Genomic DNA, 71448 nt, shown 5'->3' with positions numbered 1-71448 from the left:
AAACCCCGTCTCTACTAAAAACACAAAAATATTAGATGTGTGTGGTAGCGCACGCCTGTAATCCCCGCTACTCTGGAGGCTGAGGCAGGAGAATCACTTGAACCCGTGGGCGGGGGTTGCAGTGAGTCAAAATAGCGCCACTGCACTTCACCTTGGGCTATAGAGGGAGACTCCGTCTCAAAGGAAAAAAAAAGGAAAATGTTCGTTTCGGGGCCACACCGAAACCTCCAGACAGTATCGAGATGGCGCTCAGAGAAATATATTTTAATGAGCACACCTCCCAGTGATTTTTTGTATACCTTAAAGCTTGAAAACCAGTTTTTGTTTGTTTTATAAGTGGAGTTTCGCTCTTTTTGCCCAGGCTGGAGTGCAGTGGCGCGATCTTGGCTCACTGCAACTTCTGCCTCCCGGGTTCAAGTGATTCTTCTGCCTCAGCCTCCGGTGTCGCTGGGATTACAGGGGCGTACTAGTACGCCCTGGCTAATTATGTTTTATTAGAGACGGGGTTTCACCAGGTTGGTCAGGCTGTTCTCGAACTCCAGACCTCAGGTGATCCGCCCACCTTGGCCTCCGAAAGTGCTGGGATTACAGGCATGAGCCACCGTGCTCGGCCGAAAACCACGGTTTTAAAGCGACACCCGGAGAAAATGCTCTGTGGTGTTGGCACGTGGAACTAGTATCTGTCAAAGATACTTGGAACCTTTTGGTGTTAAGTATTACTGTATCTCAGTTTAGATTCAGTCTCTCCTCATACTTTTTTTTTTTTTTTTTTTGATAGGATTTCGGCCAGGCCCAGTGGCTCACACCTTTAATCCCAGCACTTTCGGAGGCCAAGGGGGCAGGATTGCTTGAGTCTAGGAGTTCGAGACCAGCCTAGGCAACAAACAGCCCCTTCTCTGCAAAAAAAAAAAATCAAAAAATCAGTGGGGAGTCATAGAGGGAGCTTCTAGTCCCAGCTACCCGAGAGACTCAGGTGGGAGGATCTCTTGAGCCCAGGAGGTGAAAGCTGCACCAAGCGGGGATGGAGCCACTGCACTTTAGCTTAGGTGACAGCGTGAGAGCCTGTCTGAAAAAAAAAAGACATGAGGTCTCACTGTGTGATCAGGCTGGAGTGCAGTGGCTATTCACAGGTTTGATCATCGCACACTACAGCCTGAAACTCCTGGACTCTAGGGATCCTCCTGCCTCAGCCTTCCAGAATAGCTGGGACTACAGGCACTAGCCACCGGCCGCAGTTGGTTTTTTAAGGTTCTGTAACAATCTCCCCGCTTTAATCTTCCCTGCCTTCCCAGGTCCTGTAGAACTCCTACATTCTGGATTTGACTGATTAACTGCTTGCTCTCCATTTTGCCTAGTAACTTGCAGTTAGTAGGTAGATCTCAATTTGAATTATTTGTCTTTTGGTCGGGAATACTTAATAGGTGGTATGCTGGTTTCTTGTTGCTTCAAAATCAGGTAGTATATGGTATGTGAATGAACCTCTTTTTTTTTTTTTTTTTTTTTTTGAGACGGAGTCTTGCTCTGTCGCCCAGGCTGGAGTGCAGTGGCCGGATCTCAGCTCACCGCAACCTCCGCCTCCCGGGTTCACACCATTCTCCCGCCTCAGCCTCCTGAGTGGCTGGGACCACAGGCGCCCGCCACCTCGCCCGGCTAATTTTTTGTATTTTTAGTAGAGACGGGGTTTCGCCATGTTAGCCAGGATGGTCTCGATCTCCTGACCTCGTGATCCGCCCGTCTCGGCCTCCCAAAGTGCTGGGATTACAGGCTTGAGCCACCGCGCCCGGCCTATGACCCTCTTTTAGTGATAAGGTTGGGGATGGTGGAATGGTCAGCCTACTCCACATGTTTTCTTTCCACCCCAACTTTTCACTCAAATGGCTTTAGCATCCCCTGCCCCTGCCACTGGAGTGAAGTGGTATGATCTTGGCTCACTGCATCCTCCGTCTCCTGGGTTCAAGCGATTCTTCTGCCCCAGCCACGCAAGTAGCTGGATTACAGGTGTGTGCCACAACGCCCAGCTAATTTTTGTGTTTTCAGTAGAGAGGGGTTTTCACTATGTTGGCCAGGCTGGTCTTGAACTCCTGGCCTCAATCTGCCCGCCTTGGCCTCCTAAAGTGCTGGGATTACAGGTGTGAGCCACTGCTCTCGGCCTGGAATCTCTTGATGACTGTTGAAGAGGTGACATTTAACCTGAGACTTGAAGGTTTAAGATGAATCAGTTTTGTACAGAACTCAGTGCTCCAAATGAAGGAGCAATTCGTGCAAAGGCCGTTTGAGAAATTAAAAGATCAGTGTGGCTGAGGCTCAAACTATGACTAAACAGTGCGAGATAAGACTGGAAATGTGCTGAGGGGCTAGACCACGTGTTTATCTTTACAGCAGTAGCAAGCAGTTGAGCAGGACCTGACACTATAGTATTTTTTTTCTTTTTAAAATGCTTTTGGCAGGCTGGGCCAAGGTGAGCGGATCGCCTGAAGTCGGGAGCTTGAGACCAGCCTGACCAACATAGAGAAACCCCATCTCTACTAAAAATATAAAGTTAGCTGGGCGTGATGGCACATGCCTGTAATCCCAGCTACTCGGGAGACTGAGGCAGGAGAATCGTTTGAACCCAAGAGGTGGAGGTTGCGGTGGACCAGGATTGTGCGCCATTGCACTCCAACCTGGGCAACAAGAGCGAAACTCCGTCTCAAAAAAAAATATATGTGTGTGTGTGTGTGTATAAAAGAAAAATACGGTGGTTGAAATAAAGAACATTGGCCTGGCATGGTGGCTCATGCCTGTAATCCCAGCACTTTGGGAGGCTGAGAAGGATTGCTTTAGCTCAGAATTTGAGACTAGCTTGGGGAACATTAAAAAAAAAAAAACTAGTCGGGTTAGGTGGTACTTGACTGTAGTTCCAGCTAGTCCAGAGGCTAAAGTGGGAGACTTGCTTGAGCCGGGGAAGTTGAGGTTGCTGTAAGCCATGATCATGGCACTGCAGTCCAGCCTGGGCGACGGAGTGAGACCCTGTCTCAAAACATCTGTATCCATTCTGTTATTTATTCCATCTGTAATGTTATGGAATCACAGATGGAATAAATAACAGAGTGGATACAACTGAGGAATGAATTAGAATTCTAGAAGGAGAAAATCTCCTAGAACAAAGAAAGAGAAAATATAAACAAAAAACTAAGAGATAAGAAGAGTAGGTATAGAAGCACTGACATCTGAATAATATAAGTCTTTGAGAAATAAAAATACAGAGGAAGTGTTTTAAGAAATAATGGAGTGGCCGGGCGTGGTGGCTCAAGCCTGTAATCCCAGCACTTTGGGAGGCCGAGACGGGCGGATCACAAGGTCAGGAGATCGAGACCATCCTGGCTAACACGGTGAAACCCCGTCTCTACTAAAAAGTACAAAAAACTAGCCGGGCGAGGTGGCAGGCGCCTGTAGTCCCAGCTACTCGGGAGGCTGAGGCAGGAGAATGGGGTGAACCCGGGAGGCAGAGCTTGCAGTGAGCTGAGATCCAGCCACTACACTCCAGCTTGGGCGACAGAGCGAGACTCCGTCTCAAAAAAAAAAAAAAAAAAAAAAAGAAATAATGGAGTAACTCCTTTGTAATAAAAAAAATGATGAAATACCTCAGATTCAAAGATCTCTTACAGTGCTAAGGATGAGAGATAAGGAAACTCAGTCTTAGACACATTATAGTCAAATTAAAGAATATCAAAGCAAAATACAATTTGTAGGGGCCTCAGAAAAGACCATTTACAAAGGAGCAAAACTGAATTGACTTCAGGGTTTTCAACAACATCACTGAATGCAAGAAGACAAGTGTTTTCACAGTATTAAAGGGCAAACTAGAATTTTATAGTCAACCACGTAAGTTTAAATAGGAGGGAATGATAAAAATATTCTTAGGTATATGAGGTCTTGGAACTTTGTACACAAAAGACCTGCATTGAAAACGGTGCCAGATGAGGTAGTGAGATACTCAGACCTGAGAACTGTTACAATAAATATATGAAGTAAAGATTATCTGATTCCTTGGTCTTGTTTATTGTCTTAAAGTCTAAGGCAGAAAAAAAGGACAAAAAATACATCTACCTCAGAATTTAAAGTCTGTATTATATTATGCTAAAATTCTTTTTTTCTTTTGAGACGGAGTCTCGCTCTGTCGCCTAGGTTGGAGTGCAGTGATGTGATCTTGGCTCACTGCACCCTCCAGGTTCAAGCAATTCTCCTGCCTCAGTCTCCCAAGTGGCTGGGATTACAGGCGCACGCCATCATGACCAGCTAATTTTTTGTTTTTTTTTTTTTTTTTAGTAGAGACAGGGTTTCACCATGCTGACCAGGCTGGTCTTGAACTCCTGACCTTGTGATCCGCCCACCTTTGCCTCCCAAAGTGCTGGGAATACAGGCATGAGCCACCATGCCCAGCCTTTTCTTTCTTTCTTTTTTTTGACAGGGTCTTGTCTGTCACCTAGGCTGGAGTGCAGTGACGTGATTATGACTCACTGTGGCCTCAGCTCCCCAGGTTCAAGTGATCCTCCCATCTCAGCCTCCTGAGTAGCTGGGACCACAGGTGTGCTCCACCATGCGGGGGCTAATTTTTATATTTTTTGTAGAGGTGAAGTTTGGCTATGTTGCCCAAGCTGGTCTTGAACTCCTGGACTCAAGTGATCCGCCTGCCTCGGCTTCCCAAAGTGCTGGGATTACAAGCATGAGTCACCACACCCAGTCTACAATTCTTTTTTTTTTTTTTTTTTTTTTTTTTTTTTGAGACGGAGTCTCGCTCTGTCACCCAGGCTGGAGTGCAGTGGCCAATTCTCAGCTCACTGCAAGCTCCGCCTCCCGGGTTTACGCCATTCTCCTGCCTCAAGCCTCCCGAGTAGCTGGGACCACAGGCGCCCACCACCTCGCCCGGCTAGTTTTTTGTATTTTTTAGTAGAGACGGGGTTTCACTGTGTTAGCCAGGATGGTCTCGATCTCCTGACCTCGTGATCCGCCCGTCTCGGCCTCCCAAAGTGCTGGGATTACAGGCTTGAGCCACCACGCCTGGCCCCAGTCTACAATTCTTATTAGCAGGGAGACATACAGGTTTTTAAAAAGGTAGTGACATATCAAAAAGAAACATAGAATAAGACAAAATGTTAAATTGTAAGATGATGGAAACATCCGTATATATCAGTTACAGTAAGTGAACTAAAGTTACCAGTTAAAGGTAAAAATTGACAAATCAGATGAAAACCCCAAAGTCTAGCTACCTCTTACAGGCTGTACCTCTCAATACTGCCACAGTGGGAATATTCAAACCACAGAAGGGAGTAAAAGATTGCTTAAGCCATGTACAAGAACGTTAATATAAGACTGAGCATCCTAAATTTGAAAATCTGAAGTCCTCCAAAATCTGAAGCTTCGTTTGAACTCTGACATGATGTTCAAAGGAAATGCTCACTGGAGCATTTTGGATTTTGGGTTTTGGACTTTTGGATTAGAGATAGCCAGTAAGTATAATGCAAATACTTCAAAATCTGAAAAAATCCAGAACTGGAAACACTTCTGGTCCCAAGCATTTCCAATAGGGATACTCAGCCCGTAGCACTGTTCATAACAGTAAAAGCATAAAAACAAATGTATATCACATGCAAGGATATTGTACAAAAGTCAAAATAAATGAAAAATGAACGAAAGTGTGCTACAAGGATGAACCTTGAAAACATGCTAAGTGAAATAAGCCAGACATAAAAAGGACAAATATTGTATAGTTTTACCTATATGAGGTACCTAGAATAGGCAATTTCATAGAGACAAAGTAGAATGGTGGTTACCAGGTGCTAGAGAGGGAACTAATGGGGGAACTATTTAATGAGTACAGAGTTTCAGTTTGGGATATGAGGGAGTTCTGGAGATGGATAGTGGTGATGGTTGTGCAACATTAGGAATATACATAGTGTCACTGAATTGAACACTTATAAATGGATAGAATGAGTTGGGTACAGTGGCTCATGCCTGTATTCCCAGGGCTTTGGGAGGCCGAGGCGGGAGATTGTTTGAGGCCAGTGGTTTGAGGGCAGCCTGAGCGATATAGTGAGACCCTGTCTAGACACACAAAACAAAACAAAACAAAACAAAAGTAACTGAAGTGAGCTGGTGCCCACCTATAGTCCTAGCCACTTGGGAGGCTGAGGCAGGAGTTGAGGAGTTGAGGCTAGGAGTTCGAGGTTACAGTGAGCCTGGGCAACAGAGTGAGACCCTATCATTTAAAAAAAAAAAAAAAAGGTTAAAATGGTAAATTTTAGTATGTATAGTTTACCACGATAACAAAAATCTATAAAAAATGAATTTTGATATGACAGTAGGAATTAATCTATGTTAGTGGAACAAAATTTCCCAAATTACATGCAACATCCTTTTTTTTTTTTTTTAATAGAGTAAACTAAAAATACTTCTTAGGAATCCATTTTCATGCAGTAAAATGTATAAAAAGGAAAGCAAGGGAAATGAAAACAATAGGATTCACGATGATTATTGCAGGAAGGCAGAAAAATGGGATGGGGGATATTATGGTTAAATATAGGTTATCATCAGAGTCGTAGTTTGTGGATGATTATTGCGTTATTCAAAATAATCCAGGCCAGGGTTGGTGGCTCATGCCTGTAATCCCAACACTTTCGTTGAGAAAATCACTTGAGACTAGCCTGGGCAACACAGCAAAACTCTGTCTCTACAAAAAAATTTAAAAAAAATTAGCCAGGTATGGTGGCGCATGCCTGTAGTCCCAGATTATCAGGAGACTGAGGTGGGAGGATTGCTTGAGCCCAGGAGGTCGAGGTGGCAGTAAGCTATGTTTGTGCCACTGCACTCCAGCCTGGGTGACAGAACAATACCCTATCTCAAAAAAATTATGAAAATAAAAAGGTAAAAATAAGTAAAATGGGTCATATGTGGATGAATAATCAGAGTATGTCTTGAATAAAAGAATTATGATTAATTCTGTATACTTGAGATCTAATGCGGAAAAATGCTGCTAAATGGGGATGTTAGTGCTTGTCTGAGTTTGAAATCTTGACTCCAACAACTTACTCATTGGGTGATCTTGGACAAATAACTTCTGTTTCTCTTTCCTGATCTGTAAAATAAGGATAATATCTATGTAATAGGGCTATTTTGGTATTAAATGGGTTTTTGTGTGTGTCTGGTACATAGTAGGCTTGATGAGTCTTTACCATTTGTTTCAATTATCTAATGCTGTGGAATAAACCACCCCAAAACTTAGTGAGTCGAAACAGTCATTTTATTTATTTTTCATTCAGTGGGGTGATTGGCTGAGTTGGATAGTTCTGGTGGTCTTGTGGTTTGTCATGCAGCTGTAAGTCAGGTGACAGCTGAGGCTGGAACGTGTGTGGTGCTTTGTTGTGTTTTCTTTCTTTTTTTTTTTTAAGGACACCTCGAGACCGTTGAGTAAGTGCTTTGTTGTAGTCAGGTGGCAACTGGGGCTGGAAGATGTGTGTGGAGGTATGGCTAAAAGTCTGGGCTCAGCTGGGCAACTGCATCTCCCTCTCCTTTTAGCCTTTTTGTGTAGTCTCTAGTACAGTAGCCAGATTTCAAGCACCTCCGAAAGTACAAAGCATAAGCCTGCCAGGCCTGGAATTGTCACATTATCACCTACTGCATTCTGTTTATTAAGTCATAGGGCCAGTTAGGGAACGTGGTTCATTGGGAGCCATTTTTGGAAATTGTCTGCACATTATAATTAATGTTTATCTACCATGTTGCTCTACCATGTATGTAATTGTCAGATTTAGACACTGGGAATGTATGAATTAACAGTTACGAATTCCTGTCCACTTGTAGCTTATGTTTTACATAATAAATAATCAAAATATATGGTGTTTTGGTTGGTAAAAAGGTTGGTAGGGAAAAATAAAGCAGGGAAGGAGATAGGGAATACAAGCGGTTGGGAGTTGTAGTTTAAAAAATGGGTGTTCATATGAGGCCTTGTTGACAAACTGTCACTTGAGCAGAGACAAAAAGAGGGATAAGAACTAGAGGGCAGGCTGGGAGTGGTGGCCCATGCCTGTAATCCCAGGGTTTACAGCACTTTGGGAGGCTGAAGCAGGAGGATCACTTGAGCCCAGGAATTTGAGACCAGCCTGGGCAACATGGCAAGACCCCGTCTCTACAAAAAATAAATTAGCTGGGCATGGTGGCATGCACCTGTAGTCCCAACTACTTGGGAGGCTGAAGTGGGAGTATTGCTTGAGCCCAGGAGGTTGAAAGGCTGCAGTGAGCTGTGATTGTGCCACTGCATTCCTGCCTGGGTGACACAGTGAGACCCTATCTCACACACAAAAAAAGTGAATGAGGAAGTAGGTGATGAGATCAGCAGCCACCCATTAAAAACCAGCTTTTAATTTTTTTTTTTTTGAAACAGAATCTTGCTCTGTCACCAGGCTGGTAGTGCAGTGGCGCGATCTCGGCTTACTGCAACCTCTGCCTCCCAAGTTCAGGCGATTCTCCTGTCTCAACCTCCTGAGTAGCTGGGACTACAAGCATGTGCCACCACACCTGGCTAATTTTTGTATTTTTAGTAGAGATGGGGTTTCACCATTTTGGCCAGAATGGTCTTGATCTCTTGACCTCATGATCCGCCTGCCTCGGCTGGGGAGTACAATCCCAAAGTGCTCGGATTACAGGTGTGAGCCACCATGCCTGGCCCACTTCTAAATTTTAAATTGTGCTTGTTTCCTATTTGACTTCTTATTTTATAGCAGAGTAAGGTAATGGGAGAGGGAGGAATTTATACTTTGTTACAGCTATAAACCTTTTCAGAAGCATGAGGGATCTTGTTATCTTCAGCCAGTATATTTATTGATTGTCTGTTTTTTTTTTTTTTTTGAGATGGAGTTTCACTCTTGTCACCCAGGCTGAAGTGCAGTGGCGCGATCTCAGCTCATTGCAACCTCCACCTCACAGGTTCAAGCGATTATCCTGCCTCAACAACCTCCCGAGTAGCTGGGATTACAGGCATGTACCACCACGCCCAGCTAATTTTTGTAGCTTTAGTAGAGATGGGCTACATCTCCATGTTGGCCAGGCTGGTCTTGAACTCCTGACCTCAGGTGATCCATCTTCCTCAGCCTCCCAAAGTGCTGGGATTACAGCATGAGCCAGTGTGCCTGGCTGATAGTCTTAAAAAAATATTTTTGGCTGGGCGTGGCCAAAAATTTTTTTTTTTTTTTTTTTTTTTTTTTTCGAGATGTGGTCTCCCCCTGTCGCCCAGGCTGGAGTGCAGTGACGCAGTCTTGGCTCACTGCAACCTCCACCTTGCGGGTTCAAACGATTCTCATGTCTCAGCCTCCTTAGTAGTTGGGACTGCAGACAAGTGCCACGCCCAACTAGTTGTTGTATTTTTAGTAGAGACAGGGTTTCGCCCTGTTGCCCAGTCTGGCCTCTGTTATAAATTAATTTTCGATGCTGCAAATGAAATATCACTCAAACATAAATTTAATTTTCTCAGCAAGGCAATTTTACTTCTATAGAAGGGTGCATCTCACGGGTGAAGCAGTGGTGAGAGCACACCTGAACAAGGGAGGGGAAGGGGTTCTCATCCCTGACGCAGGTAGCCCCTACTGCTGTGTCATTCCCCTATTGGCTAGGGTTGGACCGCATACTCTAAGCTAATACTGATGGCCTATTTTAAAGAGAGCAGGGGTACGAGCTGGAGTGGCTGGGTCAGTAGTTTGGCGGGAAGGACGATTACAGAACAGATGACTCAGGTCAAGGGTGGTGACCAGGAGTGACTCAGGACAAGGGTGGTGACCAGGAGTGACTCAGGACAGAGCAGGTGATAGAAGCTGGGAGGGGGTTGTTTACTGAAACTAGGGGCAAGGAGACAAAGAGAACGAGGAAGTTAAACTTTTAAAGTTTTAAATGAAGAACAAAGAACAGGGGAGCTGAACATAGTGATACATTGGTTTTTTGGAGAGGATCTCAGAACTCATTGTACTTAACAATTTATAGACTAAAACCTTTGAAAAGGAATTTATTATATGCTACATCTCGAACTCCTGACCTCAGGTGATCTGCCCGTCTTAGCCTCCCAAAGTGTTAGGAAAACAGGCTGTGAGCCACTGCACCTGGCCTATTGATTGTCTTTCTAGGCTCCATTTACCCCTTGCCTGATGTGGCTTGTTAATCATCGATTTTAATAATTGTTGCCTTTTGTTAGAAAAAGGTGTAAATGAAGGTTAACTCAAACAAGTTTATTTAAAAATCTATTTTCTGGCTGGGCATGGTGGCTCACACGTGTTCCTAGCACTTTGGGAGGCCGAGGTGGGCGGATCACGAGGTCAGGAGTTCGAGACCAGCCTGACCAACAGGGTGAAACCCTGTCTCTACTAAAAATACAGTAATGAGGCCAGGCGCGGTGGCTCACGCATGTAATCCCAGCACTTTGGGAGGCCGAGGCAAGGCAGATCACAAGGTCAGGAGATCGAGACCATCCTGGCGAACACGGTGAAACCCCGTCTCCACTAAAAATACAAAAAAATTAGCCAGGCGTGGTAGTGGGCGCCTGTAGTCCCAGCTTCTTGGGAGGCTGAGGCAGGAGAATGGTGTGAACCCAGGAGGTGACAGAGCTTGCAGTGAGCGGAGATCGCGCCACTGCACTCCAGCCTGAGAGAGCGAGACTACGTCTCAAAAAAAAAAAAAAAAAAAAATACAGTAATGAGCTGGGCCTGGTGGCGTGTGCCTGTAATCCCAGCTACTCAGGAGGCTGAGGCAGGAGAATCCCTTGAACCCAGGAAGCGGAGGTTGCGGTGAGCCGAGATTGCACCATTACGCTTCAGCCTGGGGGACAGCGAGACTCTGTCTCTAAATAAATAAATAAAATAAAAAATCTATCTTCCTTCTCTGTAGCTTTTTTTTTTTAAGGATAAAATGTAGGTGAAAGATTTTCATTGAACTTTACTCTGTATTTCAGTTCATGCTACATCTTTTCTTTGATGATATATGTCCATCTTGGTTTAACCTGTTGTAGGTTTGTAATTGCTATGTTTTTTTCTGGGGTTGGTACTTTTAAAAGCTGTTTTAACTGCTACTTAAAGTGTTGACTCTTAGTTTTCTGTGATCCTTTGTCAAGACATGTTCCAACATGTTGTAGAGGTTTTCCTAGAAGTCCTGTTGGAATCTTAAAACCTGTGACTTACCTTGGTAAATCCCCAGTCCTGCATCTGGAGAGTGCTCTACCTGATAACCATTGGGGAGATAAATGATTTGACTTTCAAATAAAACAGTTTACTCATTAACATCAGTTGGAGGTTGGAGCATGCCTGTAACTGTTTCTGTTTCAGGCTTCACCTGAGAGAAGCTTGGACAATTCTTACTCTTAATTAAATCTGAACTAGAAAGTGGTCAGAAGATAGGCAGAACCTCAGCGAGGGTATACAGCATTTGTGTAGGGTGCTCCATTATATGTGTCGTATGTGTCTTACTTCTCCTGGTTGCCTTTGTGTGAATGCTAAATAGGGAGTTTTCTACGTTAGAATAGATTTTATAAATTTTTTTTTTCTATTTAGTTTTACCAACAGACTGCAGCTTCTTCCCTGCCAAAATGACATCATTTTCCACCTCTGCCCAGTGTTCAACATCTGACAGTGCTTGCAGGATCTCTCCTGGACAAATCAATCAGGTAAATCATTTTGGATATTCCTAGTTTTTTGTTTTTTGTTTTTTTTAAAGTTTAACTGTCTCATGACTGTAATCCCAGCACTTTGAGAAGTCGAGGCAGAAAGCTCACTTGAAGCCAGGTGTTTGAGACCAGCCTTGGCAACATAGTGAGACCTGTGTCTCTACAAAACATTTCTGAAAGAAAAAATTAGCTAGGTACAGTGGGTTCTAGCTACTTGGGAGGCTGAGGCCTTTAGTACTAGCTGCTTGGGAGGCTGAGGCGGGATGATCACTTGAGCCCAGGAGTTTGAAGCTGCAGTGAATTATGATCACAACCACTGCACCTAGGCTGGGCAAGAGAGTGAGACCTTGTCTCTTTTTTAAAAAAAGTAGGGGAGGTGGGGGTTGTGCTGGGTGAGGTGGCTCATGCCTATAATCCCAGCACTTTGGGAGGCGGAGGTAGGCAGGTCTCTTGAGCCCAGGGGTTTGAGACCAGCCAGGGAAACATGGTGAAACCACCTCTCTACAAAAAAAAACAAAAATTACCCAGGTATGGTGGCGTGCACCTGTAGTCCCAGCTACTCTGGAGGCTGAAGTGGGAGGATCAGTTGAGTCTGGGAGGTTGAGGCTGCAGTGACCTGTGATCCCACCACTGTACTCCAGCCAAGGCAACAGAGCAAGACCTTGCCTCAGAAAACAAAAGCGGGGGGAGCTGTTTAAAGAGGTTCTCTTGTTCCATAGTTTCAGAAACCTACTTGAAATGTAAATAGCACATTTATTTTGTGTTTACATCAGGTACGACCAAAACTGCCACTTTTGAAGATTTTGCATGCAGCAGGTGCGCAAGGTGAAATGTTCACTGTTAAAGAGGTAAGCCATCAAATAAAATTATCATTTTTTTTTTTTTTTTTTAAGATGGAGTCTCGCTCTGTTGCCCAGGCTGGAGTTCAGTGGTGCAATCTCGGCTCACTGCAAGCTCCGCCTCCCGGGTTCACGCCGTTCTCCTTCCTCAGCCTCCTGAGTACTGGGATTACAGGCACCTGCCACCACGCCCGGCTAATTTTTTGTATTTTTAGTCGAGACTGGGTTTCACCATGTTAGCCAGGATAGTCTTGATCTCCTGACCTCGTGATCTACCCGCCTCGGCCTCCCAAAGTGCTGGGATTACAAGCATGAGCCACCTCGACCAGCCAGATTCTCCATTTTAAGAACATTTGGGAAATAGAAGCCGGTGTAGTTTTGAAATCAGGCCTAAGAAAGGAAGTTCTTCTCCTGAGGTATCAGAGGGGCAACTTTTACTCTGTTTTAAAGACTGTTAAGTTGAACATCATATTTCCTTTCTTTTGAAGTGTGTTATAAGATAAACATAAGATGAACCATGAATTCATTGATCGTAGAATTAAAATGTAGAGCAAGTAAAGATTAAAAAGACACTGGGCCTGGCACCATGCCTTATGCCTGTAATCCCAGTATTTTGGGAGGCTGAGGTGGATGGATTGCATGAACCCAGGATTTTGAGACCAGCCTGGGCAACATGATGAAACCCCGTCTCAAAAAAAAAAAAATACAAAAATTGGGCGGGCGTGGTGGTCTGCTTGTTTAGTCCCAGCAGCCACTTGGGAGACTGAGATGGGAGGATCGCTTGAACCCGGAAGGTAAAGGTTGCAGTGAGGTTCCAGCTTGGTTGACAGAATGAGAGACCCTGTCTCAAAAAAAAAAAAGACACTGTCTGATTTACAGGCTATATTTCGAGGCAGGAATTAAATGAAGTAGTTTTCATTATAAATGTATCAGATATGGTGGCTCACGCCTGTAATCCCAGCACTTTGCAAGGCCGAGGTGGGCGGATCACCTGAGGTCAGGAGTTCGAGACCAGCTGACCAACATGGAGAAACCCCGTCTCTACTAAAAATACAAAACTAGCCGGGCATGGTTGTAATCCCAGCTACTCGGGAGGCTGAAGCAGGAGAATTGCTTGAACCTGGGAGGCGGAGGTTGTGGTGTGCCGAGATTGCGCCATTGAATTCCATCCTGGGCAACAGGAGCGAAACGCTGTCTCAAAAAAAAAAGTGTCAGACACTCTTCTGAGCACTGTGAGTTATTTTAAACATTTATGCATTTAGATAACTTATTTAGCTTCTGAAGTTTTTTAAAAAACAAATTGTATTCTTTAAGTGGAAAAGATTCAGTATTAAGATGTTAATCTATTGGAACTGCTTTCCTTTGGTGGGGGTAGATATCTAACCCTTCCTAAAGAGAAGAAACAAAATTATCAAGCTTTTTTTTTTTTTAAACTTAAAACCTTCACACCTATCAACACTGCCAGACTCCAGAACCATTACACCTCTCAAGGCGACAAATCTGGAGGCATATCTGATTTTTTAGAACACCTATATTACTTTTACGATTTTAAATTAAGCTTATCGTTTTGGAGTATATCTCTGAAAATTTTGACACATAAAACCTTTTTTCCCCAAACTTATTAAAGTCTGGATTTTTTTTTTTTTAGTTTTATGCTTTTATTGAAGCTTACAATTTCACTGAACCTTTTGCCCGAAATGAAAAAAATGCAAATTTAAAGTTTTGGCAGGGAGAGGTGACCACTGTCCCCTGGAGATCGAAGCCGAGCAGATCATGGCAGGCAAGTGAGGGTCCCAGCTGTGGAGGCAGCTGCCTGGCCAGAGAGGCCTAGGGAGCAGATTTGTCTGAGCAGGGCCAGCCCCAGGCAGCTAGAAGTTAACACCCAAGGATTTATGGGTGTGGTGGAATCCAAGCCACTAGTCCCATGGGCAGATCTCTCTCATGCTTGGTCAGATTCCACTTTGGAGAAAATGGGTTCATGTGACAGGATGGCCTGGTGAGGGAACACAGGTGCTAATGGTAACAGACCGATGAACACTCACCACTGGCATCAGGGTGGAGCTCAGCTGACTGGACACTAACTCCATTACAAGGACCAGAATCTCCTGCTCCTAGTGCCAGGCTGTGCCTCTCAACTGCTCATGGCCATCAGGACATTCAGCTTTCATCCTGTCCTCCATCAGGCCCCTACCTGTGTGGCCTCAGTCCTGGTTCTCACTCTTTGGTGGCTATGATAAAGGACTCTCATTCCTCTTTTGGTACAGTGTTGCATCGAGCAAGGGAGATGTTCTAAGAGGGACAGGGAAAGAAGAGAGAGAGGTCCATGTACTTCTCTCACTCTAGGAAGCCAGGAAAGGTCCCTGGTGTACTCCATTCTCCACAGATGGGTTGAGTCATAGCGTCCGACAAGCTGTCATGGTGACGATGTCCTTGAAGCTGAGCCAAATGTTGCCTTGTACAGCTGTGTCCTTCTCCCAGGAAGGCCTCTGTCAGCACCTGCAGCTGGGTGCACACCTGGATGAAGCGATAAAGCTACCTGACAGAATTGGCAGAGCGTGGGCAGTAGCCAGAGACCAGTAGCTGGGTAAACTGTGGGCTCAGGTTGTAGCACATTTGGGAGAGAGCTTGCTGCAGCTCTGTGTAGCTAATGGAGCCTGAGTGGTCCCTGTCATAACTACTGGAAGAGCTGCTTCCACTGCTGGATGAATTTCCATGGGGCTGAGAAGCCGTAGACATTGATGTGACCTGATTAGGTCTTGTCAAGCATGTTTATCATCATGAGGCAGGTCTCATCATTGAACAAGGATCAGTTGCGGTTGACCAGAACCTGCTTCACCTCCTTCATGGAGATAAAGCCACTGTGATCAGAGTCCACCAACTGGAACCAGGAGTAGGCCTCATCCATATTGGGAAGGGAGCCACCCTGTCCATAAGGCCTGGGCTGCTGGGCACTGTAGGAATTTGGAGGTGGCTGACCATAGGGGCCCCTGGAGCTGCACCGTCATATGGTCCTCCTGGAGTTCCAGAGGGGAACATCCCAAGATTGAAGTGTCCATAGGGCCCTCTACCAGCTGGTAGTCCTTAAGGCCCTCCAGGGGCAGGACCCCCATAACCACCACCAGGGGGTAGCGCGCTGCCATACTGCTGTCCACTATTGAGGGGTTCAGGGTAGTAGCTACCCGGAGGGGTTCCTGGCACTTGTCCTGCATCTCCAGGGCAGCCCTGCCCATACAGATAGCTGGCCATGGTGATTCTAACATTCACACGCAGGCAAGGGGTAAAGTCTGGATTTTTATATCATTATAGTGGTTATGATGAATTATGCCATCTCCTTCATTTAGCATGACAGAGTTTGCCTGAGTTTACACAATGAGCTTTGTGTTATGAACCTTGACTCTATCTGTTTCATAAAGGGAATTTCCTGATTTTTATTATTTATTTTTTTTGAGCCAGGGTCTTACTGTATCACCCAGGCTGGAGTGCAGTAGTGGTATCTCAGCTCACTGCAACCTCCGCTTCCCAGGTTCAAGTGATCCTACCGCCTCAGCCTTCCTAGTAGCTGGGACTACAGGTGTGCCTCACTACACCTGGCTAAGTTTTGTATTTTTGGTAGAGACAGGGTTTTGCCATGTTGCCCAGGCTGGTATCAAACTCCTGGGTTCAAGCAATTTGCCCGCCTTGGCCTCCCAAAGTGCTGGAATTACAGGTGTGAACCACTTCATCCAGCCAACTAAATTTTTATTTGATAAACACTTGGATTTTATGTTTTGTTCACTTACAGTGCTGATGACTCTTATTAAACATTGTACTTCATTTGCCAAAAAAATTATTACGTGAACACACATCAAAAGCCTAAAGTCGTTATTTATGTACCCTGGACTGGGAAAATATTTTTATAATCCAGGCAAATTACTTCTAGTAATAGACTTCTTTATTTGGACGTCTGAGAAAATTTTTAAGAGGATACTAGGTAAATTCACTGCTTTTTCTCATTGTCGGATCAGTTCATTTCTGTGCTTAAAAGTCTTGGTCTGTTAATTGTCAGAAAGACAGTGAGTAGGTGGACCTAGTAGTTGGGAGTGGCTTTCCTGTTGTAGGACCCCTTACACAAACATTGACAGTCTTGTAAATATGTTCTTTCTTTCTCTAGCAAACTAACTTACCTTACCTCCTCTAATGAATTTGTGTTTTTGGCAGCAGCTGGACAGATCACAACATGATATTTTATTCCACGCAGGTCATGCACTATTTAGGTCAGTACATAATGGTGAAGCAGCTTTATGATCAGCAGGAGCAGCATATGGTATATTGTGGTGGAGATCTTTTGGGAGAACTTCTGGGACGTCAGAGCTTCTCCGTGAAAGACCCAAGGTAAACAGAGTGAGGGTTTGCGTATCTTTTTGGGTGCTTTTACCTAGCCACTTAATTTCTATGGGTTATTAATATTTATTGCTTTATTCAACAAATATGTAAGGGCCTACATATGTTAGGTAGCCTATGAGGCACTGAGAATACGGTAATGAGCAACACACAGTCTGATTTCTCGGAGTATAGAGTAGAGTGAGTCAGTAGATGCTCTTGCCCATCTTAGTCAAATAATCACACTAATTCATAGTAAACCTACACTATGGTAAGTGCTACAGAAAAGAGATACATGAAGCAGGGAGTGGGTGGGATTTAGAGTGTTAGAGGTCAAGAAAATGTTCTTTTGAACAAGTGAAATTTGAGCCAAAAGCTGAACGATAATTAGGAAGTTGATCAGAGCGGGTTAGTTGAAAGAGAGTTTGAGGTTGATTGAACACCATGTGTAAAGGCCTGTGTAGGAGGAAGCTTGATGTTACTAGGTTAGAATTTTGTGAAATAATTGTTGGAGAGAGAGGAGGAGTGAGCAGATGAGAGAGATGTAGAATTGCTGGGCAGTTAGGGGTTGATGATGAGCCTAGTCAGAATCACAATAGGGCTAACCTGACCTGTTACTTTTCTCCAGCTGCATGGGGTGTAAGTTATTAGCTTATACAGTCAAAAGCTAATTAGTAATTTAGAAGCTCTCTTTCTCTGTATTTTTGATGACTGCTGCTTCTGAGCTCATTCTGTCTTACACTAAGACTTCCCTTAGCTGGATGCGGTGGCTCACACCTGTAATTCCAGCACTTTGGGAGGCCAAGGTGGGTGGATCGCCTGAGGTCAGGAGTTTGAGACCAGCCTGGCCAACATAGTGAAACCCCGTCTCTTACTAAAAATACAAAAAATTAGCTGGGCTTGGTGGTGGGCTCCTGTAATCCTAGCTAGTAGGGAGGCTGAGGCAGGAGAATCACTTGAATCTGGGAGGCAGAGATTGCAGTGAGCTGAGATCGTACCATTGCACTCCAGCCTGGGCAATAGGAGCAAAACTCCATCTCCAAAACAAACAAACAAACAAACAAACAAAACTCCCCTCCACCCCCACTTTGCAATTAAAATGTGAAACTTAATTCCTGGAAGGAAGGAATAGTTTCCAAAAGAGATTTCCCCACTTGGATTACTGTTAGCTAATGAAATAAAATGTAAATTAATCAGTTTTTTAATGGGGGCAGAGTAACACGGAGGCTTGGGCATTAACATCTTAATATTTAAGTAATTAAAAACTGTTCTGGGAAAAAGATTCTGCCTCTATCCCTTACAGAGAGAGTTGAGAGATAACATCAGAAATACGTTTAATATTTAACAGCAAACCACTGATATCTTCATAGTGACATTTAGGGTTGTTAATTTTTTATCTTCTCTCTTTAACAGCCCTCTCTATGATATGCTAAGAAAGAATCTTGTCACTTTAGCCACTGCTACTACAGGTATGTCACATCATATTTCTTCAGTCTGTATCACAGCTTTGATACAGGGGGCAAATGATGGGAAAGCAAAGAAGATGAAGGTGGAAATAGAATGCTATCTTTGGCATGACTGGGAGAAATACATACTACCTGTCACACAGAATGTTATGTTATTAACTTTTCATTGAAAAATCAAACAGTAGAAGGATTCCCACTTTCTAGACGTACTGTTAACATTTTGTCATATTGCTTCATCTAGACACACACTTTTAAAAATCTAGCAGATAAGGACTTTTTTTTCAAACATTGAATATCATTATTACACAAAACACATTTAACATGTAATTCCATAATCCTATTTCGTAGCTAGTTTATGTATCATTTCCCCCAGTTATCTCAAAATACCTTGTATTTTTGTCTTACTTGAATTAAGATCCAAAGTCCACACATTGCCTTTAGTTGATATGTCTCATAAGTGTCTTTAATCTATAAAACTTAACTTTCCTTTTGTTTTCATGTCATTTACTTGTTGAAGAAATGGGTCATTTGTTCTGTAGAATTTCCCACGTTCTAGAGTTGGCAGATTGTATCCTTGTGATTTTGTTTAATGTGTTTCTTTACCCCCCTCTATTTTTGGTAAACTGCTAATGCTTGAATAAATTCAAGTTTAAATTTTTTGCCAAGAAAGCTTTATAGGTGGTGCTTTCTACTTCTGTTTAATCACATCAGAGTTATGTAGTCTGCCTGTCTCTCTTTTAGTCAGTCATGTTAACAATCCGTGGGCTCAGGTGTTAATCAGTCTGATCCATCTGTTATATAGGTCACTCAAGAATCTTTCACCTAATGGCTTTAGCCATCTCTTATCTGAATGCCAATTTGTCTAACCCTTTGCTTGATTCTAGACCTTCTAAATACTGCTCTTTGAGTTTAATCTATTAGGTATGTATAGGAAACTGGTTGTACTGGAGTCTGGAGTCTCCAAAATGGTGGTCTGTAAGAGATAGGTAAATAAATTGGACAGACTGTAGCCATTTCCAAATAATGAAACTTTTTTCCTTTCCGCTACTACATAAAGCCCTTTTGTGAGCTTCATATTAGATTTTAGGTAACATTGTCCTTTGAAGAAAGCCCAAGTTAGTAATCTTTTTAGATTGACCATCTTTTTTTCTTCTGAAACTGGTCTGTGGTTGCCCAGGCTGGAGTGCAGTGGCACTATCTCAGCTCACTACAGCCTGGACCTCTCGGGCTCACGTGGTTCTCCCACCTCAGCCTCCCGAGTAGCTGGGATTATAGGCATGTGCCACCACGCCTGGCTAATTTTTTGTAGTTTTAGTAGAGACAGGGTTTTGCTGTGTTGCTCAGGCTGATCTCGAGCTCCTGGACTCAAGCAATCCACCCACTTTGGCCTCCCAGAATCCTGGGATTATAGGTGTGAACCACTGCACTTGTCCAAGATTGACTGTCTTTGGTAGTTTACTGAAATAAGTAGGTTGAGAAGAATCCATGCCTTTTTATCTTTTTCTTTCTTTCTTTTCTTTCTTCTTTTTTTTTTTTTTTTTTTTAAATGTAGAGAGACTTGCTGTGTCACTCAGGCTGGAATGCAGTGGTGCAATCATAGTTCACTGCAGCCTCTACCTCCTGGGCTTAAGTCATCTTCCTGTCTCAGCCTCCCAAATAGCTGGGACTATAGATGCATGGCACTGCACTGCACCTGGCTAATTTTTTTTTTTTGTAGAAATGGGGTCTTGCGGCCGGGCGCGGTGGCTCAAGCCTGTAATCCCAGCACTTTGGGAGGCCGAGACGGGTGGATCACGAGGTCAGGAGATCGAGACCATCCTGGCTAACACCGTGAAACCCCGTCTCTACTAAAAAATACTAAAAAAAAAAAAACTAGCTGGGCGAGGTGGCAGGCGCCTGTAGTCCCAGCTACTCTGGAGGCTGAGGCAGGAGAATGGCGTAAACCCGGGAGGCGGAGCTTGCAGTGAGCTGAGATCCGGCCACTGCACTCCAGCCTGGGCGACAGAGCGAGACTCTGTCTCAAAAAAAAAAAAAAAAAAAAAAAAAAGAAATGGAGTCTTGCTATGTTGCCCAGACTGATCTTGAACTCCTGGCCTCAAGTGATTCTTCCACTTCAGCCTCCCAAGGTGTTGGGATTACAGGCATGAGCCACCACGCCCAGACCTAAATCAATTCCTAATAAAGATTCATTCTTTAAAGGCAGAGAAAGAGACGTTGCTGTCATACTGAAACATGATTTTGAAGTTACTGAATTTTGAAGCCTGTTAAGTCTCATTGAGTCATTTGCCCACTTCATATAGCTGTAAATTTGAGAGTGAAGATCCTGCAAATGATATGGCAGCTTTATTGAAATTCAGTCACTTGTGAAATAGCATGACTTTCCTGGGATAGTCACTAAAGGTTTGAGATACATGGAGGATTTTATAATTGCTGATCTACTTTTTCAGTAAAATTTGTTTTCGGATTCATCTGTTTTCTGAATATAATTCTCCCTTTTTTCCTCTCATTTCCTTTCTTGTACTTTCTCTGTAGAGTTTAACATGCCATATAAAGAATATTTTGCTGTTGGTTTTGTTTTGTTTGAAACAGGATCTCTCTGTTGCTCAGGCTAGAGTGCAGTGGCAAGATCTCGGCTCACTGCAACCTCTGCCTCTGTGGCACAAGCAATCCTCCCACCTCAGCCTCCCCAGTAGCTGGGACTACAGGAGTATGCCACCACACATGGCTAGTTTTTTGTATATTTTTTGTAGGTACAGGTTTTCCCCTTGTTGCCTAGGCTGGTCTTGAACTCCAGGACTCAAGCGATCCCCCTTCTTCGGCCTCCCAAAGTGTTGGGATGATAGGCGTAAGCCATCATGTTTGGCCCATTTTTATTCTTTAACTTGTCGTTTTGAAAATATTTCAGACTTAATAAAGTTGCAAAAGTATTGCATAGAGTTTCCCTATACCCTTTATCCAGAGTCCCCAAATGGTAACATCTTACATCGTAATAGTATGATGATCAAAACCAGAAAATTGCCCTAAGTAATTCTGATTGGTTATCTGTTCTGACCTGCAATTGCTATGGTGCTTGTGGATGGCCATCTCTGTTGATTTTTATGATTTCGGTTGCTTGTGTTTTATTTGAAAGGACAAATGAGAGAAATGCTTTTCATGTAATCTATTTTATACCTTTGCAGATGGGGTAGACTTTTCTTTTCTTTTTTTGAGACGGAGTCTCGCTCTGTCGCCCAGGCTGGAGTGCAGTGGCTGGATCTCAGCTCACTGCAAGCTCCGCCTTCCGGGTTTACGCCATTCTCCTGCCTCAGCCTCCCGAGTAGCTGGGACTACAGGCGCCCGCCACCTCGCCCCGCTAGTTTTTTGTATTTTTTTTAGTAGAGACGGGGTTTCACCGTGTTAGCCAGGATGGTCTCGATCTCCTGACCTCGTGATCCGCCCGTCTCGGCCTCCCGAAGTGCTGGGACTACAGGCTTGAGCCACCGCGCCCGGCCTAGACTTTTCATTTTGATCAAGAAGATGACATTGTTTAAAATGGTAGTCCTTTTTTTTTTTTTTTGAGATGGAGTCTTGCTCTGTCACCCAGGCTGGAGTGCAGTGGCATGATCTCGGCTCACTGCAGCCTCTGCCTCCCAGGTTCACGCCGTTCACCTGCCTCAGCCTCCTGAGTAGCTGGCACTACAGGCATCTGCTACCAGGCCTGGCTAATTTTTTATATTTTTAGTAGAGACTGGGTTTCACCGTGTTAGCCAGGATGGTCTCGATCTCCTGACCTCGGACCTTGTGATTTGCTGGCCTCAGCCTCCCAAAGTACTGGAATTACAGGCATGAACCACTGCACCTAGCCTGAAATGGTAGTTCTTTCTAAATCATTTCTCCAAATTTTCCCATGTATACAAATGATATAAATATGATGAATTTTGTGTGTGTGTATTAATTTTTGAGACTGAGTCCTTGCTTTGTGGACCAGGCTGGAGTGCAGTGGTATGATCTCAGCTCACTGCAACCTCTGCTTCCTGGGTTCAAGTGATTCTCCTGCCTCAGCCTCCTGAGTAGCTGGGATTACAGGTGCACACCACCACGCCCGGCTAATTTTTGTGATTTTAGTAGAGATGAGGTTTCACCAGACTGGTGGGTTACCCAGAGTGGCCTCAAACTCCTGCACTCAAACGATCCACACACCTCGACCTCCCAAAGTTCTGGGATTACAGGTGTGAGCCACCACACCCGGCTGGTTTTAAAACTTCTTTTTTATATTGTGGTTTCCCCAGATAATTTATTTTTGCTTATAACTGTTTTAACCTAAGTAAGGTAGTAAGGCTTTATAAATATAAATGACAGTAATAGGATTGCTTTATTAAAGAATTGCTCCTGGCCGCATGTGGTGGCTCACGCCTGTAATGCCAGCACTTTGGGAGGCTGAGGTGGGTGGATCACAAAGTCAGGAGTTTGAGACCAGCCTGGCCAAGATGGTGAAACCGTGTCTCTACTAAAAATATAAAAATTAGCACCTATCATCGTAGCTACTTGGGAGGCACAGGCAGGAGAATCGCTTGAACCAGGGAGGTGGAGGTTGTAGTAAGCTGAGATTGTGCCACTGCTCTTCAGCCAGAGCAAGACTCTGTCTCAAACAAACAAAAAAATTGCTCCATCTGCATTATATGTTAATTGAACTTTGAAGATCACTGTGGTCAGAAAATGCCATCTCTCATTTTCATTGTCTCCATTTGTCTACAAAAATGTTTCTGGAAATAATGTTTTTATAATTAGAATTTTGAAAATGCTTTTTCAGTAGAACTGCATTGACAGATAAGTTGTAGGATCTGTATCCTTCCTCTAGAAGCCTTTATTGGATGGTGATGATATTTTCCATATTTTATCTCTGAATCTGGTAGTGGTTGGTGAACCTGACCCACAGTAGACTTATTTTGGGTGTATCTCATTTACATAGCCTCAAATAATGAATAGTCCAGATTATTAAATTGTTTGCAGCTTGATCTTTTCCTGTAGCCAAGTTTTTGTCTTTTGTTCTACTTGAAAAATTTCTTCGTAAGTCCTTGGAATACATCTCTTTTAGATTAATGTAATATCTAAGAATTTCTCTCTACTGGGTTGTTTTCCTTGCTTCTTTTTATTGGCCTTGAGAAAAACCTTATTTGCTGCTGCTTCTTAGGAAATGTTTATAGTAACTGGGAAAAATAAGATGATGAAAAAAATTAATTTATATACATGTGATGGTGATGGGAATTTCAACCATAAAATTATCCTTGACACTTAGAATGTCGCTTTAGATGAAGATGCTATTGTTTTACGAAGCAAATGGGGAAAAATCCAGATTTTAAGATCTCATAACCCTGTATGACTTAACACTTGAAAATCAAAATTAAATTTAAATAGCCACGCACTTTTTTGCTGTTGTTTGTGAGTTAGGCGAATTCGGTAATATAGGAAGAGATGACAAAAATAGTCTCCATTGTGTCCTGCTTGGAGCCAATTTTCATATAAAAATTTAAAAGCTTGATATGGAAGAACATTTTTACCTATTTTTCACTTTTTTTTCCCAATTATATTTTGGTAATATATTTTGGATATGGCCTGTCTTGGTCTTTGTCATTTTTATCAATTTTGATTTTTCCCTTGCAAATGAGAGCTTTGTCCAGCCAACATGGAGAAGTACATTTCTAGGGACTAAACCTGGCTCCCGGGTTGTTTGCTGAGGTCCTTTTTGTGTGGAAAGAATGGTTATTACCAGGGAAGGTTTTCCTTTTGTTTTACTTGCTATCCAGATGCTGCTCAGACTCTCGCTCTCGCACAGGATCACAGTATGGATATTCCAAGTCAAGACCAACTGAAGGTAAAATCACCACACGGTGACTTCTTTTGTTGTACAGAGTGGCCCCTTCTCTGTACCTATGGATCTTGGACTCCCAAGACCTTTCCCTGAATGTGGTAAGAATTTAATAAGAAAGGTTCTTGGGAGTTCACAGACCAGGGACAGAGTGAACCTTCTCTGTTCTGCCCATAACAGAGTTCCAGTCTCTGAACCTTTCTTTGGGATGTAGCACTTCTGATCTTCAGTTCTTCCAGTTGCATTTTTCTTTGGGTTTGTGTGTACCTGTGTGTGTGTGTTTGAGGAATTTGCTTTATTAGATTTTAATAGGCTTGTTGCAATTAAGTTCATGTCAGGCCATTTCCTAAAGCTTCCCCAAACCTGGGGAAACTTTATAGTCGTCTTGGTACATGTGAGAGTTTCATATGTTTTCTGAATTATGCCTAATTTTGTAGTAGACTTGAGGCTTTATACAGATAGCCTGTTTTTAACAGTAGATTTTGGCCTTTGTGTAGAGGTTTTTTTATCGCCCCAGGTTTGGGATTCTTCTAGCTTTGCTCACAGTGGGTTGAGGAGAGGTGTTGCCTTTATATGATGACTCTTGCGAACTTGAGTTCTCTTTCTTGTGTGTAACCCATTGTGTTGCACACTAACTGGTGAGCCAGAATGGAACTGCTACATCCCCTGGTCTCAGTTATTTCTACTGCACTGATGGACACTTTTCCCTTCTTTCAGCAAAGTGCAGAGGAAAGTTCCACTTCCAGAAAAAGAACGACAGAAGATGATATCCCCACACTGCCTACCTCAGAGCATAAATGCAGAAATTCTAGAGAAGGTATGTTTTGGATTAAGGCTATATGGACTTTTGTTCTCTTCCTCTTCACCCAACCTTTTTTTTTTAATCTCTCCATATGTGAAGTAGGAGAGGCATATGTCATCATTTCTCATCCTTTACTGAAAACCTTTTTATCAGCCTAGTTACTACCGTCGTTAGCTTTGAAGATGGTAGTGCTCTTTTAGCAACCCATGAGTACTAGGATGGTGCGAGACCCTTCCATGAGCTAGTGTGTTACTAGAAAATAGCTATACATTTATTGATTTGCCACCAAGTGAATTTTCTATATACATGAATTCAGCTGCCTTAGACTTTTCAATCTTAGTATTCTTGTATGTATATGATTTGGTTAGAATTTTTATTTTGATTTGTCTACTTGAGGCAAAGGCTCATTTTCATACTTTTTTTTGAGTCAGAGTCTCGCTGGATCGCACAGGTTGGAGTGCAGCAGTGCCATCTCAGCTTACTACAACCTCCACCTCCCTGGTTCAAGTGATTCTTGTGCCTCAGCCTCCTGAGTAGCTGAGATTACGGGTGTGTGCCACCACTCCTGGCTCTTTATTTATTTATTTATTTTGAGACAGAGTCTCGCTCTTGTTGCACAGGCTGAGTGCAATGGCGTGATTTCAGCTCACTGCAGCCTCCGCCCCCCAGGTTCAAGTGAATTCTCCTGCCTTAGCCTCTGGAGTAGCTGGGATTACAGGCGTGTGCCACCACACCTGACTAATTTTGTATTTTTAGTAGAGGTGGGGTTTCGCCATGTTGGTCAGGCTGGTCTCTAACTCCCAACCTCAGGTGATCTGCCTGCCTCGGCCTCCCAAAGTGCTGGGATTATAGGCGCACACCACCATGCCTGGCTAATTTTGGGGTTTTGTGATGTTGGCCAAGCTGGTCTCAAACTCCTGGCCTCAAATGATCTACCTGCCTCAGCCTCCTAAAGTGCTGGGATTAAAGGCGCGAGCCACTGCACCTGACCCAATTTTCACACATTTTGAAGTTTGCAAAGATGACATTATAAATATACTTAATCACAAAGCCAAGAATGAGATACAGGAAGCCTGGTATAAGTTGAGCATTCTAAATTTGAAATGTTGAGCATTCTCCATTTGAAAGATGGTAATGCTCTTTTAGCAACCCATGAGTACTAGGATGGTGCAAGACCCTTTCAAAGGATCTTAGAATAAGTTGAGCATCCAAAATCTGAAAACTTTTTTTTTTTTTTGAGACAGAGTCTTGCTCTTGTCACCAGGCTGGAGTGCAATGGTGCAATCTCAGTTCACTGCAGCCTCCACCTCCTGTGTTCAAGTGATTCTCCTGCCTCAGCCTCCTAAGTAGCTGGGATTACATGCGTGCACCACTATGCCCAGCAAATTTTTGTGTTCTTAGTAGAGACGGGGTTTTACCATGTTGGCCAGGGTGGGTTGATCTCATGACCTCGTGATCCACCCGCCTTGGCCTCCCAAAGTGCTGGGATTACAGGCATGAGCCACCACACCCAGCCTCTGAAAACTTTTTCACATGACACCACAAGTAGAAAATTTAACACCTGACCTCATGTGACAGGTTGCAGTGAAAACTTTGTTTCATGCACAGAATTATTTAAAATATTATATAAAACTACCTTCAGGCTATGTGTACAAGGTGTGCATGAAAACTTGGGTCCCATTGGCCGGGCGCAGTGGCTCACGCCTGTAATCCCAGCACTTTGGGAGGCCGAGGCGGGCAGATCATGAGGTCAGGAGATCGAGACCATCCTGGCTAACATGGTGAAACCCTGTCTCTACTAAAAAAATACAAAAAGTTAGCTGGACTTTGTGGCGGGCGCCTGTAGTCCCAGCTACTCAGGAGTCTGAGGCAGGAGAATGGTGTGAACCTGAGAGGCGGAGCTTGCAGTGAACCGAGATCGCGCCACTGCACTCCAGTCTGGGCGACAGAGTGAGACTCTCTCAAAAAAAAAAAAAAAAAAGAAAAGAAAAGAAAACTTGGGTGCCATCCCCAGGATATTTCATTACATATATGCAGATATTTCAAATCCAGAAAAATTGTTTTGCCCTTGGATGTTGGTCACCAGATCTTTGCCATTCCATTAGATATGCTGTGATCAGGCTAATGAGTTAATCCATATTTTCCCCAAAATTGTACTTTAAAAAACACTTTCTAGGCTGGGCGCAGTGGCTCATGCCTGTAATTCTAGCACTTTGGGAGGCTGAGGCGGGCAGATCACCTGAGGGCAGGAGTTCGAGACCAGCCTGGCCACCATGGTGAAACCCTGTTTCTATTAAAAATACAAAAATTAGCCAGACATGGTGGCAGGCGCCTGTAATCCCAGCGACTTGGGAGGCTGAGGCAGGAGAATTGCTTGAACTTGGGAGGCAGAGGTTGCAGAGCCGAGATCACGCCATTGCACTCCAGCCTGGGGGACAAGAGCAAGACATCGTCTCAAAAAACAAACAAACATTTTCTAAAATTAGTTTTTTGTTTTTGTTTCTCTTTTGGCGAAGATGTGTAAAATCATAAATTCCCCAGAGTCATTTTATGGCATGATGGCTTCTAGTCTAGGCATGTGGAACAATGGCAGGTTAAGCCTCTGGTTATGTCCGAGAATCTTTGGCTGCTGAAGTTATTTTAAAAGCTTAAATTAAATTTGAATAAGTTTATCATGCTGGATTGTTTTCTTTACATTTCATTTGAGCATAAACTGAATTTTGGTCTGCCTACTTTGTAACTATTCCAGTCTATATGATATTAAATGTGTAATTTTATTCCTTAATGCAAATCCTTGCTTATTTTATACTCAAAAGGCAATTTTAAGATGTATAAGAACATGGCTGGGCACTGTTAGAAAATCAAGGCTGGGCATGGTAGCTCGTGCCTGTAATCCCAGCACTTTGGGAGGCCGAGGCAGGAGGATTACTTGAGCTCAAGAGTTTGAGACCAGCTTGGGTAACATAACGAGACCTCGTCTCTACAAAAAATTAGCCCAGTGAAAAATTAGCTGGGCACGATGATGTGCACCAGTGGTCTCAGCCACTCAGGAGGCTGAGATGGAAGGATCACTTGAGCCCAAGACGTGGAGATTGCAGTGAACGGAGGTTGCAGTGAATCAATATCATGTCACAGCACTCCAGCCTGGGCAACAAAGTGGCACCCTGTCTCAAAAAAAAGTTGGGGGCAAGGGCAGGTATAAGAATAGCCAATTCAAGGGGGGATATGTAGTTTGTGATGAACATTTGAGAATAAATAATAGTATTTTCAGGAAGACCTATAGGTAGAAGGGACAGAATTTTTATTTGTGGAAAGAATGACCTATTTTCATTTCCTTCATAAGTTGTAGAGCTCGAGTAGGGAAGAATAACTTTAATATGGACCATTTCAAGAATTTGGTTTCTGATAATTTCAATAATGAATAAGTAGAAACATAATTGAAGTTTCCCTGGCCACAGATAAGCCTTTTAGTCAGCAATATTGACATAATTTATAAGTAAATAGGGTAACCTTATGTTCTGGCAAGGACTCATGTATTGCAGAAATTCTTTCACAATATGTACTTCAGCACACATTAATGCCCATGGTTGCTTTGGGCAGGCCTGATGTATTGGGAAGATGTAGAAGAGAATGAGAAAGTAAGAAAGGAGCAGCAGAGCACAACAAAAGACTGGAGTCTGGGAAAGAAAAGAATATCATGTGATAACAACAGACTTATGTTATTAGCAGCCCTCAGTGTCATTCAGATGTACAACGTGAGATCTTTTACTTGAAATAATGTGGGGTCTTAGTATTTGTGGTATGTCTAGATACTTAGCTCTAAGAGCCCATTGATCCAGCAAGGGCGTATGTACGTCTTTGGACAACCTAGAGTTTAGTATTTTATAGTGGTTGTTACCCACTAAAACATACGAATTACTGAGAAATGACCCAGAATATGTGGTATCAGTGAGATGGCCTGGACAACCTTGTGATCACCTATTATGGTTTGTATTGCCTTGCTTTGATCTTAAGGGTTAGACCACTATGTTACCATCATTTGCATTGCTATTAATCAAATTATTATCAGGTACTATGTACTAGAGCAAGTAATTCTATAGTTTATACATGGTAGGAGTGTTTAAAATGCCAGTAAATGACCATTTAGAAATTCTTTTAGAACAAGGTCATTGTTCAGATACTTTTAGAGTCTTTTTTTTTTTTTCCTGTCTTCTCGTAGAAGACAATGCTTTTAGAGTTTAGACTTGATAAACGATGATCTACTTGTAGTGTCATTACTTGGTGATGAAGCCTAAACAAGGGAGGAGATTTGAGCTCTGCCGCTAAAACAGATACTTGATTTCTGGTTCTTTCTTTCTTAGAACAAGAATTTCTTTTTACCTGTTTGGTAAAGAAGTTTTAAGTATTTTAAAGATAGTCTTGGTTATTACGTATTGTGCATAGTTATCATCCTTTTCATTTGACTTCTGTAGATGGAGACTTAATTGAAAATTTAACCCAAGATGAGACATCTAGGCTGGACCTTGGATTTGAGGAGTGGGATGTAGCTGGCCTGCCTTGGTGGTTTTTAGGAAACTTGAGAAGCAACTATACACCTAGAAGTAATGGCTCAACTGATTTACAAACAAATCAGGTAAATTTCACATTTGAAGGGGAGTGTGTTTTTTTTTTCTTTTGAAAGGGTAACATTCTTGGTTACTCTTGACCACACATTATATTCTCTAAGAATTCTTATTTACTCTTATGGCGTTAAATACCATCTGTATGCATGTGATACCCAAATCTGTATCTCTAGTCCTTACCTCTTCCCTAAATGCCCAACTTCAGTTTCCAGATGCCTGTTTAACTAACAACTCTACTTAGAGGATTTGACATTGAACAATTTCAAAATGGAGCTTTTGGCTGTGCGTAGTGGCTCATGCCTGTAATCTCTGGGAGTCTCAGCCTATAACACTGGGAGGCCGAGACAGGAGGATTGCTTGAGCCCAGAAGTTTGAGACCAGCCTGAGCAACATAGATGCCATCTTTACAAAACATAAAAAATTAGCCAGGCGTGGTGGCATGCGCCTGATTTACTATAGTAATAACTGATTCAGCCCCCTCCTTCCTCACTTCCTGTCATTCTTCTTGTTCACTACATGTGTTTTGGATATACCAGGCTCCTTTCTGACCCTGTAGCCCAAAATTCCTTCCTTCCTCAGGCACCTTAAGTTTATTCTTTACTCTTTCTGGAACTCTCTTCCCCCATATTATTTCTTTGCCTCAAATGTAATTTCTTCAAAGAGGTCATTCCTGGCCGCTAAGGCTATTACGTTACACAGTTCCAGTAGGTTCCATTCACTTTTTGTTTTGGAGCTGTGTAGTTATAGGTGGTGGCCCTGCAAAACCATCCCCTAGTTAAAATAGCCTCCTCTTTAGCCACTCTTCTCTTTTATCCTATTTTATTCTCCATAGCACTTCTCACTTTGTAAAAATATTGCTATATTTTATATTTGTGTTGTCTGTTTACCACTGAAATGTAAGGCCAGAGCTTTTGTATTGTTCACCACTTTTTCCATTACCTAGTACCTAGAACAGTATGTGGCACATAATAGGTATTCAGTGAGTATTTGTTTAATAAATGAATGAGTATATAAGAGTGGCAGAATAATAAATTGTCTCTCATGGATGTTGTAGAAAAGCATGTCATGAAATACTCATAGATGAATGCAGAAAGAAAGTTCTGTATGGAGTTCAGAAAGTGTCAGGACAAAAGGTTTGGGTGACCATCAGTATTTCTCATATTTCTTTAATAAGCATCCTTGACATTTTAAGGGAAAGAATATTTCAGAACTAATGGAATGTTTTCTAGCTTCTTAGAGTGTCACCTGTAGAAGGGAATTTAGGGAACAGATTCTATTTACTTGAGCAACTACAAGTCCTTACCTTTTAAACTCTTCAGTACTGTTTCTCAGGTGTTATACCTGATTGAGTGTTAAAAGAGGAAAGTCTATGCCTGGCACTATTATATCCATCCACTAGTTTACCCATAGTAGGTATCAAGTAGATATGTGTTGAATGAATACATGTCCACTGAATAAAGGCAAGATGTTCTTTGGCGATGTAGTGTGATGACATTGAGTTTTGGGTTTATTTGTGTTGTTTCAACGTCTGATAAACCTCTGAATACAGAAACTCATGTTTATTTTTTTCTATTAGGATGTGGGTACTGCCATTGTTTCAGATACTACAGATGACTTGTGGTTTTTGAATGAGTCAGTATCAGAGCAGTTAGGTGTTGGAATAAAAGTTGAAGCCGCTGATACTGAACAAACAAGTGAAGAAGTAGGGAAAGTAAATGACAAAAAGGTATGTTGTGGAAAAATTCCATGTTGATTCTGTTTGTGTGCTCATAGTATAATCTGTTCAGATCTCTTTGTATCTCTTTGTACAACAGATTGCTTACATAATCCCCTTTTTAACTTTAATGAATTTTTCAATGCAATTTTAAGATTCACATTAAGTGTTAAGTTAACCAGGGCTGCCTTAAAAGCCCCTACTTAGTCAAAAGCAGTAAGCTATTCTTTTTTTCCCCTGCTTATAGCAACTAGCTATCTTTTTTCTCCCTTTGCTAACAAGGTAAGGTGCTAATCAAGCTTGTCTAACCCACAGCCTGTGAACCACATGCGGCCCAGAACAGCTTTGAATCAACACAAATTCATAAATTTTTTAAAAACATTCTGAGTTTTCTTGTGATTTTTTTTCCCTTTTAGCCCATCAGTTATCATTAGTGTTAGTGTATTTTATGTGTGACCCAAGATAATTCTTCCAGTGTGACCCAGGGAAGCCAAAAGATTGGACACTCCTGTTCTAAATGAACAGCAGTCTGTAGGAGAAAACTTATTTCTTGGAAATCTTGATAGCTTCCATAGCCATTTTATACCTAAATGGAAAGATAAGATTATTTCTTTGTAGCTATTTTAGAGTTAAAATAGTAGAAAAGAGGGGAGATTGAACTCTGAGTACATATGGCATGTACTCATGAAGTACTCATACATATAGTGTGTACTTATGTACAGATGAAGAGTCATACAGGCAACTTGCTGAAGACTCAGAAGAAATTGGGGAGGAGATCCAGTGGCCAGGATGTAGAATAGTGTTGGTAAACATCCATTGAATAAATACAGCAAAAAAAACCAGACCTAAATTGGGTCATCTTTTTTATTTATTTAAGGGATTTTCATAGGAATTTTGAGTTCCTGAAGGATACCCTAGTATATTCGTTGTAGTCAAATGGTGCTTGGGTTCTCTTAGACTAGTTATATGGGTAGCACTAGAAGAAATGCAGGTGGCTTGAATTAAGACAAAAGTGACATTTGGAAACTTTTATTTATTTATTTTTGAGATGGGATCTCACTGTTTTGCCCAACCTGGTCTTAAACTTCTTAGCTCAAGTGGTTCTTCCACTTCAGCCTCCTAAGTAGTTGGGGTCACAGGCATGTGCAACCATACTTGGGCTAGGAAATTTTTATAGAGAGAGATGGGACTTAAAATACTTGACCGTTTTTGAGAAGGTTGCTGTATAGAGGTTCATAATGGTTTCCTAATTGGTTTTATTCCCTTTATTGGACCACAAAACTAGGGCTTTAAATTTTTAAATTCTAAATTTTAAAATTTAGAACACTCCTCACTTTTGAAATGGACATTTTTTGTTTGTTTCTGTTTATATGGGCATGTTTTTATAGGACAGCCAGAGTATCACATAACTGGTTTTACTTTTGAATGTGAAAAGTAAAATTTTAAAATATTTTGTTTCATTTTTCCTGTCTGCTTAGATAAAAATTTTCATGTTTAACAATTTGGAGCTTTTCTACTCTGAAATTATTTATTTATTTATTTATTTATTTATTTATTTTTAAATGGTTTTAGAGATAAGCTCTTACTCTGTCACCCAGCCTAGAGTGCAGTGGTGAGATCATAGCTTACTGCAAGCTGGAACTCTTGGGTTCAAGCAGTTCTCTTGTCTCAGCCCCCAAGTAGCTGGGACTACAGGTGTGCACCACCACACCTGGCTAATTTTTAAAATTTTTTGTAGAGACAGGGTCTTGCTTTCTTGCCTAGGCCAGTTTCAAACTCCTGGGCTCAAGCGATCCTCCTGCCTTGGCCTCCCAAAGTGCTGAAATTATAGGAACCTGGCTGTGAAATAGCTACCATGCCCAGCTATTTTCTCTAAAGTCATAAATATGGGCATCTTCTCTCTTCTGAATGCAAAATTTATTTGGTAACCCTTCTGGGTGCTTTTCTCTCGTTTGTGCTACTACTGAAATGCCAACTAGATGTACAGAATAATGTGTTTGGTCTTGCATTTAAGCTGTCTCCTTAAGTGCTAGAGATGGGAGCAGAATGTGAGTTTTAAATTGAAGCAGTTGTCTTTTTTGCTTTTAGGTAATTAGCCTCATCTGAAACAAGTGAACATTACTAATGAGATGTTTTGCCTTCACAGGTGATTGAAATGGGAAAAAATGATGACCTTGAGGACTCTAAGTCCTTAAGTGATGATACTGATGTAGAAGTTACCTCTGAGGTATGAATCTCTAGCTAAAGCTATTTTGCACCAGCCCCATCTTCAGATGATGTAATCCCAGCAGTTCATTTGTGTTGAAGAGTGCTGCTTTTCCCCCCATTTCTGTCTCCCTTGCATAGCTGCTAAGTGATGTTGATTTCTTTACGTCTTTTAAGAGGTTTTTATTAGAACTTAAGAAGGGAAAGGGATAATTTGATCTTAACCTCTCCCTACCTTGAAAAGGATGAGATAAATGCCTCTGTGTGCCTTTCTCCCTGCCATCAAATCTCTTTGGAGACACAAAGTTATTCAAAATAATCCTGCCCTGCTTTCCCTGACTCAACACCTCTCTGCAATCCAAAGACAGACCCATAGGCTATCTAAAATTATTTGTTGAGTATAAAAATAATATTGTCATTGTTTTCTTAAAAAGAAGCAAATGGAAAACAGCTTAATTTCCACACAGATTAGTATTAATGGAGGACTAGTAAAGAATATTTGATATTCCGCTCTTAGGTTAATAGGAATGGATTTGTCACTAGTTGACAACTGAAGTCTAGACCCAAATGTATACCTTGCTTTTTTCTTGCTATTTCCCCATGTTTCTTTTAGTCTTGCCACAGGTAACACACTGTGGGAAAAAGGTTGGTGGAGGAAGGATAAGAAGGGGATTTTACATTTTGCTGCTTGGAAAGAGAAACATTTTTAGATTGTTTCTGGTGTTGATCCTTCCCCTAATCCCACCACACCACTGTTGATCATTATGGTAGTTCATTGCCAATTATCTGTGTGTAGCTTAGTAATAAAGTGAAATATATTGGTCCAGTAAGTGTTCTTGACCATAATACAAATAACAGAGATAAATGTTTCCATCTGTTTTTTTTGAGATGGAGTTTCACTCTTGTTGCCAAGGTTGGAGTGCAATGGCACAATCTCGGCTCACTGCAACCTCCGCCTCCTGGGTGCAAGCGATTCTCCTGCCTCAGCCTCCCGAGTAGCTGAGATTACAGGCATGTGCTACCACGCCCGGCTAATTTTGTATTTTTAGTAGAGATGAGGATCTCCATGTTGGTCAGGCTGGTCTCAAACTTCTGACCTCAGGTGATCCGCCTGCCTTGGCCTCCCAAAGTGCTGGGGTTACAGGCATGAGCCACCACTCCTGGCCATGTTTCCATCTTAATCAGACTTGTGACTACTTGGGCGCAGAAAACCTATTAAGCAAATGGACTGTATTTCATCAAATCAAAGATGCCATTGAATTTAATAAGCCCTATTTTATATCCTACTAAGAAAAAGTGATGTAATTTAAACTATGGCACACCATCAGTCACGAATTCCAAATCTTTACAAAGTTCCTTGGATTATTTGTATAGCATTTTAGATGAGATTGGAAGATTTAGACTGGCAAGAGTGTTTTGAGGCCGTCTGGAGTCAGTTTAACACATGGTTGTGCCCTGGCCCCTCAGTCTGGACAATTTAGTTATGACTTCTAGACTTGAAGTGCTTGGCCTTTGACCTGAAAGTAATCAAGTTCAGCTTATGTGAAATCATTGTTCCTGTCAAAGCCAGGCAGTTAACCACATTAAATATTCTTACTTGTTCCCCGTAGCTATTTTTGAATTAAGCAAAGCATTTAAAATTGATTGAGATCTAGAATCTCCTAATTTGAATTTGGAAAAGTAGGGAAAAATTACTTGGCATTCAAGGAAAAGAACATTTATTTTTCAGAGGGCATGATTTAGGCATGCAATTATACCTATAATCCTGGGTACAATGAGAGTGCATGAGTAAATTTAGTAGTTTTCAAATCTCATCTGTTTTAGCTGTCTTTTTTGCCAAATTTCATAACATTTGCTATTAGTGTAGAAAACAATGACAGAGTCTTCGTTCTTCAGCCTCTTGCCTGATAAAGGAGTAAGTTGTGCAAAAGAAAGTAACTCCAAAGAAGCTCATAAGGTACCGCAGACAATGTAAATTTCACTGAGATGAGGTAGAAAGCCAGAATAATTTAACTTTCTTAAAGATAGCTATATCAGATTTTGGCTTGAATATAGCAGTTGTGGCACTATTGGTGTAAAACTTCCAAAGACTTTCCTTCATGTGGCTATGGAATTTGCTCAAATCCTAGGCTAGATCACTGGTGTGAAATAGCTTAGTGAGAGGATGTGAATGAATTTGGCCTCCTTTCCTTTTTCTCAGCATCATATTAACCCCCCGAGTATTAATTGGCTTCACTTGTCTTTGTAGGACGAGTGGCAGTGTACTGAATGCAAGAAATTTAACTCTCCAAGCAAGAGGTACTGTTTTCGTTGTTGGGCCTTGAGGAAGGATTGGTATTCAGATTGTTCAAAGTTAACCCATTCTCTCTCCACATCTGATATCACTGCCATACCTGAAAAGGAAAATGAAGGAAATGATGTCCCTGATTGTCGAAGAACCATTTCGGCTCCTGTCGTTAGGCCTAAAGATGTATATATAAAGAAAGAAAACTCCAAACTTTTTGATCCTTGCAACTCGGTGGAATTCTTGGATTTGGCTCACAGTTCTGAAAGCCAAGAGACCATCTCAAGCACGGGAGAACAGTTAGATAACCTTTCTGAACAGAGAACAGATACGGAAAACATGGAGGATTGCCAGAACCTCTTGAAGCCGTGTAGCTTATGTGAGAAAAGACCACGAGACGGGAACATTATTCATGGGAGGACGGGCCATCTTGTCACTTGTTTTCACTGTGCCAGAAGACTAAAGAAGGCTGGGGCTTCATGCCCTATTTGCAAGAAAGAGATTCAGCTGGTCATTAAGGTTTTTATAGCATAATGGTAGTAGAACATAAAAATACGTTTCTTCAATTCACTTACACATTGTTTAAAAATCAATCCTTTATTTAATTTTATTTCCTACCTGTCAGAATGTTCTTAGCCATCAAAATCCGAGGTAGCTGTAGGAAAAGTACTGGAGCTAACAATGAAGAACAGAAGTAATCTGATTAGTCAAATTATGAAGTGCCGTGGATTACTTTATGCAGCAGTCAGGTACATAGGTAGGTGAACCCAAAAGAAAAACTGAAAAATAAGAGATTTCTTCTATGCCCATTTACAGTGTTGAGGTATAATTAACATGATAAAGTGTTTCCTTGTAACGAGTTGTAGAAATCTGAGTAACCACCCAAAAAAGCAATAGAACATTTCTGTCACCCCAAAATACTGCGTTCTGCCACTTTTCAGACAGTCCTTCAGGTATTTCATGGCTCTCACCCTAGATTATTTTTTATTGCACTTTTTTTTTCGAGGGTATAGAGGAGGTGTGGGGTGGCAGGGTCTGTCTTGTTCTGTCTCCCAGGCTGAAGTGCAGTGCAGTGCATGGCTCACTGCAGCCTTGGTCTCCTGAGAATAAGTGAGAATAAGTGGTCTGTCTCCTGAGAATAAGTGGCCTCCTGAGAATAAGTGAGAATAAGTGTTCTGTCTCCTGAGAATAAGTGAGAATAAGTGTTCTGTCTCCTGAGAATAAGTGGTCTTCCCACTTCAGCCTCCTGAATAGCTGAGACTGTAGACTAGCATAACCACACTAGCTAATTTTTTGTGGAGATGAAGTCCCACTATGTTGCCCAGGCTGGTCTCGAACTCCTGGACTCAAACAGTCCTTCCACCTCAGCCTTCCAAAGTGCTGGGATTATAGTAATGAGCCACCTAGTCTGGCCCTTTTGCAAGACTTTAATCTGACATCTAAATTTTTGAAATTTAAGTACTTATAAAGGATATACTATCCAACATATATATGTGCTTTAAAGATTTTTTTTTTTTTTTTTTTTTTGAGAGACAGGGTCTCACTTTGTCATCCAAGCTGGAGTGCAGTGGTGCAAACATGGCTCACCTCCTGGGCGCAAGTGCTCCAGCTTCAGCTTCCCTCACAGGCATTTACTGTCTCACCCAGCTAATTAAAAATATTTGTAGACGGCGTCTCATTATGTTGCCCAGGCAGGTCTCGAACTCCTGGGTTTAAGTGATTCCCCTGCCTCAGCCTCCCAAAGTGTTGGGCTTATAGCCATAAGCCACTATGCTTGGCTTAAAGATATTTTTATGAAAGCCCTGGGGCTATAGATCTAGCTGATTAACTTTATAGAAAAAGTCCTGTCATATAAACTGGCAAAGCCTGTTCTCAGTTTAATTAGCCAAATCAGACTTAACTTCAGTCAGAACATGTCTTGGTTTTAATTCAGATAAATGCACAAACATACTTCTCTGGCACAGCCTTCAGAAGGATCAGTTCCTTTTTTTTTTTTTTCTTTCTAGACAGAGTCTTGCTCTGTCGCCTAGGCTGGAGTACACTGGCACAATCACAGTTCACTGCAGCCTCGACCTCCCAGATCCAAGCAGTCCTCACACCTAAGCCTCCCAAGTAGCTGGAACTATAGGCGCATGCCACCATGCCCAGCTGATTTTTGTATTTTTTGTACAGATAGCATTTTGCCATGTTGCCCAGGCTGGTCCCAAACTCCTAGCCTCAAGCAACCCTCCTGCCTCAGCCTCTCAAAGTGCTAGGATTATAGTCCTGAGCTACTGCCCCCTACCCTCTTTGCCTCTTAGGAGTCATTTAGATTTTTTTTTTTTTTTTGATCCTTTTGTTTAGTGCCTCTGGAGCTGCTTACACCATATTTAAGTTGGTTTCCATAGAGCTATGCATGTATCCTTACCCCATGGGAAAATGTTGGTGTATTCTCAAGGGTATGCATGTGTCATTTTGGAGACCAAGACCCTAGAACTGTCAAACTTAAGGATCACAAAAATCACAAGGGTTGCTTGTTAAAAATGCCCAAACCCCCAGAGACTGATCCCTGAGATCTGGACCAGGAATTTGCATTTGAACAAGTGTTTTTGGAATCTCTATGCAAGTTTTATACAGAACATGCTTTTGGAATCCTTGCCCTAGACAGGAGTGTCCAATCTTTTGGCTTCCCTGGTCCACATTGGAAGAAGAAGAATTGTCTTGGACCACACATAAAATACACTAACACTAGCAATAGCTGATGAGCTTAAAAAAAAAATTGTGGGCCGGGTGTAGTGGCTCATGTCTGTAATCCTAGCACTTTGGGAGGCTGAGGCGGGTGAATCACCTGAGGTCGGGAGTTCAAGACCAGCCTGACCAACACAGAGAAACTCCATCTCTACTAAAAATACAAAAAATTAGCCGGGCATGGTGGCACATGCCTGTAGTCCCAGCTACTCAGGAGGCTGAGGCAGAAGAATTGCTTGAACCTGGGAGGTGGAGGTTGCGGTGAGCTGAGATTGCGCCATTGCACCCCAGCCTGGGCAACAATAGCGAAACTCTGTCTCAGAAAAAAAAAAATCTCATAATGTTGTTGTTATTGTTTTTGTTTGTTTGTTTTAGAGACGGCGTCTCACTCTGTTGCCCAGGCTAGAGTGCAATGGCACGATCTGTGCTCACCGCAACCTCTGCCTCCTGGGTTCAAGTGATTCTCTTGCCTCAGCCTCCCAAGTAGCTGGGACTACAGGCACATACCACCATGCCCGGCTAATTTTTGTATTTTTAGTAGAGATGGGGTTTCACTATGTTGGCCAGGCTGGTCTCAAACTCCTGATCTCATGACCCACACCCCTCGGCCTCCCGAAGTGCTGGGATTATAGGCGTGAGCCACCGCACCCAGCCAAGTTATAATTTTTAATAAAACTTACGAAGAATTACTTATGTTTATAGATATTTCATCTTAATTTGGCATATCATTGCCCAGGAAAGAATCCTCTTATGCTACTCAGCTTTACTCCTGTTCCTGCTTGCTCATCAGGTTTTTCACTGCTTCTGTTAGCACTAAGTACTTAGGTGATCGTAAGCTATGTTCTTGAGCCGAATTTCATCTTCACTTATAGGAAACTTTATTTCTTTCCTTTTTTTTTTTTAATTTGAGATGGAGTTTTGCTCTTGTCGCCCAGGCTGGAGTGCAATGGAGTGCTTGGCTCACTGCAACCTCCACCTCCCAGTTTCAGATGATTCTTCTGCCTCAGCCTCCCAAGTAACTGGGATTACAGATGTGCACCACCATGTCTGGCTAATTTCGTATTTTTAGTAGAGATGGTTCCACCTTGTTGGTCAGGCTGGTCTCGAACTCCTGACCTCAGGTCATCCACCCACCTTGGCCTCGCAAAGTGCTGGGATTACAGGCGTGAGCCACAGTGCCCAGCTTAAACTATTTTCGTGATCTGTTTTTGATTTTGTTCTTTTTTCCTTGCCACTGCGGTACAGATTTTTTTTACTCACTGCCACTAAACTAAAGCAAGGCATAGTTTATATGTGAAGTGTTCAGAGTTTACTGCTATAAGGAAACTTCCAAATACTGACATTCACCTTTTAGCTGTAGTTATTGGGACCATGGGCTCTGGTTTTCTGGAGACTGCCAGTTTGCTCCCTTCTGCATCCCACCTGGTTTGTTTCTGTCTGTCCCCTTTCATTTTCAAATGTCTTCATTTGGATGATAAATTATATGGTTACCTAGTTATAGGTAAGCCATGTTCAAGTTGAAATCTTGATGGTGAGGAAAGATCTGTGTCATTGGAGCTCATTGTTTCTGCTGCAATGTGCCATAGACTATGAATAATGAAATCATAGCACATTACCATCAGAATTCTTGTTTTAGTTGTCATTTAAATTAATATTTATGATTGTTATCTTGGGCAAAAAGTTTGGAGAAGAGATGACAAATCATTAGAACAACGATGAATTTCAGTATTATGGCTAAAAAGTTCTGTCTCAATATTAACTCACTCTCCTTGCAGTGTACTTAACAGTAATTGGTATGTTTTTTTATTTAATGCTTAAATCAGACTTTATAAAAATCTTAAACCAGGCCTTTAATATGGTATGCCATTTCCACAGTCTACCAATGGAATAATATGGGCTTCTAATCTTAGGCTTCTACAATGGATTGAAGTTGAGCCATGCCAGCCTCTGCACTGCCACTAATTTGTATAATACAAGATTGAGTCACTGCCAAGCATTTGAAATATGCGGTTGTGTTTTAATTATAATTTATGTATAGTTAGATGTATGTAATGCATTGTGTGATGTTATTTGGTTTGTAAGAATTTATTTTTAAGGGTCACGGCCATTTGTAATATTTTTGTGTGTGTAAATTCAATGCAATGTTGGCTCCCTTGAAAAGTCACTGATATATTGGTGCATGTTCTTCTGTTCCATAATACAAAGCTATGTAATGTTACCTCTTGACTCACTTTTGAAAGGAAGACAATTGTTGATGAGATATTTGAATTTTTTCCCCTCAGAATTATGTGAATTTCTGATATATGGCTTTAGATACTGTGAATCTGTTTTCCATTTAGTCAGTTATCTGCTTAAATTGTTCAGAATTACATCCTAAGGAGCAGTTTGTTCTGATGGTTCTCCCACTCATGAGTGTGCATGTGTGCAAGCACGTTTTGATCCTCATGCTACCTTTGCTAAAAATGGCCGTAGATTAGGAACTAGCTATGTTTTTAGAATCTGCACTTCAAAGATAAAGGAACCAGTAAGCTCTCTCATGTACCGAACCTGAAATGGTATAGTGTTTACAAATGTCTGGAATTTTGCACTGCCATAGGGAATGTTAAGGTTACTTGGCTGGAATTTATCAGACTGTGAGTAAACAAGTTGAAGTTTAGCAGATGAGGGGGAATATTGAGGCCCCTAAGGCTAAACAAAATAATCAGTGTCTGAGATAGTGGCTGATGTGGCTCCCCAGGCCTAATTTGGGAACAGTTTTTCCTGATTGCTTTGAGAAGTACTTTGTGTTGACAGAAATTTTCATTTTGCTTGCCATTGCTATATTCTCCCTTTATAGGAGCCACCGGGCTTCTTTGCTTTTGTGGGAAATGTCCCATTAGCATTTCAGATCTTTTGATGTGCACTAATGCCATTATTGGTAATGCCGTTATTGGTGAATATAGCATAGTTAAACTGTTACAGTAAATCTACACTTGGATTTACTGCACCTCTACCAATAGCCTTTTGAATGACTGAAAGTGTTACAGAGAAAGAGGCATGTCTGCAGAAAGAGGTAGCTAATATTTTTTGGTATTTTATCTGAAATCCAACATGCTGCTTCCCTACAGGTTGTTTTCGTTCTTGTGATCCTCATTGAATCCCCTCTGGGAGCACAGGACAGTTAGTAGAACTCTCCATTTCTTTTCTTTCTTTCTTTTTTTTTTTAAAGACGGTGTCTCTCTCTGTCGCCCAGGCTGGAGTGCAGTGGCGCGATCTCGGCTCACTGCAACCTCTGCCTCCCGGGTTCATGCCATTCTCCTGCACTCAGCCTCCCTAGTAGCTGGGACTACAGGTGCCTGCTACCACGCCCAACTAAGTTTTGTATTTTTAGTGGAAACAGGGTTTCACCGGATTAGCCAGGATGGTCTTGATCTCCTGACCTTGTGATCCGTCTGCCTTAGCCTCCCAAAGTGCTGGGATTACAGGCGTGAGCCACCACACGCGGCCGGAGCTCTCCATTTCTTAAGGTGAAGAGGGTCAAGGATACCTAAAAAGGGTCAAATAATGCTAGAAGAGCAATTCCTCTTTCAGAGCAGTTGCTATAATTTGGCAAATGCTTTATTGAAGATTGATATTAGGTTAGGGGCGGTGACTCAATGCCTGTAATCCCAGCACTTTAGGAGGCCAAGGTGGGTGGATTGCCTGAGCTCAAGAGTTCGAGACCAGTCTGACCAGTATGGTGAAACCCTGTCTCTACTAAAAATACAAAAATTAGCCGGTTGTGGTGGTGTGTACATGTAGTCCCAGCTACTCAGGAGGTTGAGACAGGAGAAATCACTTGAATCTGAGAATCACTTGAATCACAATCTCTGGCTTGCAGTGAGCCAAGACTGCACCACTGCGCTCCTGCCTGGGCAACAGAGCGAGACTCAGTCTCAAAAAAAAGAAAAAAGAAAATTGACATTTATCATTATAACAGCTTATTACAGCCCCTAATTTCTTATCTGAAGGCATTTTTTTTTAACAGTTAAGTACTGATATCAACAGACAAATATTTCTGATCAGATAGTCCCTGTCAACAGAGTAGCAAATGTGGTTTCGTAAAGTGGGAAGAAAACAGCATGTTAAAATAACTTTTTGGGAGACTGATTTGAGTAATAATAAAACTCTGGTCTCCCTTAGAAAAAACCCTTTCTTCCACCTTTACTGTGTCATTTATATCCTCTTAGTTCAAAATTGTTATCTTATTTCTGGATATTGCTTTTATACCAAAGACCCTTATCAGTCCTTGTAACTACAGTATCTTTAGATAAGATTCCTCTTCCCAGGGAAAGAGGGAATGTTTCTGTTGCAGAGTTAGGCAGTAGATGGGAAGCTGTGATGGCAGAGCTACTATCTAATAAAGTGGCAACTCGTAGTTGAGGCTTCCTTTCTGTGTGTGATGGGGGGTGGGGGAGTTAGCTCCCCTGTTGTCTCAGCACTAAGAAATTGAGGTCAGGCCAGGCGCGGTGGCTCACTTCTGTTATCCCAGCACTTGGGTGGCCAAAGTGGGCAGATTGCTTGAGCTCAGGAGCTCGAGACCAGCCTGGACAATATGGTGAAATACAAAAATACAAAAATTGTTTCTACCAAAAATACAAAAAATAACTGGGCATGGTGGGTGCACGCTTGTTGTCCCAGCTACTCAGGAAGCTGAGGTGGGAGGATCGCTTGAGCCTCTGAGGTGGAGGTTGCAGTGAGCTGAGATGGCACCACTGCAATCCAAGGTGGGTGACAGAGACCTGTCTCAAAGAAAGTGAGGCCAGACTTCCTTCTAACATGATTATTTTTTTCTCTGTAGTTTGCCTCATTTTTTCACTTCATTTTCAATGAGAATCAAAGTGTTTCTTTTGGGGTTTTTTTCTTCCCCCTTTAAAAATCAACAGGAAATGTTTCAAAGGATGGATGAAATGCTTGACTTCTCAGCACTTGGCAAGGTAGACCTCATAGCAACCTCTGAATATGACTTTCTTTAGTCTCTAGCTGTGCACTATTAAGTGCCTCTTGGGTGGAGGTAGAGTAAGTATTGAGTGCCAGTCTTGACCTCCGTATGCCTCAGTTTTTCTTATCCGTAAAAAGCAGTACACGTACCTACCCTTCTACCTCATAGTTTGTTGCGGGGATTCAATATGGGAGAGCAACTTTGAAGCCTATTAATTTCCTTGAAGAGATCTAAGAACTATTATGCTCTTGGTTTACCAAGCTCTGGGTATATATTCAGAATACCTCATGTTCTGGAAGCTGAGCACAAGCTCTCCTTTATTGCCTGCCTGGCAGAGCCTGTTTGCTTACTGCAAGCCCTTTTACCCATGCTACTAGTTTAGGTATTCTTTCTTTGATATGAGACTCATGACTAGAAAAGAGTTCTTTCGCTAGGTGTTCTGAGAGAAGTTTGTAAATTTGGATAGTACATTCTATCCTGATAAAACCGCCTTGCTGTGGTCTTGGTGTACAAAAATTTTTTCTTTTCTTTTCTTTTTTTTTTTCTTTTTTTTTTTTTTTTTTTTGAGACAGTCTCACTCTGTCGCCCAGGCCGGAACGCAGTGGCGTGATCTTGGCTCACTGTAAGCCTCTTGGGTTCAAGCGATTCTCCTGCCTCAGCCTCTCAAGTAGCTGGGACTACAGGCGTGCACCATCACACCTGGCTAATTTTTATATATTTAGTAGAGAAAGGGTTTCACCATGTTGGCGAGGCTGGTCTCGAACTCCTGACCTCAGGCAATCTGCCTGTCTTGGCCTCCCAAAGTACTGGGATTACAGGCATGAGCCACCATGCCTGGCCCAAAATGTCTCTTTCTACATACACTTGAGTAGGTGGCATAAAATGCACTGCCCATATATAGAAAACATGCAGTTTTCCAAATGTTTCCTATCAGAGTCACAATCAAGAGCAGCAAATGTGGTTTCATAAAGTGGGAAGAAAGTGGCAATTTAAAATAACTTTTTGGGAGACTGAATTGAGTAATAATAAAACTTCAGTCTCTCACAAAAAAAAAAAAAAAAATAATAATAATAATAATAATAACCTTTCGAATGTGGCCAGCTCACTAAATGAGGAAAGAGGAAGGCATTTTCTGCATTCTTGCCTAGTTTTCTTTATAAGCACCATGAAATTAATAGCTGTCTTTTTGGTCTTTGCACTATGTAATGCTTTTAATACTTTTTAATTGTGCTTTTTTGTGTATTAAATGTTTTTCCTTTTGCCATTGTGTGTTGTCATTATTTGTGAAATAGGTAATTTTGTGTATATACAGTTAAATCTCATTGCTATTCTGTCTTTTGGTCTGATAGACCAAAGATATAACAGAAAATTACTTCTGTTACTTCTTTGGGGGAAGTTAATGGACTTAAAATCAGCAGCATTGGATATTTTCCCCCACTTACCTTTTAGAGCAGTTGCCATATTTATTTTCAGGGTCCCAATCCTGAAGAAATCCATCAAATTTTACAGAGTATTTTCTAACATTGAGCTTGTTGTGGTTTTAAATTGTGGCTAGTATGAGAGGTACTGAGGGTTTGTCATACCATATGCATTAATCATTTGGTCCGCCTAGCATCTGCTAGGGTCTCTACTGGTGGTTCTTAAAGTTTTGGGGATTATAGTCCTCCTTGAAAAGCTAATGAATCTCATGAAACCTCTTCTTATAAGTAGCACAATATTAAACATCAAATTTCAGGGCTTCATTGAAGCCACTGATCCATGACCCTCAGGTTCTGTTCTTTGGAGGGATACCAAAGAAGAGTGAATGGGCTACAAAGCTTGGTAGCACACAGGCTTTTGAAAAGGTCATTCACTTGCAGCTAAAGCCATTAAGGTGAGTGAAACATCTGGCTAGTTGTCCTGAGCTTCGGTGGGGGCAGGATTACCATATCGTTGGTGCAGATTGGTGTGAACTGTATAATTCTTGGGGCACTCTTCTTAGGCTGCCATATAAATGATATCCTTTGGAGATATGTAATACATATCTGAGGAGGCCTGGGGGATGGGGTGGGGTGATACTGGACATATCATGGTAACTTTTTTTTTGAGACAGGGTCTTGTTTTGTCACCCAGGCTGAAGTGCAGTGGCGAGTGGCCTTGATCTGGCTGAAGCGATCCAGCCATCTCAGCCCCCCGAGTAGCTGAGACCACAGGCATGCACCACCATGTCTGGCTGAATTTTTTGTGTTTGAAGAGATGGGGTTTTGCCATGTTGCCCAGGCTGGTCTCGCACTCCTGGGCCCAAGTAATCACCCACCTCAACCTCCCAAAGTGCTGAGTTTACAGGCGCGAGCCACCATACCGGGCCCCCAGGGTAACATTTTTAAAATGAAAACAAGGAGCATTAGAAACAATAATGAGGCCAGCTTCTTTGTCTACTTAAGCCTTTTCACATTTTGTACATGACCTCTATAAGGTACTCTAATGCAATTTCAACTGCATAACATGTTTCCTGGGGTTTTCCATCCTCCTCACCTTGAGTTCCTGGTGCTGTAGATGTATCATCTTTGTTGAATGTATTCTTGATACTAGAGGAAGAAGGCAAGCTGAAACTGGTAACTGAGCTTACAGAGTATTGCAGTTTTTTTGGAAGACCAGGTCTCGCTTTGTACCCCAGGCTGGAGTGCAGTGATGCAATCACAACTCATCACAGCCTCAGCCTTTTAGGCTTAAGTGATAAAGTCCTCCTCAGCCTCCTGAGTAGTTGGGACCACAAGCTTATGCCACTTCACCTGGCTAATTTAAAATATTTGTGTGTGTGTGTGTGTGTGTGTGTGTGTGGAGGTGTGGTCTTACTATGTTGCTCATGTTTGTCTAGAACTCCTGAGCTCAAGCAATCCTCCCACCTCAGCCTCCCAAAATGTTGTTTTTGCCTGGCACAAACTATTGTTAGTAGGTAAATTTCACATCAGTGCTTATTTTGAGGGTTTGGGGGTTTTTGTTTGTTTGTTTTTGCTGGAGTTACACAAGTCCATCATATAAAGGTATGAAAAGAGTTATTGCTATTAGGAAAAATTCAAATCATTACAGGTTTGGGCTTACAGGGTTAACCTTGTGATGTACATCCCCAACCCTGAATTCATTTGATTAATCCTCTTTAAAATAAAGGATTAAGTTCATTCAATACGTTAAAAACTTCAGCTGAATTAAATTTAAAGGAGTTTAGTAGAGCAATGAATGATTCACGAATGGGGCAGCCCCCAGAATCAGCAGATTCAGAGAGACTCCAGGGATGTCTCATGGTCAGAACAAATTTATAGACAAAAAGAGGGAAGTGATGCAGAGAAATAGGCAGTGAGGTACAGAAACAGCTGGATTGGTTACAGGTTGGCGTTTGCCTTATTTGAACACAGTCTGAGCACTCAGCAGTGTATGAGTGGTTGAAGTATGACTGATGGGATTGGCCAAGACTCAGCTATCGTTACAGGCACATACTCAGGTTTTCAATCTTATCTGCCTATTAAGCTAGGTTACAGTTCATCCACAGGGACTCAAATATAGAAGTATGGAATCGTTCTCAGGCCATAATTGGTTTGCTTTAACACATAAATACTTATAAATAAATACAAATAAATGTTAATATGAGCCAGAGACTGGTTGATACTGAGAATACAACAGGAAGGAAGCTGCTCTAAAGTTGCCTATGGCCCAACAGCGGAGTTAGATACTTAAGACGGTTTCCACATGAGCCAAGGAAGCAGTAACTGAAAGAACTAAAGGAGAGAGAATGGCTTTTGGGGGGAACTCTTAAGTGTTTGATGTGCCTCGAGCAAGCAATGTGCTTGGAAAAGTGATAACAGATGGGGCTGGAGTGGGAAGGGGGCCAGGTGATGAAAGTGTGATATGCCAACCTAGTAGGTTTGAATGTTATCCTGAAGGTAGTGGAGCGCTACAAAGATCTTAAGCAGGAGAGTGACATCATCTCATCGGCATTTTTGAAAGATCCTTCTGGCTGCATTGGTGAGAGTAGACTGGAGTGCTGTTTAGAGCAGGGATAACACTGAGGCCATGGCAGCAATCTGGGCTGAATTGATACTCCTGCAGTCATGGCAGTGGGCCGGGCAAGAATAGTAATAGATGCATTATTATAATAGAACACTTAGTAGGTGCTGACTTGACATCTGTTATTCCATGAGGTATTTAAGGCTCAGAGATGCTAAATAGCTTGTCAAAGGCAATTCAGAATTGCAGATAGTCAGTGGTTAAACCCAGTATGTTTGAGACAAAAGCCCAAAAGAAGTGCAAGGATTTGAGAGAAATCAAGGTAGAAGAAGAGACAGACTTCATGACAATGTATGCACTTTAAACAATGCATGTTTAAAGTGACCATTGTTTTTAGGAAAAAAAGATGAATAAATGTGGTTTGAGGGAAGCGGGGAGTCAAGGATGCTGGGTAACTGGTGGATGGTAGTGCCATTCATTGAGATGAAGACTATAGGGCCGGGCGTGGTGGCTCACACCTGTAATCCCAGCACTTTGGGAAGCCGAGGTGGGCAGATCACCTGAGGTCAGGAGTTCGAGACCAGTCTGGCCAACATGGTGAAACCCCGTCTCTACTAAAAATACAAAAATAAGCCGGGTGTGGTGGAGTGAGCCTGTAGTTCCAGCTACTGAGGAGACTGAGGCAGGAGAATCGCTTGAACTTGGGGAGGCAGAAGTTGCAGTGAGCCGAGATCACGCCACTGCACTCCAGCCTGGGTGACAGAGCAAGACTCCATCTCAAAAAAAAAAAAAAAAAAAAGTAGAAGAGTAGGTTTTTGATGATGATGATGAGATAGGAAAAAATGACGAGTTTAGTTTTAGTTGTGTTGAGTTTGTGCATATGAGAACATCCAAATGGAAGTCAGGAGACACCTGAGCTGTACATATTAAGTACCTATCATGTATCTTGTATTGTCTAGGCACTGGGGGATACCGTGATGAAGATGAACATGGTTCCTGTTCTCCTGTCTAGGGAAACTGGTTAAGCACATAAATATTAGCATAGTGAATGTTTTGTTGTGAGACTACATGGTGCCAGGAGAAATACAGAAGGGGGACCTAATGTAGCCAAGAGCTTCTGAACAACCTCCTGGAAGAGATGAACTGAGATTAAAGGAAGGCTAGGAGTTAGGAGAGGAAGGAAACGTGTCGCTGAAAGCATGGACAGAGAGAGATGAGTGAATTGAATTGCCTGGACATCCCGGGAGCGGGAAGACAACCTGACCGCAGAGAACCCGCGCCTGCGCTTTCAGGGTCGGGTCCCGGTCCGCCCCACCCCGGCTGAAGCCGGGCTCCTGGTGGGGCTGCAGTGCGGTAGAGGTGGGATGCTGCTGCCTGGCGGTGCTACAGCGGCAGTCCCCCACGAGGAGGTCCTAGGCTACGGCGGGGTACACAGGCGGGCGGAAAAGGGGGAGCAGAGTCTGGGGGCGGTTGGGAAGCGCGGCGACAAAAGGAGGGAGGAAGCGAGCGTCAAAAAGCCTACAGCGCCCGGTATTCCCAGGCGGTCTCCCATCCAAGTACTAACCAGGCTCGACCCTGCCTAGCTGGCGAGATCAGGCATGTTCAGGGTGGTATGGCTGTAGACACTGAGAGTCGTGTCTGGCTGCCTCTTTAAGAGCCCAGCCCAGCCACGCCTGCCTCACTCCAGGCGTCACCGCCACCCCCGGGTCGCGGGGCTCGGACTGGGGACCCCTGAGCCGCTCGCCCGCGGCAGGACTGCTCTACCCCTTTAAGCCCGAGCACCGCCGGCGCTGCACCTTCCGCCGGCCTCCAGGCCTTCCGCCATACAGCAGAGATGGTCGTTGGGATAAGAGTTTGAAGAGAGTGGAGCAGGTCCAGAACAGGTATTCTGGAGAATAGGGCAGAACAGAGTAGGAAAATTTCCACAAGACTATTGCCTGAGACTGTCCAATTTGTAGACCAGGGATTTTCAGCCTTAGGACTGTTGACATTTTGGATTGAAGAATTATGCGATGGGGGCTGTCCTGTGTGTTGTAAGACATTTAGCAGCATCCTTGTCTCTGCTCACTAGATGCCAGTAGCACTCCCCTAATTATGACAATAAAAAATGTCCCCAGACATTGGCAAATATCACTTAGTGGGAGAATGGCCTCTGGTTGAGAACCACTGAGGCCAACGAGTACTACAGGAGAAAACATCACACACCCTGCAGATTGGTGTCACACACTTATGGCCCTGACCTGGCCTCTCAGTTCTATCTGCTTCTTGTTTTCCTCATAGGTGAAGTAATGGTTCTAATCTAGAAAACAGAATGAGGTGAAGACAGGCTAACTTCTCTAAGCTCTCAATGGCTCACAGGATAATAGATGTCGAGGTAGAACCTACTAAGTGTTCAGTAAATGTTATCTATTGTCATTTCCAGGAGGGGGCTGATTGAAACTGAAGAATAGTACAGTAGGAGGAGAGGACCAGGAGCTGAAAAGACAGGTCGCTATGTTGAGAGAGAGAGAGAGAGGGAGAAAGATCTAACAGGACTTCAAAGGTTGTGGTAGATGTATTACCGTCAAAACCTATGCAACTTTTCTCTACCGGGCCTTGGAAAAGATTGCACTTCCTACACCACTGGCAGCAGGCTGACCAATGGGATGCAAGTGGAAATGAGCTGTGCTATTCTGAGCAGAGGCTTAGGGACCATTGTGTGGGTCAGTCAGTGCTCTTTTTCCTCCACATGAAGCCAGTGTGTCCCAAAATGGGGGCTGCTCCTCTGGCCTGTCTCCAAGACTGAAGAGAACAGGGAGCATAGCTGCACCTATGCTGCAATGGACAGAGAAACAAGCCTTTGTTAATGCAAACTACTGAGATTTGGGGGTTTGTTACCACAGTGTAATTTGGCGTAAGCTGACTGGCATACAGTAGAGCATCCCAGATGAGGGCAAGGCCCCGGGGCCTAGCAGAGTGAGTGGCTGGAGTATTTGAAGGTGAAATTCTTGGATGGGAAGTGGTTAAGGTCCCACGAGGCCTTGGATGGGTGTTGGATGGGTCATTCACATGATGTTATCACCCAGGAAACTGGTCACAGGCAGGAACGCAAAGTCTGTAATGAACAAGGGAAAGTGGGAGCAAGGTCAGCAGATGACAGCAGTAAAGGAGGAGTAAAGGGAAGTATGGATCTAAATATATATATGTATACACATGTGTGTGTGTGTATGTATATATATATGCAGAGATTTGGAAGTGTGGAAGAATAGGGGTCTGAGTGCAGTACTGGGGAGGCCCCATACCCTATCCTGAAAGCACATGAGGTATGGGAAAGTGACCACCAAGATCCTTTGGAGGGAAAGCCAGCTATCTTTTAAGGCAAAGAAGAGGAGGAAAGAAGAGTTTGCAGATGTAGGCAGGAAGTTGTTTACTATGAAACAGAAAGATACGTTGGGTGTGGTGGCTCACGCCTGTAATGCCAGTACTTTGGGAGGCTGGAGGTGGGCGGATCGCCTGAGGTCAGAAGTTTGAGACCAGCCTGGCCAACATGGTGAAACCCTGTCTCTACAAAAAATACAAAAATTAGCTGGGTGTGGTGGTGGGCACCTGTAATCTTAGCCACTCAGGAGGCTGAGACTGGAGAATCACTTGAACCCAGGAGGCTGAGGTTGCAGTGAGCAGAAATTGAGATATTGCACTCCAGTCTGGGCGACAAGAGCAAAACTCTGTCTCAAAAAGAAAAGAAAAGAAAAGAAACAGAATGATGGCATAGTAGTTCATAACTTTTTTGGAGTCAAGAGTTGACTGCTCTGAGAACTTGTCTCCAGAAAAAGGGCATGTACTTATGCAAAATGTCACATGCAAATTCAAAAAACATTTAGACTTTCTAGAACTATCTGTGGACCCTAGATTAAGAACCCTGATCTAGAACAGTGACTCTCAAACTTGAGCAGTTTGACAGGTCTGACGGTGTTTGACAGGTTGTAGGGCCTCACCCAGAGGTTCCAGTAAAGTAGGTCTGCGTGAGGTCCAAGCATTTGCATTTCTATCAAGTTCCCAGGTGATGCTGATGTTTCTGGCCTAGAAACCACATTCTGAGAACCACTGCTGAAGTCTAAGGCTAAGGGGGAAAGGTTTGGGGAGAGGAAGAGGAACAGTGGGAAATGGTTAGGGGCAAGATTATGAAAGCATCATGGGGACGAGAATGGATTTTGGTTTTGTTTTACTAGACTCAGAATTTAGGCAGATACTCCAATATTTCTGACACATACATACACAGAAAACCTTGCAGGACTGGAGAAAAGGGAGAGGTGAGTGAGCACTTATTTTAAGTTTAGGGCAAGGGGTGCAAAAAATATCTTTTATGGCCTTAAAGATCATTTTCTTGAACACCCTTACTTTACAATGACAGAAGTGATATCAAGTATTATATGGCCAATTCACACCTTTGGTTTGGTAACCAGCTTTTGCCCCCTCTCATTCTAGGGCTCGTTCCCCTTCATCATTAACCTCTAAGGGAATCACTAGTGGGAAATAAGCTATGCTTTTGATTCAAGGTAAAGAGACTCAAACTTTCCAGTGCCCTAAACTGGGAAATCTTCAACTCCAGCAAAGTACAATGCTCAAAACTGGGTAAAGCTGCTACCTTCATAGGGGATACATTTTGGAGAAAATTGCATCTACTCTCTTCTTTGTCTTTTCTTTCTGTGTGAGTGTGAGTGTGCGTGACAGTTGGTCTATGTTTGAAAAACTGACCATCACCATTCCTGCAATTCTTGGCACTGAATTAGGATTGCCAGTTAGCTGCCCACTGGGTGACCTTAGGTAGTTCACCTCATGTCTCTAAGCCTCAGTTTCCTAATCTGTGAAACAGGCTGATGGACCAGTGAGAAAGCGCCTGTGAGGTGCTTATCACCTGATACTGCCTCCTCTTGCTGGTACCTCAGAGCTGGGGGATTGTAGCATCTGAACACAAATGACCAATTAAATCTCGGTCACAGACGTAACCTTTATCCCCCACCAGAGGGCACCAGTAACCTATAAAAATCTAGGGGGACGGATGGGCCCTCTGCCCTTAACATCGTTGGATCTGCTTGAGGATAACTCCCTTAAGTCTATTGAAATATTCTTACCCCTGGTATTTTGAGAAATCATTTGAAAAATACCTCTCACACCCAGAAGGAAAATATGGAGTAGAAGGGTAGAGTAAATGGTGCTGTAACTCTCCATCAGCCACCAAGAGAGTTCTATTTCCATTTTGTATTTTGTCCATTTTTGCCATTCAGTCTACATCTTGAGACTATCTGTAACCTAGTTACAAATTATTATCTCAGTAATAACCTATTGCAGTTTCCTTCTTCCTGGTTTATTCAAATGAACTGAACTGCTATTTTTTTTCCCCTTTGATGTACAACCTCCCGCCTCCTACCCCTATTGGGCCAGCAGGCAGTAGGGGGAGGGATCTATTTCTGAGCCTCCGTAGAGCCTCAGAAACTATCTCCCTGAATCCCTTTGTGATGAGAGCCTAGTGGTTAACAGGTACCCATCACAAAAGGCTGTATTCTGGAAGAAAACTCTTTCCCCATCTAAGGAAGGGGAAAGACTAGGAGAAGTTGAGGCTACCCACCACTACCTCCCTGAAAACATTACAGACTTCAGGGACACAATGATAACCAATGTGTATCTGTGTCCTGTATACACATATGGTTTGTTCTTTGTCTTTGTTCTTTAATTTGCTGGGGAAGGAAATACAGCCTCGGGTCAGCTTTCACCATTGTACCTGGGAATGCTGGCCCAGACAACAAAAGCCAGCAAGAATATTGACTAGAAAAAGGGTATTGGCCAGGCGCGGTGGCTCACGCCTGGAATTCCAGCACTTTGGGAGGCTGAGGCAGGCGGATCACCTGAGGTCAGGAGTTTGAGATCAGACTGGCCAACATGGATTTGTACTAAAAATAGAAAAAACTAGCCAGGCGTGGTGGTGTGTGCCTGTAGTCCCAGCTACTCGAGAGGCTGAGACAGGAGAATCGCTTGAAACCAGGAGACAGAGGTTGTAGTGAGCTGAGATCACGGCACTGCACTCCAGCCTGGGTGACAGAGTGAGACCCTGTCTCAAAAAAAAAAAAAGGGTATGCTGTTTGTCTCATTAGGAACACAGAACCATGGAATACTCGGGATGACTAGGACTCCGGAAATCTAGTACAACCCTTCGTTGTTCAGAGAGGAGAAACATGACCAGGGTCATGTGGTTTGTGAATGGCAGAGTAGCTCTTCCAACTCGAACTAGAATTCAGGTCCGTGGGCAGACACACCAGTTCCTGTCTCACCATTCCATTTCTGAATCAGCCATCATTGCTAGCATTTATTATATCCTTAGTATGTGTCAAGTATCTATTCTTTAAATCTCACACAATCCTCACAACAACTCTATGAAAGAAATGAATTGGTATAAGAATGAAATATGTTATTCTCATTTTACACAGGCATACAGAAAAATGATGTAGGACAAAATTAGCTAGCATTCCATTTAAATCAGTATTTTCCCATGAGGATTAGCGGCATTTTGAATGGAATAAGGTTTTGGTTTGTTTTTTAATGGGACTACTCCTAGCATAGCATGATATTTAGCATTTTTGGACCCCAAGCACTAATTGCCCCAGCCATTATGACAATACAAAAAATTTCCAAAAGTCCCTAAAGGTAGACTATTCTGTTGTTGGTTGAGCAATACTGATTTTTTTTTTTCTTTTCTTTTTTTTTAAAGACAGGGTCTCACTCTGTCACCAGGCTGGAGTGCAGTGGAATGATCTCGGCTCACTGCAGCCTCGGCCTCCCAGGTTCAAGCAATCCTTCCACCTCAGCCTCCCGAGAAGCTGGGACGATAGCTACGCACCACCATGCCCAGATAATTTTTGTATTTGTTGTAGAGACATGGTTTCCCTATGTTGCCCAGGTTGGTCTCGAACTTCTGGGCTCAAGCCGTCCACCTACCTCAGCCTCCCAGAGTGCTGGAATTACAGGCGTGAGCCACCATGCCCAGCTAAGCACTACTGACTTAAATGCATGGGCACAAGCAGAGGAGTAGTTAACAAAGTTGCTTTGCTAATTTGGTTATTTTTATATCAATAAAGGCCACAAGATGGAAATAGGAGCAGGACAAAGGAAGGAAATCCGTTGGGGTGAGCATGGCTCTGGAAGGGAAGAGGTTGAGTTATAAAGGAAGGGAATGAACCATAGGCCAAGGAGGGTCCTGGCACATGGTCACTGGTAAAACTTGGAGCATGAACAATGTCTGGTCTCACAAACTCGTAAGCTATAGAGACCAGTGGGATCTCAGAGGAGAGCTGCGGAGATGCGGACAGTAGGGAGTGCAGGGGATGAGGGTAAACTGGAAATCCATGCCCATAACAACGGGACAACCAACACCCAACTCCAGCCAGGTCTTTTCAGATGGTAGTGTGAGTCATTGTTGCCAGCCTTTCCAATATACCAAGAAAATCCACAAAGCTAGATTTTTCTAGGAAATCTCTCTGTTGTAAATATTGGATCAAAAGAAAAGTTTTAAAACACTAGGTAGACCCAGAGAAAAATGCTTGCGGGTGAATTTGGGTAGTCTGACTCATGGGATCTCTGAGGGACCATTCTCATCTAAGGTGCCGTGGTACATACCCACTCTGCTGGTTGATGAAAAAGAGACAGGTTTCAGCTCACACAAGAGGGGATTTCCTGCCAGTCTATGCTGACAAGCACCGGGCAGGCTGGGCAGAGAAGTAGTGAGCATTCCCTGGGGCATCGGCGTCCACAGAGGCCAGGAGCTGTCACGGGAGCTGAAGCAGGAATTTCTGTGCCATCTCTGGTCCCTTCTGGATCTGAGATTCTGGAATTCTGGGGCTGTGATTCCTTGAAGGCAGAGCTGGGAACATGAAAACCCTAGACCCCAATCAATGCCTGTAGTGCTAACAGGCAATTGTTCCTGAGCTTGGTCCTATCATTCCCTCTGCTGTGTAGGCATGGAGAAAAGAAGTCTCTTGAGTCCCTCTCCCTAGAGGTCTTTGCCTTGGTTCATAATACTGACAGTTTACAAAATCAAGCTGCTTTTATTCTCTCTCAGCCAGTGAGTCCCTGACACAAACTGCAGAGCTAAACAAGCGATTTTCCAGCCCAGCTGTTCAGGCACACTCTGAGTTTAAATGCATTCTTCTTTAAAAACCACCAGGAGCTGTATCATCCCCCATGCTTGTTTCCTCTCCTGTTAACCCAGCAGAAAGCAGGTACTACATACAGGGTAGCAGTGCTTAACATGCTGGTGCTCGCAGATCCTCCACTGGACACAGCCCTCCTTCCCCTCTGGAGTGATGACAGATACCCCACTTGTTTAGAATGAAACCCCAAACTCCAGTGTGTGTGTGCTCCCTGTTCTTTCCAGGTGGGGCCTGCCTGGGCTTCTCGCTGTCTGGTGGAGCAGCACTGTGCCTTTAAAAGCAGGGCCTTTGATCATTTCTGACTTTTAGCAGCAGATAGTCAAATGTGGGGGAGGTGACACGGCTTTGCCAACCAAACCCCTGATGTGGAGGAGTTGAAAACCCAGGCTGCAAAGGTTAATATTGTCACATGCTAGGAAATCTCTGCTTCAATTCACCGGATACTAGTTAGTCATTGACTTGTGAAATCTGTAATCCCTCTCATTTCTGACTTTGCTTACAACCCTGCACCCTGGGTGCTGGAGCAGGCTCTCAGGAAGGGAGATGGTGCCAAGCCCTGTTCCTGTCTTTCTTGGTTGGCATGCCAGCTTAGGCCAGGTTTATTGAGCTTCAGGATTGGATCTTCTTCATTATAGGCAGGGAGGACGGTGTAGGTAAAGCCTACTGACAAGTGCCTTAGACCCCTTGCACTGCCATAAAAAAAATCTTAGACTGGATAACTCATAAACATCTTTTTTTTTTTTTTTTTTTTGAGACAAGGTCTCACTCTGTCGCCCATGCTGGAGTGCAGTAGCACAATCTCCACTCATTGCAACCTCCGCTTCCTGGGCTCAAGCAATTCTCGTGCCTCAGCCTTCCAAGTAACTGGGATTACAGGCGCACACCACCACACCCAGCTAATTTTTGTATTTTTAGTAGAGACAGGGTTTCACCATATTGACCAGGCTGGTCTCAAACTCCTGACCTCAAGTGATCCACCCGCCTTGGCCTCCCAAAGTGCTGGGATTACAGGCATGAGCCACTGTGCCTGACCATAAACATCTTTTTTTTTTTTTTTTTGAGACAGAGTCTCACTATGTCACCTAGGCTGGAGGGCAATGGCATGATCTCGGCTCACTGCAATCTCTGCCTCCTAGGTTCAAGTGATTCTCCTGCCTCAGCCTCTCGAGTAGCTGGGATTATAGGCGTACACCACCACATCTGGCTAATTTTTGCATTTTTTGTAGAGATGGGGTTACACCAGGTTGGTCAGGCTGGTCTTGAACTCCTGACCTCAGTGATCCACCCACCTCGGCCTCCCAAAGTGCTGGGATTACAGGCATGAGCCACCGCGCCTGGCCTCATAAATATCTTTATAAGATGTTTATTGCTCACAATTCTAGAGGCTGAGATCAAGATCAAGGTGCTGGCAGATTCGGTGTCTGGTGAGAGCCCTTTCTTTATGGGTGGTGCTCTCTATGTGTCCTCACGTGGCAGAAGGGCAAACAGCCTTCCTCCAGCCTCTTGTATAAGGGCACTAGTCCCATTCATGAGGGTTCTGCCTTCATGATTTCATCATCTCCCAGAGTCCCCACCTCTTAATACTATCACCTTGGGAATTAAGTTTCAACATATGAATTTGGGGAGACACCAATATTCAGACCATAGCACAAGCCATGCAGCACCATAGACGGAATGCATGTGGAGGCTAGCACCAGAGAAGGTCATTTTCGGAGTTCACTCCATCTGGACCACCCTCTGGCATCCCCAGGGTCAGTCTGTAAGTCACAATTTTCTTATGTCTTTTCTATTCAGCCTCGGTGTCTGGATGCTCAGCCTAACCAAGTCAGCTTCCCATGTTTGGCTGAGACAAAGAGAACCCTGCTGGGCTAGGGGACCCAGGTAGTGTTGCTCAGGCATTGTCCCTTTTTTCTTTTCTTTTCTTTTCTTTTTTTTTTTTTTTGAGATGGAGTCTCGCTTTGTCGTCCAGAGTGGAGTGCAGTGGCACGATCTCGGCTCACTGCGACCTCTGCCTCTCGGGTTCAAGTGATTCTTGTGCCTGAACCTCCTGAGTAGCTGGGGTTACAGGTGTGCGCCACCACACCCAGCTAATTTTTGTATTTTTAGTAGAGACAGGGTTTTGCCATGTTGGCCAGGCTGGTCTCGAACTCCTGACCTCAGGTGATCCACCTGCCTCGGCCTCCCAAAGTGCTGGAGTTATCAGGTATTGTTCTTTAACCAACTTACCTGTAATACAACACTTCAGAATTGTGAATGCAGCAGTGTTTCCAGACTTTGGACTATCACAGATGAATAAAATAACCAAATACAACTATAAAAACCATATAGATGTATATATTTAATGGGGGCTTACATAGGATTGCCAGCCTTTACTTCATCAAACAAGTACATTTAAAAAAGAACAACAATTATTACTACTATCGTATGTTATCACCATCCTTTTAAAAAGGAAAGGACTTTTATTTATTTATTTATTTATTTATTTTTGAGAAGATGTCTTGCTCTGTCCCTCAGGCTGGAGTGCAGTGGCGCAATCTCAGCTCACTGCAACCTCCGCCTCCTGGGTTCAAGTGATTCTCTGCCTCAGCCTCTCAAGTAGCTTGGATTACAGGCACATGTCACCATGCCCGGGTAATTTTTGTATTTTCAGTAGAGACAGGGTTTCGCCATGTTGGCCAGGCTGGTCTCGAACTCCTGACCTCAGGTGATTCACCTGTCTCATCCCCCCTAAGTGCTGGGATTACAGACATGAGCCACCACACCCGGCTGGAAAAGACATTTTAATGCTACAAATGTAGGAAGAATATAATCTCCAATAATGGACAGTCTTTTGAAGGAAATCATTTAGCTTTGTCGAAAAACTGACCTCATTCTTATTTTTATAATTTCATCCCCCATGTGACATTCTTGTTACACACGCCTCAGCCCTCGGATGGGACTGGCACTTGGGTGCCTCTGGACTAGATTTCCACTTTTCATTTCTACTTTCTGTGCCTGTCTCCATGCTTTCTGCTTTGTGATGAAATGAGGATAGTCGCAATGTTAGAAAAAGTTGTGTGAGACTTTGAAATGGCAAGAGAAGATTGTTATTGGGCTTCCTGTCTGTTTGCCTGTGGGTTACCTCTGCCTTTCTTTCATCGTCTTTGAGCTATTTTATGACTCTGAAAACTGTAGAAAACTGATGATAATGCGAATTATTTTGTCCATAGAAATGTAAATTATATCAATTGGAAATGCAACTGATTATTGCTCTGTGAATATTGACCAGTTTTGTATCTATTAAGCAAATGTGAGCATTCCTGATGGCTTCTGTATGCATCTGCTCTTTGGATTCTTTTTTGAGCAGTCGTAACATCTTACTGGTTCCCTTACTAATCGATGAGTTAAATCATTGGCATGTCTGAATTTCATGTTTGTAAGAGGTTGTATTTATACAAGGGCCTTGATTTTACCTTTTTTTTTTTTTTTTTTTTGAGACGGAGTCTCGCTCTGCTGCCCAGGCTGGAGTGCTGTGGCCAGATCTCAGCTCTGCAAGCTCCGCCTCCTGGGTTTACGCCATTCTCCTGCCTCAGCCTCCCGAGTAGCTGGGACTACAGGCGACCGCCACCTCGCCTGGCTAATTTTTTGTATTTTTTAGTAGAGACGGGGTTTCACCGTGTTAGCCAGGATGGTCTCGATCTCCTGATCTCATGATCCGCCCGTCTCGGCCTCCCAAAGTGCTGGGATTACAGGCTTGAGCCACCGCGCCCAGCGATTTTACCTTTAAACAGTTCTTTAACAATAACTCCCTCTGAAGGTTGTTTGTGAGGTAGAATGAGATCATGGATAAGAGAGTGCCTGGCTCAGGGCCTGAATTTGCCTCTCATAGTTGGGACTATCCTTGCTTTCTCTTGGTTTCTGGGCTCTAGGGCACCTTGCATTCTCACAAAAATAAGTACAATCTTTTAAATTACACTTTTCACATTGCAGCATTAGTAACTTTCACGAGAATTTTCACCTTTCAAAAGGAGACCCTAGGGAGACTATAATGCTTACCCAGAGGAATTCTTGCAATGGTGGAAATCCAGAGGGGTGTAGTACACAGGTGCCACAGATATTGGAGGCCACGGGCCTTTAAAATAACCTGCCTAGGTGCTATTCAGCTGCAGAGGGCAGTTCAGTTCCCTGACCTTCACCCCTTCCCCGATGTTGGAAGTGCTGACCTTACCATGCTAAGGAGAATGGTTACAACTTTATACCAGGATTTAAAAATACACACTTTATTAAATCCTCTCCTCAGCTAGGTGAACATGTTTATCCCTGTTGTTGAGAAACTAGGACAGGTTAAATGACTCACCCAAGGTTATACAGCTAGGAAGTTGTTGCGTCAGGATTTAAATCCAATGCCAGGGGCTGGGCCCAGTGGCTCACGCCTGTAATCCTAGCACATTGGGAGGCCGAGGCGGGTGGATCACCTGAGGTCAGGGGTTCGAGACCAGCCTGGCCAACATGGCCAAACCCCGTCTCAACGAAAAAAATACAAAAATTAGCCAGGTGTGGTGGTGGGGGGGGGTGCCTCTAATCCCAGCTACTGGAGGCTGAGGCAGGAGAATCACTTGAACCTGGTGACGGCAGGGGAAGGGGTGGTGGAGGTAAGCCGAGATTGCGCCACTTCACTCCAGTCTGGGCGAAAGCGCGAAACTCCGTCTCAATAAATAAATAAATAATAAAATAAAATAAAATAAAATAAAATAAAATAAATCCAATGCCTGAATCCGAATCTCATGCTGTATCTGTGATTTGAGCCATGGAGCAGCCATTCTAATCAAGACTCTTTTTTTCTACTCCAAACTCATCACCGCTGCCGAAATCCACTGCCCAGGGTTACACCTGGGCAAGGACATTGCTCCAGTTGAAACTGAAATGACCTGGGAGACAAAACCCACTTTTGTGAAAATGTGTCAGAAAGAAATTGATCTGAACCTGAGAACAGGTTTTGATACAAGGACTGGGGTACAGCCCAGGGAGGGCCAGCAGAGGTAAGAAGACAGCTCCATCCAGCAGGAGCCTCTGTGCTCAGGGGACAGCGGGCAGGGGGTGGGTTGCCAGGAGAGGGAAGAAGCTGGGGAGGATCAAGGGAAGAAGTTAGCGGAAGAGCACTGAGAGTTCATGCCCGCTCTCCTGCTTGGGCCCTGATAACTGAGGAAGATTCAGGACAGAGAAAGAGGAGTTTACAGGTCTCAGGAACTGAGGTAGGCTACACCCAGTAAATTACTTCATAAAGGTCAACTAGCCAAAGCCACGCCCTCCTCTGTGGCCTGGGTCAAGTGGGGCAGACCAGGTGGATACTGGGATGGCCCAGAGGGCAGATAATGGACAATGAACCAGGCCAGGGCAGCGTCTCTGCTGGGCAGGGAAAACAGGAAGCCCAGGCACATGCAAGCCAGGTAAGTGGGTGTCTTGAAGATGGATGGGAGTTCCCAGACAGGAGTGACCTTTCCTTTCACCTCATCCAGCTAGACAGATGCAGTGGTTCCAAGGCCCCTTGTCATCTGCTGATTGCTTTGTGATTAATGCACAAGTCACTTATTCCTACCTCCTATCCCTGCTCCATTCTCCCCCAGGTCCTGGGCAGACTCTTCTGCCCTTAGGTAATTTACTTAGAAATGATTGTCCCTAGAATCTCTCCATGTGCTTTGTGTACAGATAGTGACCAGGTTCTGCATGTGATTTCCCTGTGGAATTCCATCCAAGGACAGACAGGTGAGTCACAGCACTACGGAGAGACTTAAATATCTGCAATGAACAAAGCAAGGCTCAGCCAGGGGCAGACTCAGTCCTGCAGGAATTGCCCTACTTCCTGCACAGTTTTGGGCTCAGCTGGAGAATAATGAGTTTGCACATGCTGGTCATTCACCAGAGCTGCCTGTGGGGTCTCAACAGAGTTCTACCTGGAAGGGACAGCTTAACTGTGGTTTATTTGGGAACCAGAGAAAAGCAGCTGGAAGGCTACTCTCAAGTCACCAACACCAAGCCAGGTAGACCCTATCCCCTACAAATACAAGAAGCCAATGTTCTCCAGTGGACATTATCACTTTGTTTTCACACATATTTTATTCACTTTGACCTGGGGCTCAAAACACAGACTGCATATAAAATGGGTTTGATGCTGATTTGGCTACATGGACTTCATAATTTATCAGAGCAGGAAAGACAGAATCATAAGCTGTTAACATTCATTCATTCAACAAATATTTACTGAACACCAGACAGGAGAGAGGGATTGCCTGTGTTAATTCATTGGGAAGAGCACATGATATTAATAATACTTAATGCTGTTCAGTTTTTCGTGCTGCAGCAGAAATTATTTAATTACCCTTTACCTCCACCCTGGCCTCCCTATCTTCCACTACAGAGCAGTTGAAAATGTTTTTGTTTGGCCAGGTGCAGTGGCTCATGCCTGTAATCCCAGCACTTTGGGAGGCCGAGGTGGGTGGATCACGAGGTCAGGAGATCGAGACCATCCTGGCTAACACGGTGAAACCCCATCTCTACTAAAAATATAAAAAATTAGCCGGGTGTGGTGGTGGGCGCCTGTAGTCCCAGTTACACGGGAGGCTGAGGCAGGAGAATGGCATGAACCCGGGAGGCGGAGCTTGCAGTGAGCCGAGATCGCGCCACTACACTCCAGCCTGGGCAACAGAGCAAGAATTCGTCTCAATTAAAAAAAAAAAAAAAAAGAAAGAAAATGTTTTTGTTCAATATGGGGAAGCTTTGCAAGGTAAAGGACAGGCAGGACAGAAAGAATGCTCTATTTGCAAAACAAGGCTGCGGTGTGAGCTCTTGAAAGATAGAGCAAAGTTATGATAGTTGGAGGAACGTGAATTCCTCCAACAGACCAAACGGGAGCTTCAGAAAAAAATTAATCTGGTCGCAGAATGTATCTGGCTTCAGACTTTTAAGGATGAAACTAGCTGTTGTGAGGATAGGAAGCCCACACTCAGAGCTCGGCCTGCCCTCTACAGAGCAGGCAGGCATTCCTTTCCCTGGGGACTACGCAGAAGACAAGGGCTTCTGAAGGTGTCCCACATGCAGACTCCCTCCTTCCCCACTTCACCCTCCTGCTTCCACACTCATCCCTCCCCCAGTGAGTGATGGCCAAATCCTCTCCACTTGCAGATGTGGCCTTGGGGGGACAGCACAAGGGGATGCACCCATGGGGCAGCAGCAGGTGGGGCCCATCTGGACTCACCACTGCTGTGGAAAGGGGCCCCGGCCAGCTGGTCCTGCGGGCTGGAGTTAGAGCAGTCGTAATGGGCTGTGTTACACAGTGTGCTCTTCTAATCAGATAGGTGTGGACATTAACTAATTAATGGCAGCACTGTGAGTTAAGTACCATGATGAGTGAATTTGACAGATGAAGTACAGAGAAGTTAAATGACTTGCTTGGGGTCTCACAGCTAGCAAGGGGTGGAACAGGGATTTGAATCTGGGCAGTTTGCCTCCAAAGTTCTCATAATTAACAATGATCCATTCTGCCCTCCTATCTGACCAATTCTCTTATGTTAGACTCTTTTGAATGCAAGTGACAGAAACCCAAGCTAAGGATGCTCCAGGCAAGGAAGCAGCATTTGCAAGGCTTGGAGACCCAAAAGAAGGAAAGCGGTCAGGGAGGGTTCTAAGTTACTGGAAAGAGAGACAGAGGGAAGTCACAGGAGGACCTTCAATTGGGTCAGGCACACAGAGGCAGGGGCTCGCCGCCATGGCCCGAGTTGAGGACGCCAGTTGTCACTGGGGCTGGGTGTGAGGAGAGACACCAGGGGACCAAGCATGGCCTGGAACCTGCTGCCTTCCTTGGCCTGCACTCTCACACCCTCCTCCTCCCAACTCTCCTCTCTTTCCTCATTTATTACTATTATATTTTTATTTTGTTGGTGGTTTTTCCAAATCTTTTTCCTGCTGCCAACTCCCCTGAAGAATGAGGGCTCTACAGAAGTAGCTTTGATCTGTTTCAGTGGCTCCCAGAGGGGCTGTCTCTGGTGCAGATTAAGTGTATAGTTTGACACCCGTCCCATTAGTCCTGTTCTTTTAATTAAAGATTCAGTAGGAGGATGGTGCTGTGGCTGGCATTGGGAGCCGGCAGGGGGCCACCGAGTACATTGAAGCCTTCTTTCTTTAGTAGGATTGCGTGCCTTGATTCATCTTTTTCCCCCTTTGCCACTCCCCACTTCCACCTCTGCTGGTTTTGACATTTGAATTCTCCCTTAATCCATACGGGATGCTGGCCATCTCAGGGAGGAGGGCAAGGCCAGCTGGCAACTTGGCCGAGCTCCTGTTGGACTGAGTGGTTTCCTCCTCGGGCTGCTGTGTGTGAACTTGAGTGAGTCATTCAACCTTCCTGGGTTTCTGTGTCCTAATGCATCAGGCAGGGCGACTTGTGACTGCTCCTCCTGACCTCCTGTACAGGGAGAGGCTACAGGACAAATGGAACCAAGAGGAGACCCAGAAGGCAGAGGCCCGAGCAGTGTGTCCCTGAGATGCCCAGGTCAGGGCATGTCTTACCCCTTCCCACCAGCAAAAGGTCCAGCTGCAAGGAGGTTCCAGCTCTTCCCTTGGAATCTGTTAGGCTTCTGTGGTTGGGCAATGGGTGGAGGGAGAAGAGACTGGAGATGATGCAGTGGCAGAGCATGGGGTGGTGCGGTGAAGGCTGTGGGCCCACAAACTTGCTCATATATACAATGCAGCTTCTCCTTCCCTCCCCTCCAGCCAGCTGTAGTGCTGATAATTGGGGTGGACAGTTGGTTTGGGAGCAGGAGGCAGGGAGGAGATGGGCAGAGCAGGAAGCAATAGGATGGGCCAGATAACCCTGGGACCTTTGCTCTATGACAGGCAAGTCAGCAGGATGTCAGGCCTGGCTTGGTCTTACACCCCTCCACTGAATGCCTGGGAGTCCCTGAGCAATGGGGCAGGAGCAGCCTTAGAGACTGTAAGGACAGTGTAACCGCCCAGTGGGTTCACCTTACCTGCTGCCTAGACAGGGGAATTACAATGGAGAAAGAGTAATTTATGCAGAGCCGGCTGCGCAGGAGACGGAGTTTTATTATCACTAGTATTATTATTATTAGTCTCCCCACGCATTCGAGCATTCGGGGATCAGAGTTTTTAAAGATAATTCGGTGGGTAGGGGCTTGGGAAGTGGGGAGTGCTGACTGGTCAGGTTGGAGATGGAATCATAGGGTGTCGGAGTGAGGTTTTCTTGCTGTTTTCTGATCCTGGGTGGGATGGCCGAACTGGTGGAGCCAGATTACTGGTCTGGGTGATGTCAGCTGATCCGTTGAGTACAAGGTCTGCAAAATATCTCAAGCACTCATCTTAGATTTTACAATAGTGATGTTATTCCCAGGAACCATTTGGGGAGGTTCAGACTCTTGGAGCCAGAGGCGACATGACCCCTAAACTGTAATTTCTAATCTTGTAGCTAATTTGTTAATCCTACAAAGGCAGACTGGTCCCTAGGCAAGAAGGGGCCCCCTGGACGCGCAGCCTAATAGATGGTAACTACGCAGAGAGGAAAGGGCCAACTTAGTCTGGGTTCTGCCCCTCGTGCACTGTGTGCCCTTGGCCCAGACACTTTCCTTTTCTGGACCTGGTTTCCTCATCTGGGGTAACTACACCTGTCTGCTTGTGCCGCATGGGGTCAGAGGCTAAAATGGGGTCATTCTCTCTTTTCCGGGCATTAATAATTTAATTAAAACTAGTTCTTGACCCTGCTCAATAAGAGAGATTCTTAAGAGAGACTCTTAAATAAGAGATTCTTATTGAGAGAATCTCAATAAGAGAGATTCTTAAAAGAATAAGAGAGACTCTTAATTGATTCTTAAATCAATAAGAGAGATTCTTAAAAGAGCATTAAATTCTTAAATGCTCAAAAAGAAAGGCTAAAATGGGGTCATTCTCTCTTTTCCGGGCATTAATAATTTAATTAAAACTAGTTCTTGACCCTGCTCAAAAAGAGAGATTCTTAAATTCTTAAAAGAATAAGAAAGATTCTTAAAAATAAAATTTAGAAGGTCTGAGTTTTACTAACCTACATCATTTTTCTGGGAACCCAGGAGGGTTCCCAGACTAGAGGGTGGGGCAAGGCCCTGTGAGATGTCTGACTAACACACCCACGAGGCCTAGAGTGCACCCACCCCTGGCTGCAAAGCCAGGAACATAGAGTCCATATGAGTCCTAGAGGGAAAAATGGTTTACGTTTATTGAAGGCTTTTAAAAGAATGTTCCGGCCGGGCGCGGTGGCTCAAGCCTGTAATCCCAGCGCTTTGGGAGGCCGAGACGGGCGGATCACGAGGTCAGAAGATCGAGACCATCCTGGCTAACATGGTGAAACCCCGTCTCTACTAAAAAATACAAAAAACTAGCCGGGTGAGGTGGCGGGCGCCTGTAGTCCCAGCTACTCGGGAGGCTGAGGCAGGAGAATGGCGTAAACCCGGGAGGCGGAGCTTGCAGTGAGCTGAGATCCGGCCACTGCACTCCAGCCCTGGGCGACAGAGCGAGACTCCGTCTCAAAAAAAAAAAAAAAAAAAAAAAAAAAAAAAAAAGAATGTTCCAGATTCTCCATATCTGTTGTTTCATTGAAGTATGACCATCTCACCAATGGCTATTGTTGTACTCATTTTATTTGTGTTATGTTTTTGTTTTTTTGAGGCAGGATCTCACTCTTGTCACCCAGGCGAGAATGCAGTGGCACCATTACAGCTCACTGCAACCTCGACTTCCTGGGCTCCTCAATTCTCCCACCTCAGTCTCCCAAGTAGCTGGGACCACAGGTGTGTGCCACTGCACCTGGCTAAATGTTTGATTTTGTGTATCTTACTATGTTGCCCAGGCTGGTCTTGAACTCCTGGCCTCAAGCGATCCTCCCGCTTCAGCCTCCCAAGGTGCTGGGATTACAGGCATAAGCCACCATACCTGGCCTGGCCTCATTTTATACACAAGGAATTTGAGGCTTGGATAAAGTGTAATATGTCTTCACACGACCGGCAAGTGGCAGAGCCAGGACTCAAACCAGGGTTTGGTGGACTCCAAATCCCTCAGCCTCTGCTGCCTTGAGGCCTTGGCCAGATGGAGTTGTAGCAGGCGTGACCCTGCAGGGGCCTCAGAGCAAGGACTCCCCAGGTTTGCCAGATGGTGGCCTCAGAGAGGCCCAGGGAGCTGCTGGCCCCTCAGGAGCGGCTGGGGGCAGGACACGAGCTCTCTTGAGTCATCGCAGAGCTGAAGGAAGAGATGAAGTGAAGGGCACAGGGCTGTGGGGAGGCTGGTCAAGGCAGAGCTCAAGTCAGCTCCTCCTTTAGGAGCCTACCTGACACCCCTGGGGAGCTGTGCCTGACTGCACTTCTGCAACAGGCAGCCTGGCCTCTTTTAGGGCACGTATGTATGTTACTACATTTATGTTGTCATCTGTGGGTCGTAAAATTCCTCTAGGGATTCTCCCTCATTCCCTCGAAAAGTCCTTGAGAGCAGAGACCCTATTATGTGTTGCCCTAGGTACCTGGTAGACTGCCTTTCAAAGATTTGTAGGTGATCAATGAATATTGTTGAGTGAGCTATTAATAATGATTATTCCTAAGACTGTAAAAGGTGACTTCCTATACATGATCTTATTTCCTCCTTCATTCAAATCCACGTACATTTGCTGAGCTTACAATAATATGCCTGGACTCTACTAGATTCTGGGCATGCAATGACAAATTAGACACCCTGTCTATGCCCAGGAACTTATGTCAAGGTGGGGAGAGTGCAGGAAAAAGACTGAAAAAGACAAAACCAAACCAAAACCGAAAGCACAGAAAATTGCAGTGTGTGCAGCCAGCGGTCAACAGGTGCTGGTGAAACCCAGAGGAGGAGGCTCCAGCCCAGTCTGGAGGGATAGAGAAGGCTCCCAGGGGAGAGGAAGCTTTGTGTGCCAGGAAGGAGAGGGTCAGCCAAGTGAAGGGGAGGGAATGGGAGTGCTGGAGGCAGGGGAGCCTGTGGAAGACAGGACATATTCAATAGCTCAGTCCAGCAGCTGCCTGGTGTGCAGAGGGGAGTTCTGAGAAATGAAACAGGAAGAGGGAAGAATGGAAACCACACCTTTTATTGGAACATAGAGTGCTGTGTAATTTCTCAAAACACTTTCACATCAGTTATCTCCAATTAACCTAAAAACAACAGCAGCAGCAGCAGCAACAACGATGCTGAGCACTGACTGAGAGCCTGGCTTCCTCAGAGGGAGTTTACTGTGTGCTGCCTCTTTGGACCCTCACCACTGCCCTGCGAAGCACACGCTTTCCTCGCCTCCTCTGTCTGGAGGAGGGAACTGAGGCACAGAGAAAACCGGGCAGGGGAGGCCAGAGAAGGAGAGGGTGGCACCGTCATTCTCACTTTCCAGTGGAAGACACAGGGGTAAGTGGCAGGCGTCTGCTCCTGTGACTTACAGAATTCCCGGGACTCACACTCAGGCCTCTGGACTCCTAGCCTGGTGTTTTTCCTTGGGAGTTTCTGAACCCAAAAAAATGTCTGAAACAAAGCACACAACCAGATCGTGAGTGGAAATCCAGCTTCAGCTTCCCTGGTGTTTCTCCACGGTGATCCCCTGTGTCTGTCACTGAAGGAGCCAGGATGTCACCACCAATGGTAATGACCTGGGCTTTGAGTGGAGCAGTTTAACCTGTTCAGCAAGCTGTTGGAAGTGCAGACACCAGTCCTTCCCAGTCACAAACTACCCCAGTTGTTCCACCATCTGCATCCAGTTTCATTACTTAATTCACTTTGCAAAGTTAATCCAGAGATCCAAGCTCCTAAGTCTCCAGGTTGACTTCTACAGCTTCGCTTTCCCTCCACATCCAGCCTATGGCAGGCTTCTGGGTCAGCAAAGCAGCAGGAGCCTTTCTGTTGATTTCTTCTGGGAGGAGGCCATCTCAATAACCCTTTACAACCCATGAGGTCTCCTGATTTCCATGTGGTCTTGGAGTCCCCTGAGCTTTGGTTCACAGCACAAGCTCATTCCCCTCTGTGCTCCCCTCTCACTGTGTGGAACCTTCTCTAATAGACTCACCTCTGGGGAGAGGATGTGCTCCTTTCTGGCCGCAGCTGCAGCCATTCCAATCTACATCAAAGCTCTCTTCTATCTCCATTTCTAAATGGTTTTGCTTTTTCTCTCTTTCTTCCGTCTCATGGGCAGCTCAGAGTACATCTGTGACAGTTCCACCCTTCTGCCCCAGCCCTGACCCCAACACCTTCCCTAACACTGCAAACAGCTTCACCCTTGGCCTCCTGCTGGATATGTGGTCAGTGGCCTACATTCCTCCCATTCATGCCCCTTTCTTTTCTCTCTCTCTCTTTTTTTTTTTTGAGACAGGGTCTTGCCCAGGCTGAAGCCCAAGTGGCATGATCAAGGCTCACCGAAGCCTCGACCTCCCAGGTTGAAGCCATCCACCCACCTCAGCCTCCAGAGTAACTGGGACCACAGATGTGCACCATGATGCCTGGCTAATTTTGTCTTTTCAAAAAATTTTTTGTAGAGCTGACAGGGTCTCACTATATTGCCCAGGCTGGTCTCGAACTCCTGGACTCAGGCAATCCTCTCACCTTGGCCTCCCAAAGTGCTGGGATTATAGTTGTGAGCCACCATACCTGGCCTGCATACCCTTTTCTATCTGGCTCTCTCAACTTTAAAATCTTTCTTGGTGGCTCCAGTTTGCCATGTCTCATGGTCCTGAAATGACCCCTGTCACTGAGGCAGGGAGCAGAGGAGACAGGGAATTTGTGCTGATGGTAAATGGATCTGGTTTGAATCCTGGCCACTGCCCACCAGCCATGTGACCAAGACTTAGCCATATTTTTTCCGGGTGTTATGCAGAGATAATGAGATCAAAACTGTAAGGCATCTAGTACTGACATAATAGGCTCTCAACAAATTGTAGCTATTTAAGTGTTAATAACAAATCCTTTTCAGATTGTTTCTATAACAGTGAATTTGCAAATAGTTGGAACCTCTGAAGTGCCTCCTCTCCTGGAATGGAAACCCCTTGAGGGCAGGGGCCTTGTCTGCCTATTCACAATGTCTGTCTAGCACACTGGTAGGCTCTTAATATATATATTTATTTTTGATGAATGAATAATCTAGACTATCCTCAATTCTGATATCACGATTTCTTTCTAGTATTAAATTCTGAATTATAATACATGTTAATTGCAGAAAAATTGGAAAATATTTTTTAAAAATAGGAAAACAAAAAAATAGCTGTGATCCTAGTCCCTGGAGATAGCCACAGTTAGTATTTGGATATATTTCCCTGCAGCCTTTTTTTCTGTGCTTATGCATATTTCAAAAGGTTTATATTCTGACTTTTCAGTTAACATAAGGAGCATTTCCCTGTGTTACTAAATAATCTTCATAAACATAATTTTAAGTGCTACATACATTATTCTGTGCTATGAATGTATCATAATTTGTGTAACCAATACCCAGTGGTTGATATTTAAGTTGTTTCCATTTTTCACCATTATAAATAAAGCTGCACTGAACATCCTTTTGCACAAATCTCTGTGTATATCTCTGAATTAAGATTTACTACCAAGAATAAATTCTACAAGTAAATTACGGATTTAACAGTGAACATGTTAAGACTCCAGGTAAATGTCTTGTTAAATGACTCTTCATAGAGGTTGCACTCATTGTCTGTCCTCCTGCTATCAAGGTATGAGAATTCTCACCTCCAGAATATTGTTTAAAATGAAAGACTCTTTGCCAAATGGAGACGTGAGACACAAAGTCTATTTTTTCATGATGATCACTCCTGTTTTTGACAAGCATGGTGCATTGAGGGGTCCTCAACTTGACATTTTGGACTAGATGGTTCCTGGTGTGAGGGGCTGCCCTATGCATTGTAGGACGTTTAGCAGCATCCCTGACCACCTACTAGATGTTAGTAGCACCCCATTTCCCCCAGTTATGATAACCAAAAATACATCCAGACATCGCCAAATGTCCTCTGGGGAACAAAACCACCCCTGCTTGAGAACAATGGAATTACACTGTATTAACTCTATTGGTTACAAGTAACAGAAACCAACTCTAAGCAAAAATAGGGACTCTGTGAGAAAAGTCTTAGGGTATCATGGAACCCAAAGGCATAGATGCAAGTGGGCCTCCCTCCTCTTTTCAGGGCTGCCTCATTCTTTTCTCTTGCTGTAGACTGGCTTTCTCTCTATTCTTGACTACAAGGAGGAAAATGGCCGCCACTAACATTTCTGAAGTTTATATCCCTGTGTTTATGAGAAAGCCAGGCTACACTGGAGTCTCTCGGTTCCAAATGCTCAGGGAAGGACTCCAAGAGGCGCAGCTTAGGTGGGCTACGCACAGCCGGTCCGATCAGTGTGGCTGTCGGGGGACAGGAGGGACACGTGGCTCCTGGAGATCTTGTTGTATCCATGTGGATGTGCCCGTATTTCTAGAAAAAGGCTGCTGGGCAGCTGATCCCTCAGGAGTCCTCTAGATGCCCACACAACAGCACACTGGACACTTTGCCTACAAGGACAGGGACTGTCTATCTCAATGGTGTCCGCTTCATAGTTCAGCCTAGACGTCCAGGCTTGGCTTGACGGTGACAATGCTCTGCCACCCAGGCTTTGGTTTAGGGGTCTCTTGGGGGTGGAGGGGCCAGTTCCTCTGTGACTGACTGGCTGATGCAGCTTACTTGAACAGGTCCAGCCTAGAGAGTCAACTTTAGAGACTGGCATTTGCAAGTGCGCAACGGTGTTTGAC

General features: G+C 43.9%; 1 protein-coding gene and 2 pseudogenes across 4 annotated transcripts in view; 1 reads left to right on the top strand and 2 right to left on the bottom strand.

Annotated features, from left to right (window-relative positions):
* MDM4 (MDM4 regulator of p53) overlaps positions 1-38560 on the top strand; it is a 39236-nt gene extending 676 nt beyond the window's left edge. For 2 of the 4 annotated variants that reach the window (XM_010369788.2, XM_030936179.1), the window contains exons 2-11: positions 11565-11677; positions 12451-12525; positions 16754-16887; positions 18289-18344; positions 24125-24192; positions 24904-25003; positions 29461-29621; positions 31187-31336; positions 33471-33551; positions 35778-38560. In XM_010369788.2, coding sequence (XP_010368090.1) covers positions 11600-11677; positions 12451-12525; positions 16754-16887; positions 18289-18344; positions 24125-24192; positions 24904-25003; positions 29461-29621; positions 31187-31336; positions 33471-33551; positions 35778-36347 — 1473 coding nt within the window. In that variant the 5' untranslated portion in view covers positions 11565-11599 and the 3' untranslated portion in view covers positions 36348-38560. The remainder of the gene's footprint in view (positions 1-11564; positions 11678-12450; positions 12526-16753; positions 16888-18288; positions 18345-24124; positions 24193-24903; positions 25004-29460; positions 29622-31186; positions 31337-33470; positions 33552-35777) is intronic. The other 2 variants (XR_004058826.1, XR_748668.2) reach the window with 2 other exon arrangements.
* LOC104667401 lies at positions 14910-15762 on the bottom strand (annotated as a pseudogene).
* Positions 38561-48996: 10436 nt separating the features above from the next.
* On the bottom strand, positions 48997-49105 carry LOC115899451 (annotated as a pseudogene).
* Between the last annotated feature and the right edge of the window lie 22343 nt (positions 49106-71448).

This window comes from Rhinopithecus roxellana, chromosome 8, assembly GCF_007565055.1.
Source record: "Rhinopithecus roxellana isolate Shanxi Qingling chromosome 8, ASM756505v1, whole genome shotgun sequence".
Lineage (NCBI taxonomy): Eukaryota > Metazoa > Chordata > Mammalia > Primates > Cercopithecidae > Rhinopithecus > Rhinopithecus roxellana.
Note: the sequence above shows the minus strand (reverse complement) of the source record. Positions and strands in the feature narration are given on the sequence as shown.